Here is a 72,089-nt window from a genome sequence, read left to right on the forward strand (position 1 = left end):
CGCAAAACCGGACAGGAAGATCACGTCAGTGACTCAACCCACTCAAAGTCGTGTATAGTGAAAAAGGCCTGGCACGACATGACGCACCCCCTCCTAGGGACGGCGTAGAAGAGCACCAGTAAGCCAGTGACTCAGCCCACGCAATAGGGTCAGAGGAAGACAATACAAGTTAGCAATGAACTCATCCCTGCTGAAACACTCTGGGTGTGGGTGAGACAGATGTATTAACAAAAAGCAGTTTTGTCAGAGTTCCCAGTCCAGGGTTCCCAGTCCAAGCCAATGACTGAAACTATTGGCTGAGAAACTTTGTTCAGGTCAAACTGAGAATTTCTGTGGTAAAATAGATGTCCTGGCTTTGATACTCTCTACAGTGGATGTCCTCAGAAAGCTAGATGTCCTGGCTTTGATACTCTCTACAGTGGATGTCCTCAGAAAGCTAGATGTCCTGGTGATGATACTCTACAGTGGATGTCCTCAGAAAGCTAGATGTCCTGGTGATGATACTCTACAGTGGATGTCCTCAGAAAGCTAGATGTCCTGGCTTTGATACTCTCTACAGTGGATGTCCTCAGAAAGCTAGATGTCCTGGTGGTGATACTCTACAGTGGATGTCCTCAGAAAGCTAGATGTCCTGGTGGTGATACTCTACAGTGGATGTCCTCAGAAAGCTAGATGTCCTGGTGATGATACTCTACAGTGGATGTCCTCAGAAAGCTAGATGTCCTGGCTTTGATACTCTCTACAGTGGATGTCCTCAGAAAGCTAGATGTCCTGGTGATGATACTCTACAGTGGATGTCCTCAGAAAGCTAGATGTCCTGGTGGTGAAACTCTACAGTGGATGTCCTCAGAAAGCTAGATGTCCTGGTGGTGATACTCTACAGTGGATGTCCTCAGAAAGCTAGATGTCCTGGTGGTGATACTCTACAGTGGATGTCCTCAGAAGGCTAGATGTCCTGGTGGTGATACTCTACAGTGGATGTCCTCAGAAAGCTAGATATCCTGGTGATGATACTCTACAGTGGATGTCCTCAGAAAGCTAGATGTCCTGGTGGTGATACTCTACAGTGGATGTCCTCAGAAAGCTAGATGTCCTGGCTTTGATACTCTACAGTGGATGTCCCCAGAAGGCTAGATGTCCTGGTGATGATACTCTACAGTGGATGTCCTCAGAAGGTGAAATATCCATGTACTGTATCTAATGCCTGACCCAGGCATTAGCTTGAGAAGCTGATGCTAGTCTTCATGTCTCAGACGAGGGATGGCATTGCATTTGGGACTAATTTGAGGGATGGCATTGCATTTGGGACTAATTTGAGGAATGCCATTGCATTTGGGACTAATTTGAGGGATGGCATTGCATTTGGGACTAATTTGATGACCAATAAAATGTATCTCAAAAAATATATTTGTTCACATTATTTAATATATTTTCTTTCCATATCATTACTGTATTTGTGGTAAAATAAGATTGACTCCGTTAGTTATACCTATTTTCTTATTTTATTTTTTTGTGCAAAAGGTTTTAATTCCACACGCCTATCTTGGCTCACTCCCCACGCCCCTCCCCAGAACGGTTTCCTTCACTATATATTCATGGTCGCGTCGTCCTCGGTCTTGTCTGGAGTGCGGAGGCGGACGGAATAAGGGGAAAAGGTCAAAAAAATGCAGCACTTAACTTTATTCACTTTGGCGATCACCTTGATTGCAACGATTTGTTTGGCAAAGTCACCCTATCAATCAGTTCTTCAGCACAGCAGGATAAGAGGCAGGCAGCATGGGTAAGGCTGCTTACTTATTCAAATGATGTGTCCTTAGAACGTTCTGCGCTATGCAATTTCATGCAAACGTGACTTTTGTTCGTATAATTACGAAGGATAATGAATGTTTTATGTTAGAAAATATATGACTTACTACGCCTACTGATTTTTAATGGCATACTTTGGTTGTGCTTCACAACTGCTTTGTAGTACAGTGAACAAGTAATTCGATGTGATGGGCAAACTCACAATTGTCTATTGTAATGTGCCGCTAAAAATAAATAAAACGCAATGAAATATTCTCTCATCTCTTTTTAGACCAAACGTGTGCGCGATGCAAAAGATACAAGGGACCGACAAGAAATACTTCACCAACTGCAAGCAATGGTACCATCGCAAGATCTGCGGCAAACCGACGTGAGTGTAATATAAACCTGTTATTAACGTGCGTGTTCATTTTAAATGGTTGACAGTGAGTTGATTTATTTATTATAACATGCTGCGTCAATATATTTTGTATTTTAGCCTACTGGTGTAGACTATAAATCTAGTGTGGATGGATAGGATGTCCTTCATCAGAAAGGATGAGGAGCCCAAACTTTTTTTTGTCATTTCTGCTGAGCAGACCACTGCCTTTATTGTTCATTTAGATACGCAAACAATAGATTTTAAGAAGGATTTCTGAGTTTTCCACTGGTTTAAATGAGGAATTTTCCTTTCGTGTGGGTTCCATGAAGGAGAACTCCCAACTAAGATTGTCAAGTGAAAACATTGAACCTTCACCTCTATTCTGCTGGAAGCAGCAGGGGGTAAGGACAGAAACAGATTTGGGACGTAACCATAGCATAGAGGTGCAGTAAATGACATACAGTGAGAAGGAATTGATTTGACTTTGAGTTATGCTCAAATTAGTCCCAAACATCAGCTTGCATAAAATCTCCATCTTCAAAGAGTTAAGTAGGATGAAGGTGACAGTTTTAAAGAGCACATTAGTGAAATTCCTTCCTGAATCAGTAGCCCAACTATTTAAGTCGCTAACCATAATGACTCGCTGTTGTAAAATGACATGCAGTGAGGTCTGTTTTCAATCATCTGCTGGGATTGAGGTTTCAAAACCTAAGATTGGTTCAGTTGGTAACCAGAATGTTGAAGTGGGATATGCTTTTTCTTCATCATTTTACGAGAACTTCTCCTTCGGTCGTTGGGTCCTGCCAGGACAGTCTGATGCCAATGTAGATGAGACAGTGAGTGCGTTCGAAATGGGAGAGAACTTCTCCTTCGGTCGTTGGGTCCTGCCAGGACAGTCTGGTGCCAGTGTAGATGAGACAGTGAGTGTGTCCCAATTGGCACCCTATTCCCTATATAGTGCACTACTTTTAACCAGAAACCTATTCATTTTGACCAGGGACCCTAGGGTTCCATTAGGGATGAATAGGGTGCCATTTGGGATGTATAGTCTGCTATTATGCAAGATGTCCCAACAGTCCTGGGAGAGAAAATATCTTCTAAAAATGTTAATGACTTAATGGTGCAGGTATACTAGTGGTTAGAGTGTGGGGGCGGTAGATAGTCTAGTGGTTAGAGTGTAGTGGCGGCACGGTAGCCTAGTGGTTAGAGTGTAGAGGTAGGTGGCAGGTAGCCTAGTGGTTAGAGTGTAGGGGCGGTAGGTAGCCTAGTGGTTAGAGTGTAGGGGCGGTAGTTAGCCTAGTGGTTAGAGTGTAGGGGCGGCAGGTAGCCTAGTGGTTAGAGTGTAGGGGCGGTAGGTAGCCTAGTGGTTAGAGTGTAGGGGCGGTAGGTAGCCTAGTGGTTAGAGTGTAGGGGCGGCAGGTAGCCTAGTGGTTAGAGTGTAGGGGCGGCAGGTAGCCTAGTGGTTAGAGTGTAGGGGCGGTAGGTAGCCTAGTGGTTAGAGTGTAGGGGCGGTAGGTAGCCTAGTGGTTAGAGTGTAGGGGCGGTAGGTAGCCTAGCGGTTAGAGTGTAGGGGCGGTAGGTAGCCTAGCGGTTAGAGTGTAGGGGCGGTAGGTAGCCTAGTGGTTAGAGTGTAGGGGCGGTAGGTAGCCTAGTGGTTAGAGTGTAGGGGCGGTAGGTAGCCTAGTGGTTAGAGTGTAGGGGCGGTAGGTAGCCTAGTGGTTAGAGTGTAGGTGCTGTAGGTAGCCTAGTGGTTAGAGTGTAGGGGCGGTAGGTAGTCTAGTGGTTAGAGCATTGGGCCAGTAACCAAAAGGTTGCTTGATCGAATCCCAGAGCTGACCAGGTAAAAATCTGTTGTTCTGACCCTAAACAAGGCAGTTAACCCACTGTTCCTAGGCCGTCATTGTAAATGAGAATTTGTTCTTAACTGATTTGCCTGGTATAAATAAATCAAATGTGAATTTGACAGCAGAAAGGTGTCTGCAAGCCTCCCAGCTGAAAGAGTTTGTGCATATATTTACATATATTATGATGACATTTCTGTTCGTTTTGGACTTCGAGCACACAACATTTTTTTCTTGAAGCCGAAGTCAGTAGCCAAGGTATACACCCCTCCGTTGGTGATTCGTCAACAGTAGCGATTCTTCAATAAAGACGTTGTTGTCATTCAACGTGAGACGACTCGTTTTCAATCACATTTTTGTTTCATTTAGAAATACTGCACCAAAAATCTTAGTTTGATGTAAAATTGCGAAATGACTTAGGAAATGACTCGTCCGTGAATCATTGAGTCATCCGCTTTGTTGCTGAGTCCTCTTCTCTTTTTGTGACGTTGACATGGACTGGAAGTTTGATACGTTTTAGTGTTAGTATAGGAGATAAATAGCTGGCTTAGTTAGATAGTTAGTTTGGAGGAGAGAAATGCTGGGTTATCTAGGTAGTTAGTTTGGATGAGATAAATAGCTCGGTTAGTTAGTTTGGACGAGATAAATAGCTGGTTTAGTTAGGTAGTTAGTTTCGGGGAGACAAATAGCTGGGTTAGCTAGGTAATTCGTTTTGGGGAGATAAATAACTGGGTTAGCTAGGTAATTCGTTTTGGGGAGATACATAGCTGGGTTAGCTAGGTAGTTACACAGTAGATAATGGATACCTTGCGTCTCTCTAATCAATCAGTCCAGGTAGTGTTACACAGTAGATAATGGATACCTTGTGTCTCTATTCAATCAGTCCAGGTAGTGTTACACAGTAGATAATGGATACCTTGTGTGTCTCTATTCAATCAGTCCGGGTAGTGTTAAACAGTAGATAATGGATACCTTGTGTGTCTCTATTCAATTAGTCCGGGTAGTGTTAAATAGCTTGACCACCTCTGAGGATAAAAGGACAACTCAGGTTACCAACATCAATCTTCCATTTAGGCCCTGTCCTGGACCCTGGGCATTAAAGGCACTGACAGCCTCAATCTTCCAGATAGGCCCTGTCCTGGACCCTGGGCAGTAAAGGCACTGACAGCCTTCCACAGTAGCGGCTGTTTGATCAACGTCAATGTTAACGTCCCTGCAGGTGGCAAGATGCTATTGGTTATTTCTCTGTCTAACATTCCTCTGAGATTGTGTTGTAGGTTTTGGGAAAGTCATGTGTCGACCAATGCACCATTATACTGCCTTGCCCTGCAGTGCATGGGAATGGGTGTGTTAAGAAAACAGGCATTTGCTATTTAAAATAAGTGGGTCTTGTTGTGTGAGAGTCTGAGTGTGAGTTGTGTGAGAGTCTGAGTGTGAGTTGTGTGAGTGTCTAAGTGTGAGTGTGTGAGTGTGAGTTGTGTGAGAGTCTGAGTGTGAGTTGTGGGAGTGTGAGTTGTGTGAGAGAGAGAGTCTGAGGTGTGAGTTGTGTGAGTGAGTGTGAGTTGTGTGAGAGAGAGAGTCTGAGTGTGAGTTGTGTGAGTGAGTGTGAGTTGTGTGAGAGAGAGAGTCTGAGTGTGAGTTGTGTGAGAGAGAGAGTCTTCTGTTCCTGGAATTTTCTTGTTATTTGATCTCCCTTGATGATTATTGTGAAATGATCTGGATGTTTCCTGTAGAATTGTTTTTACCACAGACACAAACTTGATGTATTTGTAACGGGAGACGTTTGCTGGCGATTCAGAACAGTGTTTCTTTCATTGGAAATCTCATGAAAGTTGAAGAGGAAGTGAAACTTTGCTGTGGGCGCTGGATGTTTGGAGGAAATGATGGCTTTAGAGGGTACTGTTGAGGGACTTCCGTCCCTAAACGCACACTAATCATTCATAAGGGAGCCATGAAAAATGTACTTTTTCCATAGCAAGCCAGGCAGGCCTAACTGTGTCAATTTGAGATGGCTGGGACTGGGAGATTGAGAGTTGCGCTCGAAAGGACAAACCCGGGCTTGTGTCAACAAACGTTTCAAAAAGCTTTTATCAGTTTGGATTTAATTACATTTCCAGACAGAGACAGACAAGAGAGAGTCGAGGTAAAATACTATGTAGAATATTTCTAATACATATCCTTTAGCATGTCTGTAGTGCCGGATGTGCAGTGGTTTGCACGTTTGGGACTATTAGATTGGCCTGTTAGGCCAGGCAAGCAAAAAACAAATCACAGAACGTTTAAAAAAAAATGATTTAAAAAAAGGGATGCACAGATATGACATTTTTGTCCGATACCGATAACCAATATTTAAAATTTTAGCTGCCTTTTAATCATTCTAGTACAGTTAAATAGTTAACACACACACATGGATGCAGCGGTCTAAGGCACTGCATCTCAGTGCAAGAGGCGTCATTACACAAATCCAGCAAGTCATCTAACAATTCCCCAACAACTACCTAATACACACAAATCTAACAAGTAATCTAACAATTCCCCAACAACTACCTAATAAACACAAATCTAACAAGTAATCTAACAATTCCCCAACAACTACCTAATACACACAAATCTAACAAGTAATCTAACAATTCCCCAACAACTACCTAATAAACACAAATCTAACAAGTAATCTAACAATTCCCCAACAACTACCTAATACACACAAATCTAACAAGTAATCTAACAATTCCCCAACAACTACCTAATACACACAAATCTAACAAGTAATCTAACAATTCCCCAACAACTACCTAATAAACACAAATCTAACAAGTCATCTAACAATAGCATGGAGCGTGGTGGCGACACAGTAAAGAGGCTCAGAGAGAACGCCACCGGATTGCTTGTTCACGCACTCGAGTACTTTCGTACGTTTTAAATCAAATCAAATGTATTTATATAGCCCTTCGTACATCAGCTGATGTCTCAAAGGGCTGTACAGAAACCCAGCCTAAAACCCCAAACAGCAGGTGTAGAAGCACGGTGGCTAGGAAAAACTCCCTAGAAAGGCCAAAACCTAGGAAGAAACCTAGAGAGGAACCAGGCTGTGGGGTGGCCAGTTCTCTTCTGGCTGTGCCGGGTGGAGATTATAACAGAACATGGCCAAGATGTTCAAATGTTCATAAATGACCAGCATGGTCGAATAATAATAAGGCAGAACAGTTGAAACTGGAGCAGCAGCACGGCCAGGTGGACTGACAAGGAGTCATCATGTCAGGTGTTAACCCCACGGTCTGTGTGGGCAGTTTTGTTGAGCAGGCGTTTCAATGCCATGACAGAGGCTATCACGTCTGTTGTTGATGAGCGTATTTCCAAGTTTCAAACATGTTCTCAAATGTCATTGAAATGGCAGCAGCGGTATGAGAACCAGCATTATTATTATTTAAAAAAAAAAAAAATTTACCCCTTTTTCGTGGTATCCAATTGTTAGTAGCTACTATCTTGTCTCATTGCTACAACTCCCGTACGGGCTCGGGAGAGACGAAGGTTGAAAGTCATGCGTCCTCCGATACACAACCCAACCAGCCGTACTGCTTCTTAACACAGCGCGCATCCAACCCGGAAGCCAGCTGCGCCAATGTGTTGGAGGCTACACCGTGCACACCGCACTGCGCCCGGCCCGCCACAGGAGTCGCTGGTGCGCGATGAGACAAAGAGATCCCTACCGACCAAACCCTCCCTAACCCGGACGACGCAATTGTGCGTCGCTCCACGGACCTCCCGGTCGGTTACGACAGAGCCTGGGCGCGAACCCAGGGACTCTGATGGCACAGCTGGCGCTGCAGTACAGCGCCCTTAACCACCCGGGAGGCCACCAGCACATTCTTGAGCAATACGGCTTTCCTCAGTACGAAATCCTCATTGACCCACAGTGCTGTCAGACTCTGCATGCTAGTGGGGCTGACATCACTGGTCCAAATGTCAGTCGTGAAGCTAATAGCAGCTTATATGTATGTACGTTTCAACCATACGGTGTAACTCTGGTAGGGCAACATCTGGAAAATAGTGTGTACCGGGGCTCAACCAGTCGGCGAAAGCCAACATCACCAAGACAGAGGACGTTTGATTGTCAAGGGCAATGAATTCCATTATCTTGGCGTTAATGGATTTCGCCTTTGAGTGGTCTCGCTGACAATGTTCTTACTCTTTCAAATGACTGCTGGACTTGAACCTATTTAGTTGTTGGAAGTGTGCGCTTAGTATATGTTCTGTGTAGCGCTGTATTGTCCTTTGCGCTATCTTCTTACGTTATATAGTTACGCACGTCAGCTTTGACATCGGTTTTGCACATCGCCGTTAAACTAGACATCGGGCCGATGTCGTAATTTTTTTAGCAAATATCGCCCGATTCCGATATGCTCATGATATATTGTGCATCTCTAATTTCAAATAGTATTTGAACCCAATGGATGGAGTGCTGCCTCTACACTCTAACCACTAGGCTACCCTGCCGCCTCTACACTCTAACCACTAGGCTACCCTGCCGCCTCTACACTCTAACCACTAGGCTACCCTGCCGCCTCTACAGTCTAACCACTAGGCTACCCTGCCGCCTCTACACTCTAACCACTAGGCTACCCTGCCGCCTCTACACTCTAACCACTAGGCTACCCTAGTGGTTAGAGTGTTGGATTAGCAGCCGAAAGGTAATGGGTTCAGATGTAGGCCATGGGGACGTGGTGCTGCTGGTGCTAGAGAGGTTACAGGTCACTTGAGGGGAGAAACCCATAACTCTGAGTCACCAATAACCCTAACAACACCCCTTAGTTACCTCCCAAAGCCCCACTCTGTGCATTGGAGAGAACATTGCATTGGTTCTTCTGTTTTTCTCAGCAATCACACTATGTTTTGAAGTGGTAGCATTTGACTAAAGGTGAATCCCAGAGCTAACTAGTCTGTAAAGCTTTATACACGCTCACTTTTACAACAAATTACATCTTGTTATATTGTCTGGGAAATAAACGTTTTTTTGTTGTCTATACTTAATCAATAAAGCAAGAAAACATATATTTGTTTGTTTGTTGATACAGTACCTATGAATATAAAGCCAAAGTGAGAGATGACTGTGTGGGAAAATCCAAATCTATCTAGCATGCTGATTTCAACATGGACGCCATAAAGTCAAATGGACCTTCAGTGTACTTCTTTAGTACTTCTACATGGTGGACAGCTTGCCTCAACACTCAGACGTCTCAATGTACACAGTGTTTGAATTATACAACCTTGCTGTTTATTTTGACAGAAATCCATGGCTACCATCTTTGTTTATGCTTGCGGAGAAAAAAATCTAAGTTGAGTGATCATCTGTTTTGATAATCAGTCTGGGCTGGTTTCCTGGCTACTGTGTTTTACAGGGACCCCCCCCCCCCCAGATTCAGATTGGGTTGGGTTAAATGTGGAAGACACATTTCAGTTGAAGGCTTTCAGTTGGACCCTTTCCTTTACATTTTCCTCAGTAAAGAAGCTATGGGGAAGGGGGGGGGGGGGGGGGGGGGGGGGGGGGCTACAGTTTGAAGAGAGGGTTTCAGATGTTTTCAGAAGATGGGCAGGTACTCTGCTAAAGAGCTTTGACTGATCTGAGTGAGATCTGACCTCCCTTCGGAGTACTTGGGTTGGAGTGTAGGGCCTGCAAGGGGCTGCAAAATGCCAAATTATTTTTGTGTAGATTTTCACAGCTTTTGCCTTGTCTTTTTTTGCGTGTTATGTATTGTTAATATTGCCACTGTGTTTCACACTATAACCTATGTGTCCCACTGTTGGATTAGTAATACTAATGTTTACACAATGGACTAGCATCCTTTGTCATCATTTTCCTTGTTTTCTGGTTGTATGAAGAACTTGCCACCGAATGTACTGTTGAAGTCAGAAGTTTACATACACCTCAGCCAAATACATTTAAACTCAGTTTTTCACAACTCTTGACATTCAATCCCAGTAGAAATACCCTGTCTTAGGTCATTTATGATCACCACTTTATTTTAAGAATGTGAAATGTCATAATAATAGTAGAGAGAATGATTTCTTTCAGCTTTTATTTCTTTTATCACATTCCCAGTGGGTCAGAAGTTTACATGCACTCAATTAGTATTTGGTAGCATTGCCTTTAAATCTTCCACAAGCTTCCCACAATAAGTTGGGTGAATTTTGGCCCATTCCTCCTGACAGAGCTGTTGTAACTGAGTCAGGTTTGTAGGCCTCTTTACTCGCACACGCTTTTTCAGTTCTGCCCACAAATTTTCTATAGGATTGAGGTCAGGGCTTTGTGATGGCCACTCCAATACGTTGACTTTGTTGTCCTTAATCCATTTTGCCACAACTTTGGAAGTATGCTTTGGGTCATTGTCCATTTGGAAGACCAATTTGCAACCAAGCTTTAAATTCCTGACTGATGTCTTTATATGTTGCTTCAATATATCCACAATTTTCCTCCCTCATGCTGCCATCTATTTTGTGAAGTGCACCAGTCCCCCTTGCAGCAAGGCACCCCCACAACAGGATGCTGTCGCCCCCGTACTTCACTGTTGGGATGGTGTTCTTCGACTTGCTAGCCTCTCCCTTTTTCCTCCAAACAAAGTGATGATCATTATGGCCAAACAGTTCTATTTTTGTTTCATCAGACCAGAGGACATTTCTCCAAAAAGTACGATCTTTGTACCCATGTGCAGTTGCAAACCGTAGTCTGGCTTTTTTGTGGCAGTTTTGGAGCAGTGGCTTCTTCCTTGCTGAGCGGCCTGTCAAGTTATGTCAATATAGGACTTGTTTTTACTGTGGATATAGATATTTTTGTACCTGTTTCCTCCAGCATCTTCACAAGGTCCTTTGCTGTTGTTCTGGGATTGATTTGCACTTTTCGCACTAAAGTATGTTTATCTCTAGGAGACAGAACGCATCTCCTTCCTGAGCGGTATGACGGCTGCGTGGTCCCATAGTGTTTATACTTGCTACCTACTGCTTGTACAGATGAACGTGGTACCTTCAGGCGTTTGGAAATTGCACCCAAGGATGAACCAGACTTGTGGAGGTCTACAATGTTTTTTTCTGAGGTCTTGTTTTTTTGTGGAGGTCTTTTTTTTCTGAGGTCAATTAGCCTATCAGAAGCTTCTAAAGCAATGACATAATTTTCTGTAATGTTCCAAGCTGTTTAAAGGCACAGTAATCTTAGTGTATGTAAACTTCTGACCCACTGGAACTGTGATACAGTGAACTATGTGATTATAACTGTCTGTTGTAACGGCTCTCGTTTGTTGAATGAAGAGTGGACCAAGGTGCAGCGTGGGAAGTGTTCATGATTTTAATGTTCAAAAAACACTCAAACAAAATGACAAAAAGTGAAAACGAAAGCGCACAGTTCTGTCAGGCAAAAACACTAAACAGAAAACAAGATCCCCAAAAAACCCAAAAGAAAAATGACAACTTATATATGATTCCCAATCAGAGACAACGATAGACAGCTGCCTCTGATTGGGAACCACACTTGGCCAAAATCAAAGAAATAGACAACATAGACTTTCCCACCCGAGTCATACCCTGACCTAACCAAACATAGAGAATAATAAGGAACTCTAAGGTCAGGGCGTGACATCTGTAAACAATTGTTGAAAAAATTCCTTGCGTCATGCACAAAGTAGATGTCCTAACCGATTTGCCAAAACTATAGTTTGTCAACAAGAAATTTGTGGAGTGGTTTAAAAAAAAAGTTTTAATGACTCCAACCTAAGTGTATGTAAACTTCCGACTTCAACTGTAGCTAGATAAAAGCTTCCTTTTCGTGGAGATAGACCACTTATTGTTTACGTAGCGTTAAGGTTCACATTTTTATCTGATAGCTTAGTGGTATACCTTTGCTTGTCTGTTCTCCTTTTGTTTTTACTGGACCGGAGCCTCAGTATTGGTCCCTTAGTCCCCTTTTTGGAGTTTCCTTTGGCCAACCCTGGGTCAGTGGATTCCTCTGCTCCCTCTGTCTCTCTCTGAGGAAATTAGCTTTTATGACCTTCCAGCTGAGCCCAGTTTAGATTTATCGTGGAAATATCTTAAATGCACAAAATGGCAGAACTTTGTGTATAGCATGTGGTTGAATCATTTAGTCTAAGACATATTGCTCAATCTTTTGTAGCCCGGTCACAGATCTGTTTGTGGCAAGACAACACAAACAATATCTGGGACAAGACAACACAAACAATATCTGGGACAAGGCTAGAGTCTTTTGATTGGAAAGGGTAATGAGAAACTGAAACCTGTTGTTTTCATCTCTGATTGGCTGCAGTCATCTTCAACCTGTGTTCTTATTGGTCGACAGGGTGATCAGCTATGAGTGTTGCCCCGGTTACGAGAAGCTTTCAGGAGAGAAGGGTTGTCCTGCTGGTAAGAAGAAATAAGCAAATCAAGTTATAGCTCAGTCACTTACTATCCTTATGATGCAACATCTAGTTATCAATTTGGGATAATTATTTCTAGACAAGAGGCCTGTCAAACAAAACATGGCATCTCACTTTGGTTGTGAAATATACATCCATCAAGTCAACATTTGATTTTCACACATTCCCCCAATATGATGTTTAAGAGTGTATTTTTTCCCCAGCCCTGCCATTGGTGAACATCTACAACACGCTGGGTATGGTTGGAGCCGCCACCACTAAGATGTACTCAGAGAGGGCTCAGCTGAGGGAGGAGATCGAGGGACCAGGGAGCTTCACCTTTTTCGCTCCCAGCAACCAGGCCTGGGCGGCCCTACCCACTGTGAGTCTCATCTTCACAGGAGAGGGATACACTGAGAGAGAAACCAGAACATTAAATATAATGCACCCCAATCCTGTTGCATCTAGAGATTTTGTATTATTCTGACCTCAGACTATGTGTTATCAGCCTAACCAACCACACTAGCATTTCAAAGTTCCTTTTTAGGAGCAGTAGCTATAACCAAGTTCATGTCTTTTTTAATATATACAGTGCATTCTGAAAGTATTCAGACCCCTTGACGTTTTCCTCATTTTGTTACGTTACAATCTTATTCCAAAATGGATTACATTTAATGACATTTTCCTAATCAATCTACACACAATACCCCATTATGACAAAGCGAAAAGTTTAAAAAAAATGTTTTGCAAATCAATAATATAAAACAGAAATACCTTATTTACATAAGTATTCAGACCCTTTGCTATGAGACTCAAAATTGAGCTCAGGTGCATCCTGTTTCCATTGATCATCCTTGAGATGTTTCTACAACTTGATTGGAGTCCACCTGTGGTAAATTCAATTGATTGGACATGATTTGGAAAGGCACACACCTGTCTATATAAGGTCCCACATTTGACAGTGCATGTCAGAGCAAAAAACAAGCCATGAGGTCGAAGGAATTGTCCGTAGAGCCCGGAGACAGGATTGTGTTGAAGCACAGTTCTGGGGTAGGGCACCAAAACGTTTCTGCAGCATTGAAGGTCCCCAAGAATGCAGTCGCCTCCATCATTCTTAAATGGAAGAAGTTTGGAACCACCAAGACTCTTCCTAGAGCTGGCCGCCCGGCCAAACTGAGCAATCGGGGGAGAAGGGACTTGGTCAGGGAGGTGACCAAGAACCCGATGGTCACTCTGACAGAATTCCAGAGTTCCTCTGTGGAGAAGGGAGAACCTTCCAGAAGGACAACCATCTCTGCAGCATTCCACCAATCAGACCTTTATGGTAGAGTGGCCAGACAAAAGCCACTCCTCAGTAAAAGGCACATGACAGCTCGCTTGAAGTTTGCCAAAAGGCACCTAAAGGACTTTCATACCATGAGAAACAAGATTCTCTGGTCTAATGTAACCAATAATGAACTCTTTGGCCTGAATGCTAAGCGTCACGTCTGGAGGAAACCTGGCACCATCCCTACGGTGAAGCATGGTGGTGGCAGCATCATGCTGTGTCGATAATTTTCAGCAGCAGGGACTGGGAGACTAGTCAGGATCAAGAGAAAGACGAACAGAGCAAAATACAGAGATCCTTGATGAAATCTTGCTCCAGAGCACTCAGGGCTTCAGACTGGGCGGATGAATGGCACAACAATGGGCCTCAGAATCTCATCACGGTATATCAGCGCATCCAAATTGCCATCGATAAACTTCAATTGTGTTCGTTGTCTGTAGCTTATGCCTGCCCATACCACCCCACCGCCACCATGGGGCACTCAGTTCACAACGTTGATATCAGCAAACCGCTCACCCACATGACACAATACACGTGGTCTGCTGTTGAGAGGTCGGTTGGATGTACTGCCAAATTCTCTATAACAACATTGGAGGAGGCTTATGGTAGAGAAATTAACATTCAATTCTCTGGCAACAGCTCTGGTGGACATTCCTGCAGTCAGCATACCAATTGCACTCTCCCTCAAAACTTGAGACATCTGTGGCATTGTGTTCTGTGACAAAACTGCACATTTTAGAGTGGCCTGTTATTGTCCCCCAGCACAAGGTGCACCTGTGTAATGATCATGCTGTTTAATCAGCTTCTTGATATGCCACACCTGTCAGATGAATGTATTATCTTGGCAAAGAAGAAATACTCACTAACAGGGATGTAAACAAATTTGTGCACATTTGAGAGAAATAAACAATTTGTGCGTACGAACATTTCTGGGATCTTTTATTTCAGCTCATGAAACATTACTTTACATGTTGCGTTTATATTTTTTTGTTCAGTATATATTGTTAGCCTGTTAGCTTGTTAGCTTATTGTTAATCTGATGAAAATATGACTCTGGTTTTTATGTAGGAAATCCTGGATGCTCTGGTGAGCAACGTGAACATTGAGCTGCTCAACGCGCTCCACTACCACATGGTGAACCGCCGTTTGACCTCTGAGGACCTGAAGCACGGATCTGCCTTCCCCTCCATGTACCAAGACTTCAACGTTCACATCCACCACTACCCCAACGGAGTGAGTAGCATCTGTCCAATGTTAATTTTGCAATTTGTTGGAAGCACCGGTGGCTGGTAGCACCTTAATTTGGGGAGGACGGATTCATAGTGTTGACTGGAATTGCATGGTATTCAATGGTAGAAGAATGGCATCGACAGATCAAACACAGGGTTTTCCATCTGTTTGATAGCATTCCATTCACTTCATTTCAGTCATTATTATGAGCCACCCATGCCCTCACCAGCCTCCTGTGATTGGAAGGTATATGAGGTTGTGACTTGGCCTGGTCCCAGATCTGTTTGTGCAATATGACCAAGCAAGTTGGAACCTCTAGAGAGATAACTCAACAACAAAAGAGACATGAACAGAAAGGTTGTTTTGGTAATCTTTCAAATGGTCACGTAGATAAAATGTTCTCTTGTCATTGCAGATTGTAACAGTGAACTGTGCTCGTCTGGTGAAAACAGACCAGCATGCGACCAACGGGATCGTGCACGTCGTGGACAGAGTCATCACCGCGGTTACCAACAACGTGCACACTTTCATCGACACCGATGATGATCTGGAGACTCTTCGTGTAAGTAAACGCCTTTAACAGTTTGTCGCTTCATTCATTCATTCATTCATTCATTCATCCATTCATTCATCCATTCATTTCATTCATGAATTCATTCATCCATTCATTCATCCATTCATCCATTCATTTCATCCATTCATCCATTCATTTCATCCATTCATTTCATTCATGAATTCATTCATCCATTCATTCATTCACAGAAGAGTATATCATACAGAACTCGCTTACCATTTTATACATGTTGAACATATGATATGATTCAGTGTTGATTCGGTGTTGATTCAGTTTGTGATTCAGTGTTGATTCAGTTTTGATTCGGTGTTGATTCAGTTTGTGATTCTATGTTTTTTAGACTGCTGTTGCTGCTGCTGGTCTGACCCAAATGCTGGAGAGCGATGGTCACTACACGGTGTTCGCTCCAACCAACGAAGCCTTCGAGAAGATCCCCCCTGAAATGCTCAAGAGGATCCTAGGAGACCCCGTGGCTCTGAGAGGTGAATCTAAGGACAGTTGGATATAGAACGGGGAGATAGATATTGGATATAGAACGGGGAGATAGATATTGGATATAGAACGGGGAGATAGATATTGGATATAGAACAGGAAGATAGATATTTGATATAGAACAGGGAGATAGATATTGGATATAGAACAGGGAGATAGATATTGGATATAGAACGGGGAGATAGATATTGGATATAGAACAGGGAGATAGATATTTGATATAGAACAGGGAGATAGATATTGGATATAGAACAGGGAGATAGATATTGGATATAGAACAGGGAGATAGATATTTGATATAGAACAGGGAGATAGATATTGGATATAGAACAGGGAGATAGATATTGGATATAGAACAGGGAGATAGATATTGGATATAGAACAGGGAGATAGATATTGGATATAGAACAGGGAGATAGATATTGGATATAGAACAGGGAGATAGATATTGGATATAGAACAGGGAGATAGATATTGGATATAGAACAGGGAGATAGATATTGAATATAGAACAGGGAGATAGATATTGGATATAGAACGGGGAGATAGAGATTGGATATAGAACAGGGAGATAGATATTGGATATAGAACAGGGAGATAGATATTGGATATAGAACAGGGAGATAGATATTGGATATAGAACAGGGAGATAGATATTGGATATAGAACAGGGAGATAGATATTGGATATAGAACAGGGAGATAGATATTGGATATAGAACGGGGAGATAGATATTGGATATAGAACAGGGAGATAGATATTGGATATAGAACAGGGAGATAGATATTGGATATAGAACAGGAAGATAGATATCGAAGACAGGAACCGAATGACTTATTAACGTGAACTAAGTTCTACTTGTGTCTGTACTCTCCATCCAGACCTGCTGAACTACCACATCCTGAAGAACATGCAGTGTGCAGAGTCCATCACATCTGGTACTCCCCTGGAGACCCTACAGGGGACCGTTCTAGAGGTGGGCTGTGATGGGAGTGACATGACCCTCAACGGGAAGGCCATCATCCAGAAGAAAGATCAGCTGGGGACCAACGGAGTCGTCCACTACATCAACGAGCTCCTCATCCCAGACTCGGGTATTCAAATCAGAGTCAGATCCTTAAGTTGAGAGTTGTTGCGTCAATGCCAAAATATAAGGCTGTAATTCAAACTATTGGACTTCTGCCTTCTTTTAGGAGATTATTAGTAAGGGTGATTTAGTCTGAGAAGGTCTCGGACTGCCATAGGAGTTGAGAGTCTAGTCTGGAAGGTCTCTAACTGCCATAGGAGTTGAGAGTCTAGTCTGGAAGGTCTCTGATTGCCATAGGAGTTGAGAGTCTGAGAAGGTCTCTGACTGCCATAGGAGTTGAGAGTCTGAGAAGGTCTCTGATTGCCATAGGAGTTGAGAGTCTAGTCTGAGAAGGTCTCTGATTGCCATAGGAGTTGAGAGTCTAGTCTGAGAAGGTCTCTGATTGCCATAGGAGTTGAGAGTCTAGTCTGAGAAGGTCTCTGATTGCCATAGGAGTTGAGAGTCTAGTCTGAGAAGGTCTTTGATTGCCATAGGAGTTGAGAGTCTAGTCTGAGAAGGTCTTTGATTGCCATAGGAGTTGAGAGTCTAGTCTGAGAAGGTCTCTGATTGCCATAGGAGTTGAGAGTTTAGTCTGGAAGGTCTCTAACTGCCATAGGAGTTGAGAGTCTAGTCTGAGAAGGTCTCTAACTGCCATAGGAGTTGAGAGTCTTGTCTGGAAGGTCTCTGATTGCCATAGGAGTTGAGAGTCTGAGAAGGTCTCCGACTGCCGTAGGAGTTGAGAGTCTGAGAAGGTCTCCGACTGCCATAGGAGTTGAGAGTCTCTGTTCAATGAGAAATGTTCATTTATGTACTGATCTCTTTTGAAGCTAAAACCTTGTTGGAGCTGGCCCAGGGATCTGTCGTTACCACAGCGACCAAGCTGTTTGTTGATGCTGGTCTTGGCTCCCACCTTTCTGGCTCCGAGGCTCTGACCATCCTGACCCCTCAGAATGAAGCTTTCAAAGGTATCATTGATCGATGACGCTCCCTCCATCTTTTTCTACCCCCCCCATCTCCATCTCTAGAAAGGCATATCTCTCTAGTCACCCCCAAAACCAATTATTTCTTTGGCCGCCTCTCTTTCCAGTTCTCTGCTGCCAATGACTGGAACGAACTACAAAAATCTCTGAAACTGGAAACACTTATCTCCCTCACTAGCTTTAAGCACCAACTGTCAGAGCAGCTCACAGATTACTGCACCTGTACATAGCCCACCTATAATTTAGCCCAAACAACTACCTCTTTCCCAACTGTATTTAATTAATTTATTTATTTTGCTCCTTTGCACCCCATTATTTTTATTTCTACTTTGCACATTCTTCCATTGCAAAACTACCATTCCAGTGTTTTACTTGCTATATTGTATTTACCTTGCCACCAAGGCCTTTTTTGCCTTTACCTCCCTTCTCACCTCATTTGCTCACATTGTATATAGACTTGTTTATACTGTATTATTGACTGTATGTTTGTTTTACTCCATGTGTAACTCTGTGTCGTTGTATCTGTCGAACTGCTTTGCTTTATCTTGGCCAGGTCGCAATTGTAAATGAGAACTTGTTCTCAACTTGCCTACCTGGTTAAATAAAGGTAAAATAAAAATAATAAAAATAAAATCTCTATCTCCCTCTCTCTCTCTCGCTCTCTCTGTCTCCCTCTCTGTCTCCTTCTCTCTATGCTAACAAACAGGAGTGACTTGAGCCATGATTCTTGAGCCATTTCATGAATCTGATAACTTCTGTATCTATTGTTAACAGAGGGTGTGAAGATGACTGGTGAGCTGAAGAAGCTGTTGAAGAACCACATCCTGAAGGAGCAGCTGTCTTCCGGTGTACTGTACCACAGACAAGAGCTAGAGACTCTGGGAGGAATCAAACTCAGAGTGTTGGTCTACCGTAACGTAAGTACCACAGATCAAATCCCTCTGGAGGACCTACAGCGGGCATCCCATGATGCAAAAGACTCAGGTTGAGCTGAATTAAGAGATTTATCAACATGTAACTCTGATCACACAGTTGTTCTTCTGGAAAAAGACAATACTCTTCCTAAAGGTTAAAGGTTAACTCATTGTGTAGATTACTCTCTTCCTAAAGGTTAACTCATTATGTAGATTACTCTCTTCCTAAAGGTTAACTCATTATGTAGATTACCCACTTCCTAAAGGTTAACTCATTATGTAGATTACCCTCTTCCTAAAGGTTAACTCATTATGTAGATGACTCTCTTCCTAAAGGTTAAAGGTTAACTCATTATGTAGATGACTCTTCCTAAAGGTTAAAGGTTAACTCATTATGTAGATTACCCTCTTCCTAAAGGTTAAAGGTTAACTCATTATGTAGATTACCCACTTCCTAAAGGTTAAAGGTTAACTCATTATGTAGATTACTCTCTTCCTAAAGGTTAACTCATTATGTAGATTACTCTCTTCCTAAAGGTTAACTCATTATGTAGATTACCCTCTTCCTAAAGGTTAAAGGTTAACTCATTATGTAGATTACTCTGTTCCTAAAGGTTAACTCATTATGTAGATTACTCTGTTCCTAAAGGTTAACTCATTATGTAGATTACTCTGTTCCTAAAGGTTAACTCATTGTGTAGATAACCTTTAACCTTTAGGAAGAGGGTAAACTTGTTATGTAGATTACTCTCTTCCTAAGGGATAGTTATCCCTTAGGAAGAGTTATCCATTATGTAGATTACCCAAAATACACTATGCCAAGTTATACAAAGCGTGATTGTGCTGTTTTCATATTAACAATGAACAGTTTCTGGCTGGTCAATTCTCCAGATGAGTCAGGGAAGAAGGCCTATTACGTGAAGTTATAATCTCAAAAACAGATGTTGAGCCAATGACACGAGAGAGTCTCTCTCTCAACTATGAGAGAGAGAGAGAGAGAGAGAATTAACTCCTGAGGTGCTGACCTGTTGTACCCTCAACAACCACTGTGATTATTATTACTTGACCCTGCTGGTCATCTATGAACATTTGAACATCTTGGCCATGTTCTGTTATAATCTTCACCCGGCACAGCCAGAAGAGGACTGGTGGCCTTTCTAGAGAGTTTTTCCTAGTCACTGTGCTTCTGCATTACTTGATGTTTGGGGTTTTAGGCTGGGTTTCTGTATAACACTTTGTGACATCGGCTGATATAAAAATATTTGATAAATATATCTGATTGATTGAGGTAATGGGATGCAATCATGGTGATGGTAGAGCAAACATTACTCTAACCTCACTCACTCACACTCTCTCTATCTCTCTGTCTCAATAACAGAGCCTGTGCATAGAGAACTCCTGTATCGCTGCCCACGACAAGACCGGACGTTTTGGCAGCATGTTCACAGTCGACAAGGTCCTGACTCCCCCAATGGGCACCATCATGGATGTCCTGAAGGCTGATGACCGATTCAGGTGAGAGTCAATGATTCAGTGAATGATTCAGTGAATGATTCAATGGAAAGGCTTACCAAGGTTTTCCTTAATAATATCTTGAGGCAATATGATTCAATTTCAGAAGAACAAGAACAGACATGTAGCATATGCACAAAAGAGGGTACAGTGTCAAAATAAAAAGTCTCAAAACACCATGGTTGTGTAATGAAAACGTGACAAGTAGTACACCTAAACTGAAATCTGGTGTTTGGAGGGTGTTTGAATGTAAACCCAATGTAAATGGTATGATTACACATCATAGATTTTAAAACAGAACTACTCTGAAACACCCAAAGTGGTTCTTCGACCTGAATATAGTTAATTTTACACAAGTGTTGTGAAACACTTTTGGGGGTTTCAGTGAATGTAAAAGGCAACGTCAAAACACGTGAAGTTCTCATACAATCAGTTTAGAAATGCTAATGTTTTAATGGTCTAATATTGATTGACGGAGGAGGCCTATGGAGAATAGTTTTTTCCACCTTTATTTTTTCAATGCTTTATTTAGACAGATTAGAAACAGGAGGGGAATTACAGTGGTACATTTCCTCTGATTTTTACCCACTCAATCACACAGCCTCACTATTAAAAATTATTCTTGGGTTAATTGGAATTAACACACACACAAAAAAAACATATACTTAATAAAAATGAATGCCAATTGCGCTAAACCCGTTGTCTAGCAGTAAATCCCCCGGATTAGAGACATCATCCTTCTCCCAACCGAAGACCGAAGTTAAATTCCCCTCTCCAATCCTTCAGTCTGTTTCTCCCATCTACCTGTAATCACCTGTTCCAACCCTTCAGTCTGTTTCTCCCATCTATCTGTGATCACCTGTTCCAGCCCTTCAGTCTGTTTCTCCCATCTATCTGTAATCACCTGTTCCAACCCTTCAGTCTGTTTCTCCCATCTATCTGTGATCACCTGTTCCAACCCTTCAGTCTGTTTCTCCCATTTATCTGTAATCACCTGTTCCAACCCTTCAGTCTGTTTCTCCCATCTACCTGTAATCACCTGTTCCAACCCTTCAGTCTGTCTCCCATCTACCTGTAATCACCTGTTCCAACCCTTCAGTCTGTTTCTCCCATCTACCTGTAATCACCTGTTCCAACCCTTCAGTCTGTCTCCCATCTACCTGTAATCACCTGTTCCAACCCTTCAGTCTGTTTCTCCCATCTACCTGTAATCACCTGTTCCAACCCTTCAGTCTGTTTCTCCCATCTACCTGTAATCACCTGTTCCAACCCTTCAGTCTGTCTCCCATATACCTGTAATCACCTGTTCCAACCCTTCAGTCTGTTTCTCCCATCTACCTGTAATCACCTGTTCCAACCCTTCAGTCTGTTTCTCCCATCTATCTGTGATCACCTGTTCCAACCCTTCAGTCTGTTTCTCCCATCTTATCTGTTTCCCTTTTTTCATTTCATAACTCTCTTCTTTTTTTAAATGTATGCTAGTCGTTTTAATGATTTATTCATTTCAATTGACCCAAAATAATGTAAAAATGAATCAAACTGAATATGTTGTTAAAACCTGTTATGGCTGCGGTCCCTGTACAGGGACCAAAATCAGCGGAAATTTCATAGCGCCAACGGTAGTACTCGATAAAACTCAAACTTTCATTAAAACACACATGCAGGGCACTCAATTAAAGCTACACTCGTTGTGAATCTAGCCAACATGTCAGATTTGTAAAATGCTTTTCGGCGAAAGCATGAGAAGCTATTATCTGATAGCATGCACCCCCCCGAAATACCTGAACGAGACGCAAACAAAAGAATTAGCGTAGCCGGCGCTACACAAAAACACAGAAATAAAATATAAAACATTCATTACCTTTGACGAGCTTCTTTGTTGGCACTCCTATATGTCCCATAAACATCACAATTGGGTATTTTTCCCGATTAAATCCGTCAAAGTATGCCCAAAATGTTGATTTATGAAGCCCGTCTGATCCAGGAAAAAGCTCCTTTCCAAAACGCAACGTCAGTGTATAAAATTACTAAAAGTTGCCTATAAACTTTTACAAATCACTTCAAACTACTTTTGTAAACCAACTTTAGGTATTAATAGACGTTAATAATCGATCAAATTGATCACGGGGCGATCTGTATTCGATAGCAGCAAGTCTTGAAATCATCGTCCATATTTTCCCTTTCATAACTTCCTTCGGTGTACCCCAAGACAGGAAGTGCCTATTCGTCATCCCACCAAGGATAAAGTACCAATGAAATCCCAGTACTGGTGACATCGTGTGGAAGCTGTAGGCATTGCAAACAAGGCCCTATCTATTTTTCCTTGCCGTAGACAATCCATAGACTGGCAGATGGATTTTTTTTTTTTTTTTTTGTGAACAGTTTTCCTTGGGATTTTTACTCCTAAACACGTTCTGTTATAGCCACAGACATGATCTAACCAGTTTTAGAGACTTTAGAGACAGTGTTTTCTATCCACACATACTAATCATATGCATATACTATATTCCTGGCATGAGTAGCAGGACGTTGAAATGTTGCGCGATTTTTAACAAAAAGCTGCGAAAATTCGCACCAGCCTAAACAGGTTTTAAAAACATAATTATCTTTCATGAGTATAACCAACAAGATTGAACTCATTGGAAGTCTTTTGTTTAAACCACATTGCATTTCCTTATCTTGCCACGTGATTCTGTTTTTAGAGGATTGTGTTTTTTTTTTTTTTTAAACATTGACTTTTTGATTCTTTCACACAATGTGGTATGAATGTTTTGAAGAAAGAAAAGTATATTTCTAAATTAGTATTAAGCTTGTTGTGCCACGAGGTGTAATGGATTGTGATGAACGCATATCGAAACCGTCAAGACAAATTGACGTTCAATGAGCACAGCACACATTCCGGCAGGGTAGCCTAGTGGTTAGAGCATTGGACTAGTAAACGGAAGGTTGCAAGTTCAAATCCCTGAGTTGACAAGGTACAAATCTGTCGTTCTGCCCCTGAACAGTGTTCCTAGGCCGTCATTGAAAATAAGAATTTGTTCTTAACTGACTTGCCTAGTAAAATAAAGGTAAAATATAAAATAAATAAATTCCGACATTCACGATTGTCAGTGGAAGAGGCAAGTACAGAATCCTCATGTCTTGCAGTTCTACATCCAGTTTGTGCCAGTGGTTTAAACACAGTGCCTGCCAAACCGGTATAAAATGGCAAATTATCAAATACGTAAAACAATGTTACCATTAAGACACCAGACAAAGGGATTTAATTCTGCACTAGACAGGATTCAAAACATCATAATGGGGTTTAGAAGCTTTAGAGAGAGGAAACTACACCAAAAGAGACGGTATCTAATTCTGCGCTGAACAGGACACGAAACACCACAATAGTGTTTTCAATCTTTTTTCAGTTAGTGCTCCTAGTCCCTGGCAAGGTGTTGCACAACACTTGATTAAGTGGTGTTACGACACACCCTGTAATGTTTCAGAACATCTCAGGATGATGTGTTTCAATACTCCAGCAAAGTGAAGGGTTTCTGTCTCCTTCAAGTTGGTGGCAGCTCAGTTGCCACTGGTTTTGGTGTTACAATACACTTCATTTTAACAGTGTAGCTTCTGCCTACTGTAATGGTTTTCCTGTAGTGAAGGAGAAGCGGACCAAAATGCAGCGTGGTGATTATTCATGTTTTTAATAAAGACAACTATACATGAACAGACTAAACAAAACAAGAAAAGTGAAAACCTAAACAGTCCTATCTGGTGCAAACACAGAGACAGGAACAATCACCCACAAACACACAGTGAAACCCAGGCTACCTAAGTATGATTCTCAATCAGAGACAACTAATGACACCTGCCTCTGATTGAGAACCATACTAGGCCAAAACATAGAAATACCCAAAACCTAGAAAAACAAACATAGACTGCCCACCCAACTCACGCCCTGACCATACTAAATAAAATACAAAACAAAGGAAATAAAGGTCAGAACGTGACACCTACGTAGCACTGCGTGTGTTCTTCTCCTGTAGCTATAGGCCTCCAAGCGTCTTAATGGTTTTTCCAGAACTGAAAGGCTCAAAAGGCAATATGCTGCTTCATTTCCACCCACGTTCAGAGTCCTGGTTATTTTCCGTTTACTCTGTGTGTTTTCACTACCATTGATCTGTTCTGTTCTGCCATGATTCAACTGATACATGTTTGGTATATTTGGCACATCAGAAACCACAACTCTTCGATGTGGTAAAAACTTTCCCAATAGTCAACTGAAGTCCTCTTTTTTTTTCCTCTGAAGATTTTTTTTTTAGCAAACTGTGTGTGTTGGAAATCAGTCAGTTGTCAAGTCTTCTCTGTTGCTCTGAGGGTGGTCTTTCTGAGTGTGTGTTCCCTTCTTTTTTCCAGTCTGTTGGTCGGTGCCATCCAGACGGCTGGCTTGACAGAGCTGATGAACCAGGCCGGTCCCCATACCGTGTTCGCTCCCACCAACGATGCCTTCAGCGCCTTGCCAAAGGCTGACCTCAACAAACTCATGGGTAAGGACAGCCCTGGCTCCAGTCATTCTAGTTTTTCTAGAACAAAGCCAGTCTCAAACGAGAATACAGGGTTGAGGTCTGGTATGTAAGACTAGGAGAATTATAACAGATACCTCTCCGCCATATGTGTTCTATCACATGTATGTTGTGTATGTAGTGTGTGTCATATGTGTAGGGTATGTCATATGTGTAGGGTATGTCATATGTGTAGGGTATGTCATATGTGTAGGGTATGTCATATATGTAGTGTATATAATTTATGTTATATATGTAGTGTATGTCATATGTGTAGTGTATGTCATATATGTAGTGTATGTCATATGTGTAGTGTATGTCATATGTGTAGTGTATATAATTTATGTCATATATGTAGTGTATGTCATATATGTAGTGTGTGTCATATGTGTAGTGTATATAATTTATGTAGTGTATGCCATATGTGTAGTGTATGTCATATGTGTAGTGTATATAATTTATGTAGTGTATGTCATGTGTAGTGTATGTCATGTGTAGTGTATGTCATGTGTAGTGTATGTCATGTGTAGTGTATGTCATGTGTAGTGTATGTCATGTGTAGTGTATGTCATATGTGTAGTGTATGTCATATGTAGTGTATGTCATATATAGTGTATATAATTTGTGTAGTGTATGTCATATGTAGTGTATGTCATATGTAGTGTATGTCATATGTAGTGTATATAATTTGTCATATGTAGTGTATATAATTTATGTAGTGTATGTCATATGTAGTGTATGTCATATGTAGTGTATGTCATGTGTAGTGTATGTCATGTGTAGTGTATGTCATGTGTAGTGTATGTCATATGTAGTGTATGTCATATGTAGTGTATGTCATATGTAGTGTATGTCATATGTAGTGTATGTCATATGTAGTGTATGTCATATGTAGTGTATGTCATATGTGTATGCCGTATGTCATATGTGTAGTGTATGTCATATGTGTAGTGTATATAATTTATGTAGTGTATGTTATATGTAGTGTATGTCATATGTGTAGTGTATGTCATATGTGTAGTGTATGTCATATGTAGTGTATGTCATATATAGTGTATATAATTTATGTAGTGTATGTCATATGTGTAGTGTATGTCATATGTGTAGTGTATGTCATATGTGTAGTGTATGTCATATGTGTAGTGTATGTCATATGTGTAGTGTATGTCATATGTAGTGTATGTCATATGTAGTGTATGTCATATGTAGTGTATGTCATATGTAGTGTATGTCATATGTAGTGTATGTCATATGTAGTGTATGTCATGTGTAGTGTATGTCATGTGTAGTGTATGTCATATGTGTAGTGTATGTCATATGTAGTGTATGTCATATGTAGTGTATGTCATATGTCATATGTATGTCATATGTGTAGTGTATGTCATATATGTCATATATGTAGTGATTTATGTCATATATGTAGTGTATATAATTTGTGTAGTGTATGTCATGTCTAGTGTATGTCATGTGTAGTGTATGTCATGTGTAGTGTATGTCATATGTGTGTAGTGTATGTCATATGTGTGTAGTGTATATAATTTATGTAGTGTATTTGGGTGACTGGCATCCTGCCTTACAAACAACCAAACTGTGAACAGGTTTCACATGACTTGCTTTGCAAAACACTGTACTTTTCCAGCGAAGAAAAATCAATGATACCTAAGGACAATCTGATTTGTCCCACAGTGAAAATATGTTCGGCAGACAGACAGAACTGTTTGAATGAACCTAATAACCTATCTACACTCAGGAAATGATGACATGGTAGAATACATCTTGGATGCTAGCACACATATGAATGCCAAACAGCTGTGGTTAACTGGAGCCAGTTGTTCAGTTACAGTATGACCTACCTACAGTATACTGCAGCTACAATTACTGTTTTTGGGGTATATAAAATAATGTGTAATGAATAAACACTGTTGTTTGTTAATGATTGCCTAACTGTTTTGCATCAACAACTGTTTAGATGAGCAGGACACGTTTAGACAAATAGAATCATGTTGAATGACATCATGTTGAATGACTTCATGTTGAATGACTTCATGTTCAATGACTTCATGTTCAATGACTTCATGTTGAATGACTTCATGTTCAATGACATCATGTTCAATGACTTGTTGAATGACTTCATGTTCAATGACTTCATGTTCAATGACTTCATGTTCAATGACTTCATGTTCAATGACTTCATGTTGAATGACTTCATGTTGAATGACTTCATGTTGAATGACATCATGTTGAATGACATCATGTTGAATGACTTCATGTTCAATGACTTCATGTTGAATGACTTCATGTTGAATGACTTCATGTTCAATGACTTCATGTTCAATGACTTCATGTTCAATGACTTTTTGAATGACTTCATGTTCAATGACATCATGTTGAATGACTTCATGTTGAATGACTTCATGTTCAATGACTTCATGTTGAATGACTTTATGTTGAATGACTTCATGTTGAATGACTTCATGTTCAATGACTTCATGTTCAATGACTTCATGTTGAATGACTTCATGTTCAATGACTTCATGTTCAATGACTTCATGTTCAATGACTTTTTGAATGACTTCATGTTCAATGACATCATGTTGAATGACTTCATGTTGAATGACTTCATGTTCAATGACTTGTTCAATGACTTCATGTTGAATGACATCATGTTGAATGACATCATGTTGAATGACATCATGTTGAATGACATCATGTTGAATGACATCATGTTGAATGACTTCATGTTGAATGACTTCATGTTGAATGACTTCATGTTGAATGACATCATGTTGAATGACTTCATGTTGAATGACTTCATGTTCAATGACTTGTTGAATGACTTCATGTTGAATGACTTCATGTTCAATGACTTCATGTTCAATGACTTGTTTAATGACTTCATGTTCAATGACTTCATGTTGAATGACTTCATGTTCAATGACATGTTGAATGACATCATGTTCAATGACTTCATGTTCAATGACTTCATGTTGAATGACTTCATGTTTAATGACTTCATGTTCAATGACTTCATGTTGAATGACTTCATGTTCAATGACTTCATGTTCAATGACTTGTTGAATGACTTCATGTTCAATGACTTCATGTTCAATGACTTCATGTTGAATGACTTCATGTTCAATGACATGTTGAATGACTTCATGTTCAATGACTTCATGTTCAATGACTTCATGTTCAATGACTTCATGTTCAATGACTTCATGTTCAATGACTTCATGTTCAATGACTTCATGTTCAATGACTTCATGTTGAATGACATCATGTTCAATGACATCATGTTGAATGACATCATGTTCAATGACTTCATGTTCAATGACTTGTTGAATGACTTCATGTTGAATGACTTCATGTTCAATGACTTCATGTTGAATGACTTCATGTTCAATGACTTCATGTTGAATGACTTCATGTTGAATGACTTCATGTTCAATGACTTCATGTTGAATGACATCATGTTCAATGACTTCATGTTCAATGACTTGTTGAATGACTTCATGTTGAATGACTTCATGTTCAATGACTTCATGTTGAATGACTTCATGTTCAATGACATGTTGAATGACTTCATGTTCAATGACTTCATGTTCAATGACTTCATGTTCAATGACTTCATGTTGAATGACTTCATGTTGAATGACATCATGTTCAATGACATCATGTTGAATGACATCATGTTCAATGACTTCATGTTGAATGACTTGAGAATGTAGCTGTAATGCTAAAGTTATACAAAGTACCTTAACTCATCAGTTCCATGTTGCACAACCAATTCCTTTTCACTTTTTAAGCATTCATTCCTCAGCAGTGTTCCTCAGTTTCCTCTGTTTGTAAACGTCTAGACCATAGAGATACAACATGATCTGGTAGGTGTCTAATATCAGCTTGTTGTCTAGGCAACCCCCAGGAGCTGGCCAGTGTTTTGAAGTACCACATGGCTAAGGAGATTCTGGTCAGTGGAGGAGTGGGCTCCCATACCAGACTGAAGCCTCTGCAGGGAGACAAGCTGGAGCTGAACATGGTACAGTAGGCCCTCATGACTGTTTGATCCTGGAACACACGATCCTGGAACACACGATCCTGGAACACACAATCCTAGAACACGCGATCCTAAAACACACAATCCCGGAACACACGATCCTGGAACACACGATCCTGGAACACACGATTCTAGAACACACGATCCTGGAACAATTTGATCCTGCAACACAATGTTTGATATTGATACTACTAACATGTGTACCACCAGTTCTACCAGTACTAACATGTAATAACAATATGAACATGTACTAACATGATCTGAACTGAAAGGCTACTAACATATACTGGTAGTACATGTTAGTACTGCTATAACATGTATTAACATGTAATAAGAGTACTAACATGTACTACCAGTACTAACATGTGTACCACCAGTATTAACATGTACTACCAGTATTAACATGTACTACCAGTATTACCAGTATTAACATGAACTACCAGTATTAACATGTACTACCAGTATTAACATATACTACCAGTATTAACATGTACTACCAGTATTAACGTGTACTACCAGTATTAACATGTACTACCAGTATTAACATGAACTACCAGTACTAACATGTACTACCAGTACTAACATGTACTATCAGTATTAACATGTACTATCAGTATTAACATGTACTACCAGTATAACATGTACTACCAGTTTATGAAACCAGTCTACTATTTAAGATTTTGTTTTCAGTGGAGAAAATGCTACTTTTTTTATTGTGTACTTCTATGACTTACATCATTTACATTGTGCACAATGTATTGATATACAGTACCAGTCAGAAGTTTGGACACACCTACTCATTCCAGGGTTTTTCTTCATTTTTTACTATTTTCTACATTGTAGAATAATAGTGAAGACATCAAACTATGAAATAGCACATGTAGTAGTAACCATAAAAGTGTTAAACAAGTCAAAATCTATTTAATATTTGAGATTCTTAAAAGTAGCCGCCCGTTGTCTTGATGACAGCTTTGCACACTCTTGGCGTTCTCTCAACCAGCTTCACCTGGAATGCTTTTCCAACAGTCTTGGAAAAGTTCCCACATATGCTGAGCACTTGTTGGCTGCTTTTCCTTCACTCTGCGGTCCGAGTCATCCCAAACCATCTCACATTGTAGTGTATGCCAATGTAAAAAATAAAGAAAACCCCTGGAATGAGTAGGTTTGTCTAAACTTTTGACTGGTACTGTACATTCTTTCAACATGACTTGATTGTCGTGAACCCCTGTTATGAAAATATTAAGTATCACCTTATACTATATATTATACTTATACTATATCACCTTGTATCTTTTTCTTCTTCAGAGGAACCAGACCGTGTACATCAACAAGGTCCCAGTGGTTGAAGCCGACTTGATGGCCACCAATGGAGTTGTCCATGCTGTGGGAGCCATCATAAAGCCACTGTGTAAGAGCAATCGCTTCACTGTCCATAAATACTGAATTAACCATCTCACATTACTGTATATGGCATACTGTATTATCCTCCAATTGTCATTCTAACCCGGGCTTGTTCTCTCTCCTCCAGCTCCTAAGGTTGACAGGGAACAGGCTGATGACCCCATCAGGACTGCCTCTTCCATGATAGTAAGACATTTATAGACTCTTAGGTTGGAATCACTAAAACTCGTTTTTCAACCGCTCCACAAATTTCTTGTTAACAAACTATAGTTTTGGCAAGTCGGTTAGGACATCTACTTTGTGCATGACAGTAATTTTTCTAACAATTGTTTACAGCAGATTATTTCACTTATAGTTCACTGTATCACAATTCCAGTGGGTCAGACGTTTACATACAATAAGTTGACTGTGCCTTTTAACAGCTTGGAACATTCCTGAAAATTGTGTCAGGGCTTTAGAAGATTCTGATAGGCTAATTGACATAATTTGAGTCAATTGGAGGTGTACCTGTGGATGTATTACAAGGCCTACCTTCAAACTCAGTGCCTCTTTGCTTGACATCATAGGAAAATCAAAAGAAATCAGCCAAGACCTCTGAAAAAAAATTGTAGACCTCCACAAGTCTGGTTCATCCTTGGGAGCAATTTCCAAACGCCTGAAGGTACCACGTTAATCTATACAAACAATAGTACTCAAGTATAAACACCATGGGACCATGCAGCCGTCATACCGCTCAGGAAGGAGACACGCTCTGTCTCCTAGAGATGAACGTACTTTGGTGCGAAAAGTGCAAATCAATCCCAGAACAACAGCAAAGGACCTTGTGAAGATGCTGGAGGAAACAGGTACAAAGGTATCTATATCCACAGTAAAACGAGTCCAATATCGACTGAGCAAGGAAGAAGCCACTCCTGCAAAACCGCCTTAAAAAAGCCAGACTATGGTTTGCATTGTACTTTTTGGAGAAATGTCCTCTGGTCTGATGAAACAAAAATAGAACTGTTTGGCCATAATGACCATCGTTATGTTTGGAGGAACAAGAACACGGGGGTGGCAGCATCATGTTGTGGGGGTGCTTTGCTGCAGGAGGGACTGGTGCACTTCACAAAATAGATGGCATATTTGAGGAAGAAAAATTACGTGGATATATTGAAACAACATCTCAAGACATCAGTCAGAAAATTAAAGCTTGGTCGAAATGGATCTTCCAAATGGACAATGACCCCAAGTATACAGGGGCGGCAGGGTAGCCTAGTGGTTAGAGTGTTGGACTAGTAACCGAAAGGTTGCAAGTTCAAATCCCCGAGCTGACAATCTGTCGTTCTGCCCCTGAACAGGCAGTTAACCCACTGTTCCTAGGCCGTCATTAAAAACTGACTTGCCTAGTTAAATAAAGGTTAAATAAATAAATAAATATTTCAAAGTTGTGGTAAAATGGCTTAAGGACAACAAAGTCAAGGTATTGGAGTGGCCATCACAAACCATGACCTCAATCCCATAGAAAATGTGTGGGCAAAACTGAGCAAGGAGGCCTACAAACCTGACTCAGTTACACCAGCTCTGTCAGGAGGAATGGGCCAAAATTCACCCAGCCTATTGTGGAAGGCTACCTGAAATTTTTGACCCAAGTTAAACAAAAAAAAAATTTTGTGTGTGAATTTTACCCCTTTTTTCTCCCCTTTTTCGTGGTTTCCAATTGTTAGTAGCTACTGTCTTGTCTCATCGCTACAACGGGAGAGACGAAGGTTGAAAGTCATGCGTCCTCCAATACATAACCCAACCAAGCCGCACTGCTTCTTAACACAGCGCCATCCAACCCGGAAGCCAGCCGCACCAATGTGTCGGAACCCAGAGTCTCTGGTGGCACAGCTGGCGCTGCAGTACAGCGCCCTTAACCACTGCGTCACCCGGGAGGCCCCAAGTTAAACAATTTAAAGGCAATACTACCAAATACTAATTGACTGTATGTAAACTTCTGACCCATTGGGAATGTGATGAAAGAAATCATTTTCTCTACTATTATTTTGACATTTCATTCTGACATTCTTAAAATAAAGTGGTGATCCTAGCTGACCTAAGACAGGGATTTTCTACTAGGATTAAATGTCAGGAATTGTGAAAAACTGAGTTTAAATGTATTTGGCTAAGGTGTATGTAAACTTCCAACTTCAACTGTAAATGTTGTTGTATTCCTTTATTCACAGACGGACTCAAGAATCGGAGTCAAAAATGGTACATATTCTTGGATCTCTCACAGTCTGGTGTGGTGCATTCCACAAAACAAACTACTGTTGAACTGGTGTTAAATGTTGTTTTGATCTTTTGTTTCAGATGATCTCTTCCAGAAGGTCAGGAAAAGTATCTCCAGCAGAACGATGACTCGCATCCAGTAAATGAAGAGAAAAACATAAACATCAACACAAATCAGTGGATTGTTCCTGTTTGTTTATGGAATATATTCTTATCTGGGGGTAAAAATAGAAAGTGTAATGGATCACATTTTGTCGAAGATGGTAAATATTAACCAATCTCTAGATGAAGACAGAGTTGGGGTATATTTTAGTGGAATATCTTGCATAATTGCTTTCATATACCAAAGACCAAAGAATTGAATTACTTGTGTATTTTCTTTGATGTGAAAAAGGGACAACCAAAGCACAGCGACTAGCTATGACTACGTATACTGTAGTTTCATGAAAAGTGTTTTGAATGTTCACACGTGACTTCTGTTTTTAAATGTAAACGCAGAGTGGATTTTCTTGAGAAATATATACTGTATTTTGTTTTGATATGACAGATGTAGTATGTTTTCATATTTAGGCTGGAACGGAAAAGCTATTCGGGCATATGCAAATAAGTTCTGCTTCTCTTTGATATTTTTTCTTTCTTCCATTAAACCTGTTGAAAACAATAATGCACCCATAGTTATGTCACATGCTTTCCATTTGTAACACACTGTAGCAATATATTTATGTGTGGAAACCAAAGAGCAATGTCTGCACATCCCCAAAAAAATTAAATGTTCATTTTGTAGTTTGTTGGGAATTTATTCAAGTTCTATCCATGACGACACCTAAGTGTTTCAAGATATTGGCACGGCACTATATTATCTACATCAAAAATGGCATCCTGTTCCCTGTTTAAAGTCCTACTTTTGACCATGGTCCATAGGGGCTCTGGTCAAAAAGGTAGTGTACTGTATAGGACACAGGGGGCCTTTGGGACGGACCATACTCAATGTTTTATTTATTTATTTTCATTTCACCTTTATTTAACCAGGTAGGCTAGTTGAGAACACCTTTATTTAACCAGGTAGGCTAGTTGAGAAGACCTTTATTTAACCAGGTAGGCTAGTTGAGAACACATTTATTTAACCAGGTAGGCTAGTTGAGAACAAGTTCTCATTTACAATTGCGACCTGGCCAAGATAAAACACAGCAGTTCGACACATACAACAACACACAGTTACACATGGAATAAACAAAACATACAGTCAATAATACAGTAGAACAAAAGAAAACAAAGTCTATATACAGTGAGTGAAAATGAGGGAGTTAAGGCAATAAATAGGCCATGGTGGTGAAGTAATTACAATATGGCAATTAAACACTGGAATGGTAGATGGGCAAAAATGTCTGAGAACAATGTCTTTCTTTTGTTTGAATTAAGACAAACTCCTGCTGAAAACCACCGACACAGGTCCATCTGTAGAACAACGTCAACTCCTCACTGTACAGGAACTGAAAACTGAATTGGGACATTTTTCAAAGTTAAATCTCATCCATGTGATATCAATAATAATTGAATCCAAGACCGATACCTTCAACTCACCACTCACTAACATTGACTTTAATGTTAAGTTTTAAAAACTATTTGAAGTTTGTTTCTGTATTTTCTCTGGGGGGGGAGGAAGAATTGTTCTTTGTAAAGAATTTAGAACATAGGAACCCCTACTGTGAGTTCCAGTTTCTTGGTTGAGCGCCTGGGAAGGGCCGTGTTGTAAGGGAGAGAGGGGGAGACAGATATATGCATGCAATAGCTAGCTCCCAGTTGGCAGGTCTCCCGGCAAATGATCCGGAACAATGAATGAAACATTCCAAAAGTGTTTTACACTCTCGAGCAGACACTACCAAGCTGTTGGAGCTACAGGGGGCAGAGAGACCACTGACTAGGAGCCCTGCTCAGGAACTGAAGGCCACTGACTGGTCTGGATGCCAAGAAACAATTTAACAAGTCTAAATATTATGAGACAGATTATGGAGAAGGCAAAGGTCACGGCACTCTTTAGAGCTCTGGAATTCCCACCGGATTCTAGAACTCTCTGGAATGTCAGAGTTCGGATTCTATACGAGACTTAGAGCTCAAGGTAATAGATGGAGCGAAGACCGTCCGGGAGAAAATACTGCTGTTACATCTTTACTATTACATTCGTAACCAAACATGTAGAGACTTAATGTTGTTGCTGGATGTCATGTAGTTTATTACGTTATTTATTGCTACTAGTAGCCTACAGTATATTGTTTCAGCAAGACATGGTAGATTGGCACACCATTTTAAAAGCAAAAGTCATGCAAGTTCAGAGGGTTTCTATGTCAATGTGCCCATTGTTTAAGTTCAATCCTCTGTTTCATTTATTCTGTGCCCTCTCGGACTATGATGAAGTCGGCCTAGCGCCCGTTATTAGCCCTGTAACATGGAGCACGTGGGGTACTATTAAAAACACCATGGTATTAGTACTGCTTTCACCTCATGTATTCCTCTACTGGTCCTGTTTCCGTGGCTTTAAACACTTCTTCGAGACACCTAGCCATAACATTATCATGCCTGAAGACAGCTGTTACCCTTCCTAGTAGAGGAAAGACAGGTAGCTTACTAAGCCTAAGAGCTTTGTTCTTCCTATATTAAAAGTTGAAATTACAACAATGATCACTCGTCTCTGACAGAGCAGGATGTTTCACGACATCAGTGAAGAGGGAGTCTTGACCTAACATTCACCAGTTATACCTAAAGTTTTTTTTTAATAGCTTGGTACCAAATCAAATCAAATTTTATTGGTCACATGCACACGGTTAGCAGATGTTAATGTGGAGTGTAGCGAAATGCTTGTGCTTCTAGTTCTGACTGTGCAGTAATCTCTAACAAGTGATCTAACAATTTCACAACAACTACCTTATACACACAAGTGTAAAGGGAATGAATAAGAATATGTACATATAAATAATATGAATGAGCGATGGCCGAACGGCATAGGCAAGATGGTATAGAGTACAGTCTATACATATGAGATAAGTAACGTAGGTTATGTGAACATTTTAAAAAGTGGCATTGTTTAAAGTGACTAGTGATATACATTTATTACATCCAATTTTTTTATTATTAAAGTTGCTAGAGATTTGAGTCAGTATGTTGGCAGCAGCCACTCAATGTTAGTGGTGGCTGTTTAACAGTCTCATGGCCTTGAGATAGAAGCTGTTTTTCAGTCTCTCGGTCCCAGCTTTGATGCACCTGTACTGACCTCGCCTTCTGGATGATAACGGGGTGAACAGGCAGTGGCTCGGGTGGTTGTTGTCCTTGATTATCTTTTTGGCCTTCCTGTAACATCGGGTGGTGTAGGTGTCCTGGAGGGCAGGTAGTTTGCCCCCGGTGATGCGTTGTGCAGACCTCACTACCCTCTGGAGAGCCTTACGGTTGTGGGTGGAGCAGTTGCCGTACCAGGCGGTGATACAGCCCGACCGGATGCTCTCGATTGTGCATCAGTAAAAGTTTGTGTTTTTGGTGACAAGCCAAATTTCGTCAGCCTCCTGAGGTTGAAGAGGCGCTGTTGCGCCTTCTTCACCACGTTGTCTGTGTGGGTGGACCATTTCAGTTTGTCCGTGATGTGTACGCTGAGGAACTTAACTTTCCACATTTTCTACTACTATCCCGTCGATGTGGATAGGGGGCTGCTCCCTCTGCTGTTTTCTAAAGTCCACGATCATCTCCTTTGTTTTGTTGACGTTGAGTGCGAGGTTATTTTCCTGACACTACACTCCGAGGGCCCTCACCTCCTCCCTGTAGGCCGTCTCGTCATTGTTGGTAATCAAGCCTACCACTGTAGTGTCGTCTGGAAACGTGATGATTGAGTTGGAGGCGTGCGTGGCCACGCAGTCGTGGGTGAAAAGGGAGTACAGGAGGGGGCTGAGAACGCACCCTTGTGGGGCCCCAGGTCAGTCTATGCTGTATTTCCAACTCCTAAAGGTCAGTGATCACCATATTGATGATCAGCACAAACAGATCTGGGACTAAGCTTTTGCTCCTCAGAGACTTGTTACATAGGATGATGTCCTTCTCTCTGTGTTGATAGAGGCAGATGTCTCTCCCCAGAACGGAAGGCCTCCAGCCTCCCTGTACCATAGTTGATCTGTGGTCCACCTATTGCCCTCTGATACACCCTATTAACTTGACCAGGCTTGGCCAGGCTTGACCTACAATGGCCCACTTATGTCAAGAGAACACCCAAGATGCGGACGGTAATTTAGGGAACAGATCAAATAGGTATTGTATCTCTTGCGTTATTGTGAAAGAGCTGTCAATGAAGATCTACAAACCAATTAATTTCCTTCCATCAAAGGGAGAGTATCTGTGTATTGGGTGATTCATAGAACATGGGACATAAAATATATATATTTAACTAGGCAAGTCAGTTAAGAACAAATTATTACTTACAATGACGGCCCTACCCCAGACAACACTTGGCCAATTGTGCGCCACACAATGGGACTCCCAATCACGGTCGGTTGTGATACAGCCTGGAATCAAACCAGGGTCTGTAGTAACACCCCATGGCACTGAGATGCTGTGCCTTAGACCGCTGCGCCACTCAGGAGACCTTATTGGCTAAAATAATAGCCCATAGGCTAAGTAAATAAAGGAGGACAGAGTAAACTGTAGTCCTATTTTAAACCATATTAAAAAAAGATATTAACATAAATGAGAGATAATGAATGAATGAAAACCACAAAACAGACAGACACCAAACAGGTTTTCTGTACCTCAAGCCTTGGGAATACAGTATCACCATGTCTCTTTCGTCTGTTATTTACATTGCTGTGTACTTACATTCTGTTGCAGAACGCGCCGTCCCTCGTAGTTCTGTTCTAGAACCAATTGAAGGAGTTTGGGTCTCCCCGACAGCATTACCTCCCCGACAGCCTTATCTTACTGTTAGGCTTTTTCATTCTGAGGATACTGTAGGTACATGATTCTCCCAAACTGCCCTACCAAGCAAAAAAGACTGTAACTGGTCGAAAATGGTCGAAAATGAGTTAATGTCATTTTTTGCTACATTAAATATATGCTTAATCATGTGGACAAGTATCCTGCCTCTATTGTATTGTGTTTTGGAGAAAATGGGGGTCATGTTAGCAGTAACTGCATAGTTAGTGTAAAACCAAAGCAATTTTTCTCAGATCCATGCAGTGAGTGGCAGGTAGGCTAGTGGTTAGAGTATTGGGCCAGTAACTGAAAGGTTGCTATTTATTTAACTAGGCAAGTCAGTTAAGAACTTAAGAACAAATTCTTATTTTCAATGACGACCTAGGAACAGTGGGTTAACTGCCTGTTCAGGGCGCAGAACGACAGATTTGTACCTTGTCAGCTCGGGGGTTTGAACTCTAACCACTAGGCTACCCTGGTAGATCAAATCTCTGAGTTGATATGGTACAAATCTGCCCTTCTGAACAAGGCAGTTAACCCACTGTTCCCTGGTAGGCCGTCATTGTAAATAAGAATTTGTTATTAACTGATTTGCCTGTTTAAAAAAAAAAAAAAGAGCACTTACTATTTTTTGCTTGGTAGGGCAGCATAGGTTACAGCTGTATCATGTCCATTGTCTGATTAAGATATAATTTAATCTACATGCTTCATTTTTTAAAATAAATTATCTTCAATATTCCACTGTTTAATATATTGTTGGGAATTTGTCTGTCTGTCTGCCTTCCTGTCTGTCTCTGTCAGGCTGTCTCATCATAAGAGAACTTGCTACGTGTGAAGGAAGACTGCCCACTAGTGGCTGTTCCTTCCAGTTCCAGTTCAGAATCTATTGGAGCAGCTGTAGCCACTGTCTTATCAAACGCCGATTGGACGTGTCGAATGAGACAAAACAAAACGCCACACAGATGAGCCGGAGCACATATCACCAACTCTGCTTTTTGTTCAATGGCGTTTGTTTCAGTTTGTTGTGGGGGTGTGCAAACGGCTTGACGTGATTCTCACTAGGATACAAATAACTTGATCATTTTTTTCTAAGGTGAAAAGACAAGTGCCGTAGAAAAGATAGCAGCTGGAAAACGTGTGTCACGGGAACACAAGTAAGTCAATTCATTTGGTAGGGATTGCAATATAACTTGCGTACACACTTTCTATTAGTTGCCCCTCTCTCTGTCGTGAAGTGACCCCCAGACAACATGGAGCCAACTTGTGTGACGTACCAGAGCCGAAGCACAACCCAGGAATTCAAATCTCGAAACATTGTTACAGGGAATGGAGCCTATTGCAAGTATACATAACACATATGTTCAAAATATGAATGAAATATGATTAGAATTGATTTCATCTATGAAAATAAATTCATTCACACGTTCTTCTAGCTAGCCCTATTCTTGAATCAAAATCTATCTTATCTTATTTTTTTATCAAATCAAATCGTATTCGTCACATGCTTCGTAAACAACAGGTGTATACTAACAGTGAAATGCTTACTTACGGATCCATCTACAACAATGCAGAGAGAAAATAGAATAAACATTTTAAATAATGACACAAGGAATAAATACACAGTGAATAACGAATAAGGAGTAAAAATGACGTAGCTAGTATCAGTACCAAGTCAATGCGCAGGGGTACGAGGTAATAACATGGCTATATACAGGGAGTATCAGTACCAAGTCAATGCGCAGGGGTACGAGGTAATAACATGGCTATATACAGGGAGTATCAGTACCAAGTCAATGCGAAGGGGTACGAGGTAATAACATGGCTATATACAGGGAGTATCAGTACCAAGTCAATGTGCAGGGGTATGAGGTAATAACATGGCTATATACAGGGAGTATCAGTACCAAGTCAATATGCAGGGGTACGAGGTAATAACATGGCTATATACAGGGAGTATCAGTACCAAGTCAATGTGAAGGGGTACGAGGTAATAACATGGCTATATACAGGGAGTATCAGTACCATGTCAATGTGCAGGGGTACGAGGTAATAACATGGCTATATACAGGGAGTATCAGTACCAAGTCAATGTGAAGGGGTACGAGGTAATAACATGGCTATATACAGGGAGTATCAGTACCAAGTCAATGTGCAGGGGCACGAGGTAATAACATGGCTATATACAGGGAGTATCAGTACCAAGTCAATGTGCAGGGGTACGAGGTAATAACATGGCTATATACAGGGAGTATCAGTACCAAGTCAATGTGCAGGGGTACGAGGTAATAACATGGCTATATACAGGGAGTATCAGTACCAAGTCAATGTGCAGGGGTACGAGGTAATAACATGGCTATATACAGGGAGTATCAGTACCAAGTCAATGTGCAGGGGTACGAGGTAATAACATGGCGATATACAGGGAGTATCAGTACCAAGTCAATATGCAGGGGTACGAGGTAATAACATGGCTATATACAGGGAGTATCAGTACCAAGTCAATGCGAAGGGGTACGAGGTAATAACATGGCTATATACAGGGAGTATCAGTACCAAGTCAATGCGAAGGGGTACGAGGTAATAACATGGCTATATACAGGGAGTATCAGTACCAAGTCAATGTGAAGGGGTACGAGGTAATAACATGGCTATATACAGGGAGTATCAGTACCAAGTCAATGTGCAGGGGTACGAGGTAATAACATGGCTATATACAGGGAGTATCAGTACCAAGTCAATGTGCAGGGGTACGAGGTAATAACATGGCTATATACAGGGAGTATCAGTACCAAGTCAATGTGCAGGGGTATGAGGTAATAACATGGCTATATACAGGGAGTATCAGTACCAAGTCAATGCGAAGGGGTACGAGGTAATAACATGGCTATATACAGGGAGTATCAGTACCAAGTCAATGTGAAGGGGTACGAGGTAATAACATGGCTATATACAGGGAGTATCAGTACCAAGTCAATGCGAAGGGGTACGAGGTAATAACATGGCTATGATACAGGGAGTATCAGTACCAAGTCAATGTGAAGGGGTACGAGGTAATAACATGGCTATATACAGGGAGTATCAGTACCAAGTCAATGTGCAGGGGTATGAGGTATATGTAGCTACCTTATGTACATATAGGTACTGTAGTTAGGGGTAAAGGATATATAATAGACAGTAACAGCAGTATACTGTAAGTAGGGGTAAAGGGTAGAAAATAGACAGTAACAGCAGTATACTGTAGGTAGGGGTAAATGATAGATAATAGACAGTAACAGCAGTATACTGTAGGTAGGGGTAAAGGATAGATAGACAGTAACAGCAGTATACTGTAAGTAGGGGTAAAGGGTAGAAAATAGACAGTAACAGCAGTATACTGTAGGTAGGGGTAAATGATAGATAATAGACAGTAACAGCAGTATACTGTAGGTAGGGGTAAAGGATAGATAGACAGTAACAGCAGTATACTGTAGGTAGGGGGAAAGGATAGATAATAGACAGTAACAGCAGTATACTGTAGGTAGGGGTAAAGGATAGATAATAGACAGTAACAGCAGTATACTGTAGGTAGGGGTAAAGGATAGATAATAGACAGTAACAGCAGTATACTGTAGGTAGGGGTAAAGGATAGATAATAGACAGTAACAGCAGTATACTGTAGGTAGGGGTAAAGGGTAGATAATAGACAGTAACAGCAGTATACTGTAGGTAGGGGTAAAGGATAGATAATAGACAGTAACAGCAGTATACTGTAGGTAGGGGTAAAGGATAGATAATAGACAGTAACAACAGTATACTGTAGGTAGGGGTAAAGGGTAGATAATAGACAGTAACAGCAGTATACTGTAGGTAGGGGTAAAGTGACTAGACAACAGGATATATAATAGACAGTAGCAGCAGTATACTGTAGGTAAGGGTAAAGGATAGATAATAGACAGTAACAGCAGTGTACTGTAGGTAGGGGTAAAGGGTAGATAATAGACAGTAACAGCAGTATACTGTAGGTAGGGGTAAAGGATAGATAATAGACAGTAACAGCAGTATACTGTAGGTAGGGGTGAAGGATAGATAATAGACAGTAACAGCAGTATACTGTAGGTAGGGGTAAAGGATAGATAATATACAGTAACAGCAGTATACTGTAGGTAGGGGTAAAGGATAGATAATAGACAGTAACAGCAGTATACTGTAGGTAGGGGTAAAGGATAGATAATAGACAGTAACAGCAGTATACTGTAGGTAGGGGTAACGTGACTAGACAACAGGATAGATAATAGACGGTAGCAGCAGTATTACAGTGCCTTGCGAAAGTATTCGGCCCCCTTGAACTTTGCGACCTTTTGCCACATTTCAGGCTTCAAACATAAAGATATAAATGGCTTTCTTCTTGCCACTCTTCCATAAAGGCCAGATTTGTGCAATATACGACTGATTGTTGTCCTATGGACAGAGTCTCCCACCTCAGCTGTAGATCTCTGCAGTTCATCCAGAGTGATCATGGGCCTCTTGGCTGCATCTCTGATCAGTCTTCTCCTTGTATGAGCTGAAAGTTTAGAGGGACGGCCAGGTCTTGGTAGATTTGCAGTGGTCTGATACTCCTTCCATTTCAATATTATCGCTTGCACAGTGCTCCTTGGGATGTTTAAAGCTTGGGAAATCTTTTGTATCCAAATCCGGCTTTAAACGTCTTCACAACAGTATCTCGGACCTGCCTGGTGTGTTCCTTGTTCTTCATGATGCTCTCTGCGCTTTTAATGGACCTCTGAGACTATCACAGTGCAGATGCATTTATACGGAGACTTGATTACACACAGGTGGATTGTATTTATCATCATTAGTCATTTAGGCCAACATTGGATCATTCAGAGATCCTCACTGAACTTCTGGAGAGAGTTTGCTGCACTGAAAGTAATAATAATTTTGCACGCCCAATTTTTCAGTTTTTGATTTGTTAAAAAAGTTTGAAATATCCAATAAATGTCGTTGCACTTCATGATTGTGTCCCACTTGTTGTTGATTCTTCACAAAAAAATACAGTTTTATATCTTTATGTTTGAAGCCTGAAATGTGGCAAAAGGTCGCAAAGTTCAAGGGGGCCGAATACTTTCGCAAGGCACTGTATATGGTGGGTATGAACGCGTGTGTAGCGTCAGTATGCATGTGTGTGAGTGTGTGTGGCGTCAGTATTGATGTGTGTGTGAGTGTGTGTGGCATCAGTATGGATGTGTGTGTGAGTGTGTGTATCACAGGAGGTTGGTGGGACCTTAATTGGGAAGGACGGGCTCGATCTAATGGCTGGAGCAGAATCAGTACGAAGGTATAAACACAGGTGTTTGATGCCATTCAGTTATTATTATGAGCTGTCCTCCCCTCAGCAGCCTCCCCTAGTGTGAATGTTTGTGTTGGGGTGTCAGTGTGAGTATGTGTGAGTGTGTGTGTTGGGGTGTCATGTCAGTGTGAGTATGTGTGAGTGTGTGGGTAGAGTCCAGTATGTGTGTGTTGGGGTGTCAGCGTGAGTATGTGTGAGTGTGTGGGTATAGTCCAGTATGTGTGCAAAGTCAGTGCAAGTGAGTTAGTGCAAAAAATGATAGCCATTTGATTAACTATTTAGCAGTCTTGTTTAGCAGTGTTATGGCTTAGGGGTAGAAGCTGTTCAGGGCTCTGTTGGTTTCCAGACTTGGTGCACTGGTAACGCCTTCCGTGCGGTGGTAGAGAGAACAGTCTATGGTTTGGGTGGCTGGAGTCTGACATTTTTTGGGCCATTCCTCTGACACCGCCTGGTATAGAGGTCTTTGAGGATGTGAGGGACCATGCCAAAATCTTTTCAGCATCCTGAGGGGGAAGAGGCACTGTCGTGCCCCCTTCACAACTGTGTGGGTTTATGTGGACCATGTTAATTCCTTAGTGATGTGGACACGAGGAACTTGAAGCTTTCGACTTGCTCCACTACAGCCCCATCGATGTTGATGGGGGGCGTGCCTGATCCTCCATTTCCTGTGGTCCACAATCAGCTCCTTTGTCTTGCTGACGTTGAGGGAGAGATTGTTGTCCTGGCAGTCTCTGACCTCCTCCATGTAGTCCGGCACAGTGGAAGTGTCATAATACCCATAAAACCTAGCGTTAAAACCCGGTAATGGTTCCAATCCTTTTTTCCCCATTATTTTTTTATTTTCTTTTTTCTTTTTATTTCACCTTTATTTAACCAGGTAGGCTAGTGGAGAACACCTTTATTTAACCAGGTAGGCTAGTTGAGAACACCTTTATTTAACCAGGTAGGCTAGCTGAGAACACCTTTATTTAACCAGGTAGACTAGTTGAGAACACCTTTATTTAACCAGGTAGGCTAGTTGAGAACACCTTTATTTAACCAGGTAGGCCAGTTGAGAACACCTTTATTTAACCAGGTAGGCTAGTTGAGAACACCTTTATTTAACCAGGTAGGCTAGTTGAGAACACCTTTATTTAACCAGGTAGGCTAGTTGAGAACACCTTTATTTAACCAGGTAGACTAGTTGAGAACACCTTTATTTAACCAGGTAGGCTAGTTGAGAACACCTTTATTTAACCAGGTAGGCTAGTTGAGAACACCTTTATTTAACCAGGTAGGCTAGTTGAGAACACCTTTATTTAACCAGGTAGGCTAGTTGAGAACACCTTTATTTAACCAGGTAGGCTAGTTGAGAACACCTTTATTTAAACAGGTAGGCTAGTTGAGAACACCTTTATTTAACCAGGTAGGCCAGTTGAGAACACCTTTATTTAAACAGGTAGGCTAGTTGAGAACACATTTATTTAACCAGGTAGGCTAGTTGAGAACACCTTTATTTAAACAGGTAGGCTAGTTGAGAACACCTTTATTTAACCAGGTAGGCTAGTTGAGAACACCTTTATTTAAACAGGTAGGCTAGTTGAGAACACCTTTATTTAACCAGGTAGGCTAGTTGAGAACACCTTTATTTAACCAGGTAGGCTAGTTGAGAACACCTTTATTTAACCAGGTAGGCCAGTTGAGAACAAGTTATAATTTACAACTGCGACCTGGCCAAGATAAAGCAAAGCAGTTCGACACAAACAACAACACAGAGTTACACACGGAATAAACAAACATACAGTCAATAACACAATAGGAAAAAAAGTCAATATATAAGTCAATATACAGTGTGTGCAAATGGTGTGAGGAGGTAAGACAATAAATAGGCCATAGTAGCGAAGTAATTACAATTTAGCAAATTAACACTGGAGTGATAAATGGGCAGATGATGTGCAAGTAGAAATACTGGTGTAGAAAAGAGCAGAAAAGTAAATAAAATCAATATGGGGATGAGGTAGGTAGATTGGGTGGGCTATTTACAGATGGACTATGTACAGCTGCAGCGATCGGTTAGCTGCTCAGATAGCTGATGTTTAAAGTTAGTGAGGGAAATATAAGTCTCCAGCTTCAGCGATTTTTGCAATTCGTTCAAGTCACTGGCAGCAGAGAACTGGAAGGAAAGGCGGCCAAAGCAGGTGTTGGCTTTGGGGATGACCAGTGAGATATACCTACTGGAGCACGTGCTACGGGTGGGGGATTTGAACTTGAACCTGCCCACCACTCTAACCTCTAGGCTACCCTGCCACCCAGATAATGAAGATGAAGGTATCAAGGCATTCAAAATGTCTACAGGGATGGATATGCAGGAGTCAGGGCTTTGGGTCTGGGATCCTGCCTCACCGGACGGTCTGGTGGGAACCACGGCAGTGGTGGACGTCAAGTGTCCGTATGGTGCAAGGCGACCTTACCATTGAACCATTGCAGAGGCATTTAAGTCGAAGGACTTCTATATCCAGGAGGAGGAGACCAGGTCCAAGGGCAGGTGTACATCACTGGAAGGAGACTCTTGCTTCTTCGTCGTGTGGACCACCAAAGCCTCCATCACCATTCCCATGACGACTGCTGGGAGACACATATTGCTGGACTGCAGGATTTTGTCAAGGACCACATGCTCCCAAAGTTGGCACTGATCAGTGGACATCTGGGGCGGCAGGTAGCTAGGTAGCCTAGTGGTTAGAGCGTTGGGCTAGTAACCGGAAGGTTGCAAGTTCAAATCCCCGAACTCACAAGGTACAAATCTGTCGTTCTGCCCCTGAACAGGCAGTTAACCCACTGTTCCTAGGCCGTCATTGAAAATAAGAATTTGTTCTTAACTGACTTGCCTAGTTAAATAAAGGTAAGTTTCTTGTAAATCTTTTTTTATTCCAATCAGTTTTTGGTTGGGGCACTGAATCAGCGTTCTCATCGGTACTCCTGTCAGTAACTGTTTTCAAGGAAGCCAATATTCCACATAGTTCATACACACACACATACACACACACACACACTAGGCTGCCAGAATAGGTTATATTACATACAAATGTAAATTATTTCTTAGCCCCTTTTGTTGTGTGGATCTTCCTTTTCTGGTAAATGCCAGATGAGAGAGTACATCACTTCCAGCAGATCTCATTTTTGAGGGTGTTATTGATCATGCACTGCTTCTCGTGGGAGGAGCCTGATGTCACGCCTCATGTCTAAAACATGGGTAAAAAGGGGAACGTCAGGTCAAAATTAATTGGGGGGGGGGGGGGATCATCTGAAAGGGACTGATATGCAGGGACGTAAGCAGTGGTGATGAGAGCAGTGGTAGGCGACGATGATTTGAAGAGAATAACCGGATGATCTTGATTCCCCTTCTTAGATACAGTGCTCAACCGTAGCATCGGATCGTTAGAGGATCGTTTGTCTTCTTCAACCTCGTGTTGCGTTCCGGGGGTCGTGACTACCATAGACCTCGCTGCAGCTGTGGTCCGTTTTAGTCTGATATGTTCGTTTTTAACTCAATCTTTTATACCCTCGGGTAAAACGCTCTCTGGGGGCGTGGCTAGTTACGAGGCAAGGCATCATAATTACTATGATCTCGTTATAGAACTAAAATCACAATCCTATAATCAATCACAAAAAAATATCCTTGATATTTTCTACACAACGTAAAGAATATAAACCTATACACTGTGTAAATGCTCTTCAAGTTACAATGTTTTTATTATAATGTCTTTTCAACAATTTTAATGGCATCACAAAAACTACATTTTCCATATTCCATCTCTCATCATTCCCAACATTCGGATGTTGAAATATATTGTCACAGTGTCCATTGTTTGATGTTGAAGTTTTGGGCGGCAACATCTTCTGTAAAAACAGAACATTCCATTCACCCAAACTAGAAACCAGGAAGGAGTCGGTCTGCTGCATTACAATTTACGATCGACGTCAGGTGTCATAAAACCCCCACATTAATCCCCCCACGCTGACCCACTGTAACCCGATCCTTGGATCCACACATGAGAGTCATGACACATAACAGTTTGCAAACAATGTAAAAAAAAATGAAATGTACTGAGTTAATAAAGTAGTCTCTTTTTGCTTTCTTGAGTAAGGCCGCTCCAAAATGCAGTGGAGGAGGGAGAGCCAGCGAGGGACAGCCAGCAAAAAATACAGAGTGTAGGGGTTAGTAATCTTCTCTAGTTGCGCCGTGATTGGCTCAGTGTTCTGTCACTCATGGGGACACTATGTCACTGCAAAATCTACATAGAGAGCTACGAGGTTTAAGCCGCCTGGCTTTTTCCACCACTGGGTGCTGCCATAGATTTACATTAGAAGTGCCCATCCAATAATTGTTTAGTGTTGTGTTGTGTTGTGTTGTGTTGTGTAGTGTAGTGTAGTGTAGTGTAGTGTTGTGTTGTGTAGTGTTGTGTTGTGTAGTGTTGTGTTGTGTAGTGTTGTGTTGTGTTGTGTAGTGTTGTGTTGTGTTGTGGCTTTGCTAGCATGCATATAAATAAACAATGTGAGTTTGCCCTACCAAGATTTACATACTGAACATAATGAATTTTGGCACTGGCCAGCAGACCACAATGTCTATATGCAAGTCCTAAATCTGTGGCATGCGATGTTTGTAAAGGCAACATTTAATTGCTGTGTCAAGCTAGTTTGGCACATTTTCCTTCTTAATGCATTTGAGCCAATCAGTTGTGTTGTGACAAGGTAGCGGGGGTATACAGAAGATAGCCCTATATGGTAAAATACCAAGTCCATATTATGGCAAGAACAGCACAAATAAACAAAGAGAAATAACAGTCCATCATCCATCATAGTCACCCCCAAAGCCAATTCCTCCTTTGGCCGCTTTTCCTTCCAGTTCTCTGCTGCCAATGACTGGAATGAATTGCAAAAATCACTGAAGCTGGAGACTCTTACCTCCCTCACTAGAATTAAGCACCAGCTTTCTGAGCAGCTCAGAGATCACTGCACCTGTACACAGCCCATCTGTAAATAGCCCATCCAACTACCTCATCCCATACTGTATTTATTTATTTATCTTGCTCCTTTGCACCCCTGTATCTCTACTTGCACATTCATCTTCTGCACATCAATCACTCTAGTGTTTAATTGCTATATTGTAATTACTTCACCACCGTGGCCTATTAATGGCCTTAACTCCCTTTTCTTACCTCATTTGCACACACTGTACATAGATTTTCTTCAACTGTGTTATTGACTGTATGTTTGTTTACTCCATGTGTAACTCTGTGTTGTTGTATGTGTCGAACTGCTTTGCTTTATTCTTGGCCAGGTCGCAGTTGTAAATGAGAGTATGTTCTCAACTAGCCTACCTGGTTAAATAAAGGTGAAATTAAATCAAATAAAAATTACTTTAAGACATGAAGGTCAGTCAATGAGGAACATTTCAATGGGGGAGATGTTATGGATGAATCACAGAATGAAATGGAACAGAACTGCAATGGCACAATAGGTTAGGACTGTAAATAACCAGGGTTTACATAACACTACAATTATAACAGCAGAGTTAATGTAAACATCTTACTTAATGCCATACAATGAGTCTAAGGAAATGGGCAACATAAAAAGCAAGCATGACACAAATGGTATTAATGACCAATACTAATAACTAATAACAATAACATATAACATTGTAATAGCTACTTAGAGATATATAAAGACAAGCTAAACAACAACTTAATCGGTGTTCACACATCCCAAGTACATACTGTATGTCCACCCACACTCACAGACTAGAATAACACCGTTCAGGTACAGCAATATTATTTTATTTAACTAGGCAAGTCAGTTAACCTTTCTGTGAAGGGGGTTCCGCTAGCGGAACACCTGGCCTACAGCCAGTGAAATTGCAGGGTGCCAAATTCAAACAACAGAAATCTCATAATTAAAATTCCTCAAACATACAAGTATTATACACCATTTTAAAGATAAAGGCTTTATGGCGAAAACACACCATGCGATTGATTATGTTAGGACAGCGCCTAGCCACAAAAACCATACAGGCATTTTCCAGCCAAGGAGAGGTATCACAAAAGTCAGAAATAGCGCTAAAGTTAATCACTAACCTTTGATGATCTTCATCTGGTGGCACTCCTAGGACTCCATGTTACACAATAAATGTTTGTTTTGTTCGATAATTAAAAACCTAATTTGAAATTGGCGTGTTATGTTCAGAAATGCATTGTCTCAAACAAACATCCGGTGAAATTGCAGAGAGCCACATCAAATTACAGCAATACTCATCATAAACATTGATGAAAGATACAAGTGTTATACATAGGATTAAAGATAAACTTCTTGTTAATCCAGCCGCATTGTTCGATTTCAAAAAGGCTTTCCCGCGAAAGCACACCATTATGTTAGGTCAGCACCTAGCCACAGAAAACCATACAGCCATTTTCCAGCCAAGGAGAGATGTCACAAAAGTCAGAAATAGCGTTAAAATTAATCACTTACCTTTGACGATCTTCATCTGATGGCACTCCCAGGTCTCCATGTTAGACAATAAATGTTTGTTTTGTTCGAAAAAGTTCATCTTTATGTCCAAATACCTCCTTTTTGTTTGCGCATTTAGTCCAGTAATCCAAATGCATAAGCGCGGGCACAAAGTCCAGAAGAAAAGTCAAAAAAGTTCCATTAAAGTTCGTAGAAACATGTCAAACGATGTTTCGAATCAATCCTTAGGGTGTTTTTATCATAAATATTCAATACTGCTTCAACCAGACAATACTGTTTTCATTAGAAAGGAAAGGGAACGGAGCTCGCGCTCACGGCCACGCGCGATAAACAACTAATGGCTTTCAGCTGAGCCACTTGCTTTGAGTGGTCTTATTCTCTCCCCTTTCACAATAGAAGCCTGAAACAACTTCTAAAGACTGTTGACATCTACTGGAAGCCTTATGAAGTGCAATCTGACCCCACAGACACTGGATATTCGATAGGCATTCACTTGAAAACTATTAACCTCAGAATTCCCACTTCCTGGTTGGATTTTTCTCAGGTTATGTTATACTCACAGACATTATTTTAACAGTTTTGGAAACTTCAGAGTGTTTTCTATCCAAATATATTAATTATATGCATATTCTAGTTTCTGGGCCTGAGTAACAGGCAGTTTACTCTGGGCACGCTTTTTATCCAAACTTCCCAATGCTGCCCCCTATCCCAAAGAGGTTTTAAGAACAAATTATTATTTACAATGACGGCCTACCCCGGGTCAAACCATAACGATGCTGGGCCAAATGTGCGCCACCCTATGGATCTCCCAATCGCGGCCGGTTGTGATACAGTCGGCAATCTAACCAGAATCTGTAGTGACGCCTCGAGCACTGAGATGCAGTGCCTTAGACTGCTGCGCCACTTGGGAGCCCATATTTACTCCCTTGGAGAGTGTGAGGCAGACTGGCTAGCCAATCAGGACCTGGAGAGACTGCACGGCTAGAGCGTGCACATCAATCAATCAAATGTATTTATAAAGCCCTTCTTACATCAGCTGATGTCACAAAGTGCTGTACAGAAACACAACCTAAAACCCCAAGACAGCCCAGTGGCTAGGAAAAACTTCCTAGAAAGGCCTGAACCTAGGAAAAAACCTAGAGAGGAACCAGGCTATGAGGGGTGGCCAGTCCTCTTCTGGCTGTGCCGGGTGGAGATTATTACAGAACATGGCCAAGATGTTCAAATGTTCATAGATGACCAGCAGGGTCAAATAATAATAACCACAGTGGTTGTTGAGGGTGCAACAGGTCAGCACCTCAGGAGTAAATGTCAGTTGGCTTTTCATAGCCGATCATTCAGAGTATCTCTACCGCTCCTGCTGTCTCTAGAGAGTTGAAAACAGCAGGTCTGGGACAGGTAGCATGTCCGGTGAACAGGTCAGGGTTCCATAGCCACAGGCAGACCGTTTGAAACTGGAGCAGCAGCACGACCAGGTGGACTGGGGACAGCAAGGAGTCATCAGGCCAGGTAGTCCTGAGGCATGGTCCTAGGTCTCAGGTCCTCCGAGAGAGAGAGAGAGAGAGAGAGAGAGAGAGAGAGAGAGAGAGAGAGAGAGAGAGAGAGAGAGAATACTTAAATTCCCACAGGACACCGGATAAGACAGGAGAAATACTCCAGATATAAGACTGACCCTAGCCCCCCGACACAAACTACTGTAGCATAAATACTGGAGGCTGAGACAGGAGGGGTCGGGAGATACTGTGGCCCTGTCTGATGAATCACCCGGACAGGGACAAACAGGCAGGATATAACCCCACCCACTTTGCCAAAGCACAGCCCCCACACCACTAGAGGGATATCTTCAACCACCAACTTACCATCCTGAGACAAGGCCGAGTATAGCCCACAAAGATCTCCACCACGGCACAACCCAAGGGGGGCGCCAACCTGGACAAGAAGATCACGTCAGTGACTCAACCCACTCAAGTGACGCACCCCTCCTAGGGACGGCATGGAAGAGCACCTGTAAGCCAGTGACTCAGCTCCTGTAATAGGGTTAGAGGCAGAGAATCCCAGTGGAGAGAGGGGAACCGGCCAGGCAGAGAAAGCAACTGTGGTTCGTTGCTCCAATGCCTTTCTGTTCACCACCCTCCTGGGCCAGACTACACTCAATCATAGGACCTACTGAAGAGATGGGTCTTACATTTTTTAAATGTCACCTTTATTTAACCAGATAGGCTAGTTGAGAACAAGTTCTCATTTACAACTGCGACCTGGCCAAGATAAACTAAAGCAGTGTGACACAGACAACAACACAGAGTTACACATGGAGTAAACTATAAACAAGCCAATAACACAAACAAGTCAATGACACAGTAGAAAGTATATATACAGTGTGTGCAAAAGGCATGAGGAGGTAGGCAATAAATAGGCCATAAGAACGAATAATTACAATTTAGCAGATTAACACTGGAGTGATAAATGAGCAGATGATGATGTGCAAGTAGAGATACTGGTGTGCAAAAGAGCAGAAAAGTAAATAAAATAAAAACAGTATGGGGATGAGGTAGGTAGATTGGGTGGGCTATTTACAGATGGACTATGTACAGCTACAGCGATCGGCTAGCTGCTCAGATAGTTGATGTTTAAAGTTGGTGAGGGAAATAAAAGTCTCCAACTTCAGACTTAAAGGTTGAGACCAAGTCTGTGTCTCTCACATGGATAGGCAGACCATTCCATAAACATTGAGCTCTATAGGAGAACGCCCTGCCTCCAGCTGTTTGCTTAGAAATTCTAGGGACAGTTAGGAGGCCTGCGTCTTGTGACCATAGCGTACGTGTAGGTATGTACGGCAGGACCAAATCGGAAAGATAGGTAGGAGCAAGCCCATGTAATGCTTTGTAGGTTAGCAGTAAAACCTTGAAATCAGCCCTTGCCTTAATTAACAGGAAGCCAGTGTAGAGAGGCTAGCACTGGAGTAATACGATAAAATTTTGGGGTTCTAGTCAAGATTCTAGCAGTCGTGTTTAGCACTAACTGAAGTTTATTTAGTGCTTTATCCGGGTAGCCGGAAAGTAGAGCATTGCAGTAGTCTAACCTAGAAGTGACAAAAGCATGGATTAATTTTTCTGCATCATTTTTGGACAGATTATTTTTATTTGATTATTTATTTTAAATTTAAGGGGTGGATCAGCTTAATATTGTGGAAAGATTGTTGCTTCCATCAATGTAATTGTCTGCATCATTTCCAATCCTCCATATCGTAAAAATATCCATATACATACAGTGGGGCACCATAATTTACAAATCAATTCATAAAAAATCCTACAATGTGATTTTCTGGATTTTTTTTCTTCTCATTTTGTCTGTCATAGTTGAAGTGTACCTATGATGAAAATTACAGGCCTCTCTCATCTTTTTAAGTGGGAGAACTTGCACAATTGGTGGCTGACTAAATACTTTTTTGCCCCACTGTATAGGGCAGGTAGTCAAGGAGGTGATGGAGTCCAGGTGAATCTGACGCGCAGGTGTACGTAACGATGGTGACAGGTGTGCGCATAACGAGCAGCCTGGTGATCTAGAGGCTGGAGAGGGAACACACGTGATTGTCAGAGTCGGCGTATTCAATCTTAGTCTTGGATTGATGCTTTGCCTGTTTGATGGCTCGTCGGAGGCCATAGTGGGAATTCTTATAAACGTCTGATTTAGTGTCCTGCTCCTTGAAAGGGTCAGCTCTAGCGTTTAGCTCAGTGCGGATGTTGTCTGTAAATTCATTGGCTTCTGGTTGAGGTATGTACGTACAGTCACTGTGGGGATGATGTCATCGATGCACTCATTGAAGAAGCCGGTGACTGATGTGGTAAACTCCTCAATGTTATTGGATGAATCGCAGAACATATTCCAGTCTGTGCTAGCGAAACAGTCCTGTGTTGTCTGCTTCAGTGGACCACAGATCACAGCATCTGCTGATGTACGATTATGATCATTTTTTTTTACAATATTTTTTTTTTTACAAAAGCTGCTCATGGGCAATTCCACAAGAACAGGGTGATGCTGAGACTCAGATTTTTCATTTTTCATTAAATGTATGTGCAATAAAGACATTTTCATACAACTCTATGCACAAGGACTGCTTTAAATTATTTTCACAGAACATTTTACATAAAAACACATTTTTATTGTATTTTTTTTCTATTTGGTTTTATTTTATATTTTCTGCACTTTGAGATTATTTTATATAATAAAGTGTTTTACAAATGTAATAAATTATTATTATTATTATTTACTTAAAGAGCAGTGCAGATTCTGGTAACAGAATGACAGCACAAACAGCACAAACCGTCATTCTGTTACCAAACTTTGCATCTGCACTGTTCTTTAAGTAAATTTATTTTTGTCAAATGTTCTGTGGAAATTGTTTAAAAGTCATCATTTTACATAGAGTTGTGTATGGTTGCAATCGTCGGCTTTTGTTTGACATACCCAGATGTTTCACTTTAAAATGTATCAGCATCACTCTGTTAACATGGAATAGCCCTAATCTGAAGAAGACTCGTGACAAAGTGTAAAATTAGAAGAAGAAGAAGAAGAAACAGATGATGAAGAACATTTGAGAGTCAAATCTCTCATTTAGCGGAGGGATATGCGCTCCGCCTCCCAGTCTACTTGACGCTGGGACAGATGAGTCGGGAGAGTTAGGCGAAGGCTTTGGAGGGGAAAAAAAGTCACATTAAAAAAAAGCAAAAAAAAAACCCGGCTTTAAATAGAGAAAAGTACTAAGGAAGCGACCAGCCTGCCTCAATTCTTGAAAGGTATGCGATGAAATGATAGCTTACCCACTAGATAAGCATGTTTCCATGGGTAGGCTACACAATTACCAAGTTTTAATCAGTAAAGCTAGGCTTGGGTACTTTTCCAGAGGGGGGTGGGGTGTAGCTAGCTGGAGAAGTGATTGAAAAAGTTATCTCTGGAATGGTGGAGAAGGAGAACATTGCTAGTTAGCTAGGAATTGGGGTGGGGGGGTGGGGATAAAGACGATATTTGTGGTCAAAATAGGACGTGTTCTCGTTAACGTCAGCCATATAAAACCACACGAACAACTTTTGATTGTGCCATCAATTCGGTTCAACTCGATAACCCAACTGGCTGACTTAATTCACTTGTAGCGTGTCGAGCTAGCTAACGGTAGCTACGTTTAGCCAAGTTTAGCCTACGAGTTTAACCAACGAGCTAACGAACTAGCAAAATTAGCGAAATGGAAATAAAATTCATATTTTCCACTCTTAGCCATAATCACTTAACCTTAGCTACATACGTAAAATTATGAATAAAGAATATCTGAAAACGAAATACACATGGCTAGCTAGCTATGTGTATTGAATCAAATTGAAAACGTACTAGTTAACTGTAATGTTACTGTAATGTCTACTTTGGAAGTGAGCTACTTTGTTCAACGTCGACGGGACATGTTGTGTTGCTTTCAAGCTTCAGTGGTATAATGGTTGTTGATTATGGGTCAAGTACCTTAATGAGTATCACCTTGGGTGGGGATGGGGAGACATCTCATGCTTAGTTACCGGAACCATCCTTTGTTTCGCCCTTCACTTTCATCGTGTAGCCAGAGCATGGCCATGTCAGAATTGTCTCAACGTTCAGTATTATTTTCTCATGTCTGTTGAATGTTGCTATACATTTTGCTGAATTTCTCAGCTTTATCTCAACAAGATTCTGTTCTGCCCAATGGTTATTGAAGAGAGGCACTCTCCAAACCTGGTACCCATGGTGACGGTCAAACTCTTCATCCACACACTGTTTGTGTTGTTGCTTCCTGACCCTGCTTACAGGACAGCCAGGCAGGAAAAGACTTAGGTGTGAAGTGATGTTATCAGTCACTGGACTCGGGGCTCTGTGCACCTCGTTTCCTGTCGTTAACGTTATTGTATTGCTGTCATCGCTCACTTGGCATTACAGCCTCACAGCAACAGAAACCAGACAGGCTGTGTCCGGAGAGCTTGCTTACCAAGTTATCCAGATATTCATGGATGAAACAACACACCTACATGGATCTTTAGAGAGTCCGTGAATAGCCTAGCTAGTATCTGCTACATTTTGTTGTCCTTGTATTCCCTGCCATCTCACTTCGTCACACATGCAAAGCTCACAATTTTTTTTCCCTGTGTTGACTGAAGTGTAAGGTATATTTCATTCCCTATAGGACTCCACTATTGCTTTTTTCCCCTATTGTAACAATGAAACATGAAGCTCTAAACTGCCTGGTGCTGTTGGACAGCTGTGTGCCGTAAGGGAAGGGATATGATGAGAAAGGAGCTTTCAGTGGCCTCACATCCTCTCTGCTAGGGCTGTTTTCAACAGCTGTGCAGCAATGCCTGTATTTTCTGTCTTTCTGTCTCTGTCCACCCAGTATGGCTGTCCCAGACACAAAAAAAATAATAATCTTGGTCTACCGAGAGGAGTCTGTTCTTTCAACCACTCGATTCCACACCTTTAAAAAAAAAAAAAACGTTTTTCCAAATATAGACACACCCTGTGTTTGAATAAAATCAACTTTATGTAGGCTACTGAGCAAGTCTGATGCTTTAAGTACTGCGAGCCAGTGATCAATATAGCAAATAAACCTCTTCCTGATCCTTCTGCTGCTGCTGGCCTTTGCAGATTCTGCCTTTTATGTTCCTGCAGTTGCCGGTAATAGGCAACTAAGTGCCAAGTTAACGTACCATTTTCGCTGGTCTGTGTGTCAGTTACGATTTTCATATGCACATTTTTGTGGAACAGTTTAATTTATAGTCTTCATAGCTCAAAATCAATGGCATGTGGTTAATCAAAATTATATTTAAATGTAACGTCTGTTGCCATTGGCAATATGTAAAAGTAGCCTATATAAAGCCAACATCATAAACATTGCAGCTCACAGGTAGAAAATAGCCAGAATTAAAAATAAAAACAATTATATAAAAAAATCCTATAAATCACCTTGGCCATGCATGGCCTGTCTTCACGGAACCTGAAACATTGTATGAACTATTAACACCAGTGTGCCCCAGACAGACACAGCTGTAGGCTATTTGTGCAAGGGATAAGAAGTAATCAGGTAGGCCTGTTTTATGACGTTTACACCGGATCAGAGCGTGACATTCCCCCCCCCCCCCCCCCCCCCCATTTCAATGCCGAGTGGTCATCGACGGGGAAGAGAGCTGGAAAGATTAGTCAAATAGGCTACGTTGAGGAACTATTGTCATTCTCAATGAATGTACAGACAAACTTAGTTTACTTGCCAGTTTTTGAGGTAAAGAAAACACTACTTTGAGAAGCTCAACAACTCATTAGTGGTGGTGCGTTAAGCCAATCCAGAAACAGTATCAGATCCCCAAATGGACACATTTTTATAGGCCTACATTTGCACGCAGGCCAGGTAGCCGATGGGCGTAGAAGTAGGCCTAATCGGGTGCACATCCTTACTCAAGATTGACAGGAGCGCTCCAAACAGAAGACCACTACTAAATTAAGTCATAAATGGAATGAAATAAAGCGTAACTTTCCTCACTGGTGTGCCATCCCAGCGGCCTCCACTATAGACTAGTCCACTCAGACAGGCATCTCGTGTGCCATAAAATATTTTTATTTATAAACTGGGTGGTTCGAGCCCTGAATGCTGACAGCTGTGATGTATCAGACTGTATATCATGGGTTTTGAGAAAATATTTATTTTTACTGCTCTAATTATGTTGTTAACCAGTTTATAATAGCAATAAGTCACCTCGGGAGTTTGTGGTATATGGCCAATATACCACTGCTAAGGGCTGTGTCCAGGCACTCCACATTGCGTTATGTCTAAGAACAGCCCTTAGCCGTGGTAAATTGGCCATAAACCACACCCCCTCGTGTCTTATTACTTAAATATTTGCCACTGGTCGACAAAAAAAAATCTTGGGCGACCAACTCTTTGGTCCTTAAAAAGCGGCTGTATGTGAAATATTGTCTGCTATAGGGTGGTAAATGACAAAACCGCATGATGACTTTTGTTTCCAACATTAGGGCTGTTTTCCTAAACAAGTCAAATCCACTAAGTGTTTTGTTTCCAACATTAGGGCTGTTTTCCTAAACAAGTCAAATCCGCTAAGTGTTTTGTTTCCAACATTAGGGCTGTTTTCCTAAACAAGTCAAATCCGCTAAGTGTTTTGTTTCCAACATTAGGGCTGTTTTCCTAAACAAGTCAAATCCACTAAGTGTTTTGTTTCCAACATTAGGGCTGTTTTCATAAACAAGTCAAATCCGCTAAGTGTTTTGTTTCCTTGCCATGATACTAAGGAGTATGGTGATACTGGTATCGTCCCGGGCTTAGATCAAATCAAATTTTATTTGTCACATACACCTGGCTAACAGATGTTAATGCGAGTGTAGCAAAATGCTTGTGCTTCTAGTTCCGACCATGCAGTAAAAACCAACGAGTAATCTAGCTAACAATTCCAAAACTACTACCTTATACACACACGTGTAAAGGGATAAAGAATATGTACATAAAGATATATGAATGAGTGATGGTGCAGAACGGCATAGGCAAGATGCAGTAGATGGTATCGAGTACAGTATATACATATGAGATGAGTAATGTAGGGTATGTAAACATAAAAGTGGCATAGTTTAAAGTGGCTAGTGATACATGTATTACATAAAGATGGCAAGATGCAGTAGATGATATCGAGTAATGTGGGGTATGTAAACAATATATTAAGTGGCAGTAGATGTCACCTGACCTGAGGATTCTGTTGTGCAATATATTTCCAACACAGCTTCTCTTCTTTTTCCCCCTCCAGGTTCCACACTAGACCTTTACCTAGGCTCTGGCCACCTCATCATATGGTACGGACCTAACCAGAGGGAGAAGAGGAGGGAGAGAATAGGTCCTTTTCCTATTTATGTCTGCCTATTGACTAGCTACGTTTGTAAATCCTCTGGGCTGTTGTGTCCCAGAGGCCTGATCTCAGCTGAACTTGTTCCCCAAACTGCACTCCCCTCAGTGGGGTTGGTTGTGACCCAGCTCCAAGGTACATCCCACCTCACGGCAGGCTTTCCTTTCCTGAGCAGCAGCAGCAGCTGTGTCCTGCCTGCGTCCTGCCTCTATTTCCTGTCCTTGGTGTGCAAGGCCAAGCCTCCTCTCTACACTCCCCTTCCCCAAACACACACTCTCCCTGTTGTACACGATCCAAGAAGAGGAATCGTCAATCCCTTAACTTCCTGGTACATTTCTCTCCCTCGCTCCACTCCTTCTCACCCTGGACAGCGGCACCATGACCTCTATGTCCAGCCTGTTCTCCTTCACCAGTCCAGCTGTGAAGCGTCTGCTGGGGTGGAAGCAGGGGGACGAGGAGGAGAAATGGGCTGAGAAGGCTGTTGACGCTCTGGTCAAGAAACTGAAGAAGAAGAAAGGAGCTATGGAGGACCTGGAGAAAGCCCTTAGCAGCCCAGGACAACCCAGTGAGTGTCTGTCTGTCGTGTTTTTTTATTTTTTATTTTACCTTTATTTAACCAGGCAAGTCAGTTAAGAACAAATTCTTATTTTCAATGACGGCCTGGGGGTTAACTGTGGGTTAACTGCCTGTTCAGGGGCAGAACGACCTTGTCAGCTCGGGGGTTTGAACTCGCAACCTTCCGGTTACTAGTCCAACGCTCTAACCACTAGGCTACCCTGCCGCCCCAGTGTACTGTGTGTGCGCGGTGTCATACTTGGTCCATTTCAGGCCAGGTGTGTGTGTGTGTGTGTCTCTCTCTCTGGATCATAGAGTATTCTAGACTTAAGAAAGCGATCATCATAATACTTTGGTCCAGATATTTTCTCACCTTTCCCCTAAAACCCGTCTCTCTAATCTCCTGCCCTGCCAGGTAAGTGTGTGACCATCCCTCGGTCTCTGGACGGTCGTCTCCAGGTGTCTCACAGGAAGGGTCTCCCCCACGTTATCTACTGCAGAGTGTGGAGGTGGCCCGACCTACAGTCTCACCACGAGCTCAAACCTCTGGAGGTGTGCGACTACCCCTTCGGCTCCAAGCAGAAGGAGGTCTGCATTAACCCCTACCACTACAAGAGAGTAGAGAGCCCAGGTACATCATGTGTTCATTCCTATTACAGTATTGACTCAATCTAATGCATTGCAAGACCTTAGTCTAAACGTGTGATTAATTTGTGGCTGTTGTCCACATCTTTCAACAAGAAATGTGTAGGACACGGTAAGGCTAATCTGTCTTAAGTTACCGTTTTAAGTTAAGTGAAGGAGAGTACGGACTTTTCACACTATATAGATTAGAGTTTCCAATAAATATCCCTCAAGGTGATTTCATCAAAACAATATGGGACATTCTGACTGCTTCCTTAGAGATAGGAAGTGTTCTCTTGTCTCCTCGTGAGTGACGTGATATCTACCCTTGAATTGGTTCATGCGGAGCTGTCAGGCAGGGAGGGGGAGGAGCAGAGCACAGGACAAGGACTTTCAAAATGACCTGATCAATAGGATCTGCATCATAGTATATTGTTTGTTGTTGTTGTTCAATGTAATGGAAATAAGAAGAGAACTGGTATTGAAAGCACTTTCATTCAGATGTGAAGGCTAGATGGCAAGTCCTTTCAATTGACATGCACAACAGTTCCAAATGACGACCGGTCATGCTGATGAGAACATATGTTTTCACTGGTTTCAGATGAAATACTGTAGTGTCTCAAGGTTTCTTTTTAAAGTCTCTTCAATCCCAATGTATATATTATTTCAAAAATAAAATCTCTTCTCCACCAGTGCTGCCTCCGGTGTTGGTGCCTCGCCACAGTGAGTTCAACCCCCAACACAGCCTCCTGGTCCAGTTCAGGAACATGACTCACAACGAGCCTCACATGCCCCTGAACGCCACCTTCCCAGAGTCCTTCCAGCAGCACAGCGGGGGCAGCGGCTCCTCCTTCCCAATCTCCCCCAACTCCCCCTACCCTCCCTCCCCAGCCTCCAGCGGAGGGGTGGGCACCTATCCCAACTCTCCTGCCAGCTCCGGACCCTCCAGCCCCTTCCAGCTTCCAGGTAGATGTCAGTATACACTTCTATCATATATCATGCACCTATGTGTTTATTGATAGTCCGTTACCATGGCTGCTATTACAACATAATATGTTGTTAGCTTATGTCATATATTCACACTTGTACACTTCACCTGGTCTCACACTGCCCTTTGACCTCTGAGAATGTAAAAAAAATAAAAAAGTGTTTTCCTGGTGAAAATGTGATTTTTAGAAATCAGTGGAGGACAATTTGGTTTGATTTCTAACAGTTTGGGATGATGGTCCATGATACAAACCTGGGTCCTCTGACGGCCAGGGGGAACAATCAAAATGCCAACTAAAGAGTGTCACAAAGCCCGGCATCAGGTTGACTGTCAGTCACTGTGCTCATCGCTGGGCCCAACATAGCTCCTATTCTGGTGTGTGTGTATATATACAGTTGAAGTCGGAATTTACATACACCTTAGCCAAATACATTTAAACTCAGTTTTTCCACAATTCCTGACATTTAATCTTAGGAAAAATTATTTGTCTTAGGTCAGTTAGGATCACCATTTATTTTAAGAATGTGAAATGTCAGAATAATAGTAGAGAGAAGGATTTATTTCAGCTTTTATTTCTTTCATCACATTCCCAGTGGGTCAGAGGTTCACATGCACTCAATTAGTATTTGGTAGCATTGCCTTTTTAAATTGTTTAACTTGGGTCAAATGTTTCGGGTAGCTTCCCACAATAAGTTGGGTGAATTTTGGCCCATTCCTCCTGACAGAGCTGGTGTAACGGAGTCAGGCTTGTAGGCCGCCTTGCTCACACATGCTTTTTCAGTTCTGCCCACAAATGTTCTATAGGTCAGGGCTTTGTGATGGCCACTCCAATACCTTGACTTTCTTGTCCTTAAGCCATTTTGCCACAACTTTGGAAGTATGCTTGGGATCATTGTCCATTTGGAAGACCCACTTTAATTTGACTGACTGATGTCTTGAAATGTTGCTTCAATATATCCACATAATTTTCCTCCCTCAATATGCCATCTATTTTGTGAAGTGCACCAGTCCCTCCTGCAGCAAAGCACCCCCACAACATGATGCTGCCACCCCCGTGCTTCACAGTTGGGATGGTGTTCTTCAGCTGGCAAGCATTTTTCCTCCAAATATAACGATGGTCATTATGGCTATTTTTGTTTCATCAGACCAGGGGACATTTCTCCAAAAAGTAAGATCTTTGTCCCCATGTGCAGATGCAAACCGTAGTCTGGCTTTTTTATTGCGGTTTTGGAGCAGTGGCTTCTTCCTTGTTGAGCTGCCTTTCAGGCTATGTCGATATAGGACTTGTTTTACTGTGGACATAGATACTTTTGTACTTGTTTCCTCCAGCATCTTCACAAGGTCCTTTTCTGTTGCTCTGGGATTGATTTTGCATTTTTAGCACAAGTACGTTCATCTCTAGGCGACCGAACGCGTCTCCTTCCTGAGAGGTATGACGGCTGAGTGGTCCCATGGTACTTGTGTACTATTGTTTGTACAGATGAACGTGGTACCTTCAGGCATTTGGAAATTACTCCCAAGGATGAACCAGACTTGTGGAGGTCTAAAAAAAAAAAAATCTGGGGTCTTGGCTGATTTCTTTTGATTTTCCCATGATGTCAAGCAAAGAGGCAGAGAGGTTGAAGGTAGGCCTTGAAATACATCCACAGGTACACCTCCAATGGACTCAAATGATGTCAATTAGCCTATCAGAAGCTTCTAAAGCCATGACATCATTTTCAGGAATTTTCCAAGGCACAGTCAATTTGTGTGTTAACTTCTGACCCACTGGAATTGTGATACAGTGAAATAATCTGTCTGAAAACAATTGTTGGAAAAATTACTTTTCATGCGTGAAGTAGATGTCCTAACTGACTTGCCAAAACTATAGTTTGTTAATAAGAAATTTGTGGAATGGTTGAAAAACGAGTTTTAATGACTCCAACCTAAGTGTATGTAAACTTCCGACTTGCTGGTGAACAGATCCATGGGCCGCTGTAGTCAGGCATAATGGCAGCAGGGAAAATAGCTTTTTGCCTTTTTAATTGTGGTGAATTACCCCCAGGGTTGAATCACTGCAGTGCTAGTGATGTCACTTCTATGTGCTACCCAGACCCCTTCTTTTACGCTGCCGCTACTTTCTGTTTAGAATTTATGCGTAGTCACCTTAACTCTACCTACATGTACATATTACCTTAATTACCTCAACTAACCGGTGCCCCCGCACATTGACACTGTACCGGTACCCCCTGTATATAGCCTCCACATTGACTCTGTACCGGTACCCCCTGTATATAGCCTCCACATTGACTCTGTACCGGTACCCCCTGTATGTAGCCTCCACATTGACTCTGTACCGGTACCCCCTGTATATAGCCTCCACATTGACTCTGTACCGGTACCCCCTGTATGTAGCCTCCACATTGACTCTGTACCGGTACCCCCTGTATATAGCCTCCACATTGACTCTGTACCGGTACCCCCTGTATATAGCCTCCACATTGACTCTGTACCGGTACCCCCTGTATGTAGCCTCCACATTGACTCTGTACCGGTACCCCCTGTATATAGCCTCCACATTGACTCTGTACCGGTACCCCCTGTATGTAGCCTCCACATTGACACTGTACCGGTACCCCCTGTATATAGCCTCCACATTGACTCTGTACCGGTACCCCCTGTATGTAGCCTCCACATTGACTCTGTACCGGTACCCCCTGTATATAGCCTCCACATTGACTCTGTACCGGTACCCCCTGTATGTAGCCTCCACATTGACTCTGTACCGGTACCCCCTGTATGTAGCCTCCACATTGACTCTGTACCGGTACCCCCTGTATGTAGCCTCCACATTGACTCTGTACCGGTACCCCCTGTATGTAGCCTCCACATGGACTCTGTACCAGTACCCCCTGTATATAGCCTCCACATTGACTCTGTACCGTAATACCCTGTATATAGCCTCCACATTGACTCTGTACCGTAATACCCTGTATATAGCCTCCACATTGACTCTGTACCGGTACCCCCTGTATATAGCCTCCACATTGACTCTGTACCGGTACCCCCTGTATGTAGCCTCCACATTGACTCTGTACCGGTACCCCCTGTATGTAGCCTCCACATTGACTCTGTACCGGTACCCCCTGTATATAGCCTCCACATTGACTCTGTACCGGTACCCCCTGTATATAGCCTCCACATTGACTCTGTACCAGTACCCCCTGTATATAGCCTCCACATTGACTCTGTACCGGTACCCCCTGTATATAGCCTCCACATTGACACTGTACCGGTACCCCCTGTATATAGCCTCCACATTGACTCTGTACCAGTACCCCCTGTATATAGCCTCCACATTGACTCTGTACCGGTACCCCCTGTATGTAGCCTCCACATTGACTCTGTACCGGTACCCCCTGTATATAGCCTCCACATTGACTCTGTACCGGTACCCCCTGTATATAGCCTCCACATTGACTCTGTACCAGTACCCCCTGTATATAGCCTCCACATTGACTCTGTACCGGTACCCCCTGTATATAGCCTCCACATTGACACTGTACCGGTACCCCCTGTATATAGCCTCCACATTGACTCTGTACCAGTACCCCCTGTATATAGCCTCCACATTGACTCTGTACCGGTACCCCCTGTATATAGCCTCCACATTGACTCTGTACCAGTACCCCCTGTATATAGCCTCCACATTGACTCTGTACCGGTACCCCCTGTATATAGCCTCCACATTGACTCTGTACCGGTACCCCCTGTATATAGCCTCCACATTGACTCTGTACCGGTACCCCTGTATATAGCCTCCACATTGACTCTGTACCGGTACCCCCTGTATATAGCCTCCACATTGACTCTGTACCGGTACCCCCTGTATATAGCCTCCACATTGACTCTGTACCGGTACCCCCTGTATGTAGCCTCCACATTGACTCTGTACCGGTACCCCCTGTATGTAGCCTCCACATGGACTCTGTACCAGTACCCCCTGTATATAGCCTCCACATTGACTCTGTACCGTAATACCCTGTATGTAGCCTCCACATTGACTCTGTACCGTAATACCCTGTATGTAGCCTCCACATTGACTCTGTACCGTAATACCCTGTATATAGCCTCCACATTGACTCTGTACCGTAATACCCTGTATATAGCCTCGCTACTGTAATTTTACTGCTGCTGTTCAATTATTTGTTGCTTTTATAAAATAAAAAAATCTAATTCCAAATCTAATTGTATTTGTCACGTGCACCGAATACAACAGGTGTAATAGACCTTACAGTGAGATTCTTACTTACAAGCCCTTAACCAACAATACAGTTTAAAATATACGAATAAGAAATAAAAGGAACGAGTAATTAAAGAGCAGCAGTAAAATAACAATGCCGACTATATACAAGGGGTACTGGTACAGAGTCGATGTGCAGGGGCACCGGTTAATTGAGGTAATGTGTACATGTAGGTAGAGTTATTAAAGTGACTATGCATAGATAACCGAGTAGCATTGGTGTAAAAGAGTGGGTGGGGGGGGCAATGCAAATAGTCTGGGTAGCCATTTGATTAGATGTTCAGGAGTCTTATGTCTTGGGGGTAGAAGCTGTTTAGAAGCCTCTTGGACCTAGACTTGGCACTCCGGTACCGCTTGCCGTGCGGTAGCAGAGAGAACAGTATATGACTAGGGTGGCTGGAGTCTTTGACAATTTTTTTGGGGCCTTCCTCTGATACCGCCTGGTATAGAGGTCCTGGATGGCAGGAAGCTTGGCCCCAGTGATGTACTGGGCCTTACTCACTACCCTCTGTAGCGCCTTACAGTCAGATGCTGAGCAGTTGCCATACCAGGCAGTGATGCAACGTCAGGATGCTCTGGTGCAGCTGTCGAACCTTTTGAGGATCTGGGGACCCATGCCAAATTTTTTCAATCTCCTGAGGGGGAATAGGTTTTGTTGTGCCCTCTTCACAATGGTTTTTGTGTGCTTGGACCATGTTAGTTTGTTGATGTGGACACCAACGAACTTGAAGCTCTCAACATGGTCCACTACAGCCCCGTCGATGAGAATGGGGGCGTGCTCGATCCTCCTTTTCCTCTAGTCCACAATCATCTTGTTTGGAAACGTTGAGGGAGATGTTGTCTTGGTACCACACGGCCAGGTCTCTTACCACCTCCCTATAGGCTGTCTCATCGTTGTCGGTGATCAGGCCTTCCACTGTTGTGTCATCGGCAAACTTAATGATGGTGTTGGAGTCATGCCTGGCCATGCAGTCATGAGTGAACAGGGAGTACAGAAGGGGACTGAGCACACACCCCTGAGTGGCCCCTGTGTTGAGGATCAGCTTGGCGGATGTCCAGAGGGAGATGTTTAGTCCCAGGGTTCTTAGCTTATTGATGAGCTTTGAGGGCACTAGGGTGTTGAGCTGTAGTCAATGAATTACATTCTCACAAAGGTGTTCCTTTTGTCCAGGTGGGAAAGGGCAGTGTGGAGTGCAATAGAGATTGCATTATCTGTTAGGGCGCTATGCAAATTGGATTGGGTCTAGGGTTTCTGGGATAATGGTGTAGATGTGAGCCATGACCAGCCTTTCAAAGCACTTCATGGCTACAGACGGGAGTGCTACGGGTCGGTAGTCATTTAGGGAGGTTGCCTTAGTCCCTGTGTCCAAGAACGTTATGGCGGTCTACTTTAAACATGTTGGTATTACAGACTCGGACAGGGAGAGGTTGAACATGTCAGTGAAGACACTTGCCAGTTGGTCAGCACATGCTCGAAGTACACGTCCTGGTAATCCGTCTGGCCCTGCGGCCTTTTGAATGTTGACCTGTTTAAAGGTCTTAATCACATTGGCTGCGGATCACATGATTACCCAGTCGTCTGGAAACAGCTGGTGCTCTCATGCATGTTTCAGTGTTATTTGTCTTGGAGCAAGCATAGAAGTAGTTTAGCTCTTCTGGTAGGCTCCTGTCACTGGGCAGCTCTCGACTGTGCTTCCCTTCAGTCTGTAATGGTTTGCAAGCCCTGCCACATCCGAGTGTCGGAGCATGTGTAGTACGATTCGCTCTTAGTCCTGTATTGGCGCTTTGCCTGTTTGATGGTTCGTCGGAGGGCATAGCGGGATTTCTTACATTTCCGGGTTAGAGTCCCCGCTCCTTGAAAGTGGCAACTCTACCCTTTTTAGCTCAGTGCGGATGTTGCCTGTAATCCATGGCTTCTGGTTGGGGTATGTACGTACGGTCACTGTGGGGATGACGTCCTTGATGCACTTCTTGATAAAGCCAGTGACTGATGTGGTGTACTCCTCAATGCCATTGGAAGAATCCCGGAACATATAACCAGTCTGTGCTAGCACAACAAAGCTGTAGCTTAGCATCTGCTTCATCTGACCACTTTATTTATTTTTTAAATTATTGACTGAGTCACTGGTGCTTGGTCTGTAGGAAGACCAGTCTTCTCATTAGAAAACATTACCAACAGTCCCCACCCATACCCCACTTGAAACGTTTCTCAATTTCAGTCCTCATCAGTGGTTGTGTAATACAACACTTATGGGACTTGTCCATACATTAGTGTTCCATGTGGCGGATGTGTGTGAAACCCTACACCTGTTTCCGGGTAGAGAAAGATCCTGTGGTGGCGGATGGGTTTTTAACTCCTCTTGGGAGTTGTCCGTCCGTGTGTGTGTGTGTGTATATGTGTCCGTCCTCTGTGTGTGTGTGTGTGGACAGCCATTTGTCATCAGCTGCATCTGGTCTCTTAACTATCTGTCCATTTGTGGTGTTTTTTCTCTCCAGCTGATACCCCACCCCCGGCTTACATGCCCCCTGACGAGCAGATGGGACAGGAGGGGTCCATGGAGACCAGCAGCAGCGGGCCCAGGAACATGCCTAGTGGGGGTGAGGAGTCTGACCTTCAACTTTTACACAATAAAAAATATTCTCCACTTTAATCAATCAGGAATTCCTGATTCCTGACATCATATCCTTCATTCATTGGAACTGATTTATCCTAATTGTCTACGTTGACCTGATCACATGGCAGTCAATACAAACTGAAATCCTACTGTTCCCTGAAGGAGAGAAACGAGGTACAACATACTACGGGGAGTCGCACTCTCGTGACTTCGGTTGAAGGATCTATACTGATCAACAATATAAACCCAGCATGTAAAGGGTTGGTTTCATGAGCTAAAATGAAAGATAGAAGCTGATTTCGCTCAAATTTGTTTTCATCCCTGTGCAGATAAGCTGATTTTGCTCAAATTTGTTTACGCTCAAATTTGTTTACATCCCTGTGCATTTCACCTTTGCCAAGCTAATCCATCCACCTGACAGGTGTGGCATATCAAGAAGCTGATTAAACAGCTGACTCATTCCATAGGTGCACCTTGTGCTGGGGGAGAATAAAAGGCCACTCTAAAATGGGCAGGTTTGTAACCCAGTTGGAACAGGGACAGCCCCCCCCCCCCCCTTCAATGGCTTATACTTTTAGGGGTTTAACATGGACAGGTTTTCAAACGTGAGACTGTACAGCCTGGATGAAGTCAGACCCCTTATAGATGCAGTAAAGAGGTCAATTGAACTGGACCAAAACAATGGAATTGCCATGGAAACGTTTGGGGGGGGGAATCCAGTATCTCCTCATTGTCTCTCTCCCCCCCCGAAAAACAAACCTACATTTAGGGAATTGTTTACATGTATGTCACAATGTTGAAGTAAAAATCGGAGTATAATGCTTGTATGGATGTCAAGACCAACACATGTCAACACTAATGAACTGCATTACAGTAATAATAAAATTTAAAAACATCACCGATTTCTGTATGCTAGCTATGCTAATCATCTTATAGGAACGGGAATTAGCATTTAGCCGCCACTTCTTCTAAACATGAAAGGAGACTACTACTACGTTAGGGGGTGTGCTGAGTAGTTGGACAAAACGGGTCTTGTAACAGAAATGGGCAATTTTCTGGATACGATTTATGATCACTGATAATTACAAAAACGACTTTCTCATGTCAGTCAGTCGTATTAAGGTTTTACATGGTCTAATTAACTCAACTCGCTAGTTTACCTGTCTGTAAAGAGAAGGGTGGGCTGTACGTTGATCCTGCTGCTCTGATTGGATAGAGTGACAGGGGGGCAGGCATTGATGTTACTGTAATGTTTTTGTGGAGGGGCTCAGACCCATGCTAAGGCCCCTCGCTCCGGGGGGGTTACCTGAGCCGAGCGCTCGGCGGCTCCTTCCGCATTGATAGGTGCCCGTAAGCCCCACTCCATCCAACTCCCAGGAATTGGAAATAGAAATGTGATTGCCATAACGCCGGGGGAAAGACAATGAGCTGCATTCGCCGGAGGTTATGTATGTTAGCTGATGTTAGCCATTAAGGCTTCTGACAGCAGCATGTTCCGTTTAGAATAACCAAGCGATTTAACGCTAGCTACGTTAATACTAAACAAGCGAGCTATCAACGCAATTCCACTGTTAAAGGAAGCCGGAATAGCTAGCCAGTAGCTAGCTTGCCCTTGCAAGTTGGTTAAACCTGGCTAGCACGATATGCAGCGCTTGTTTGCTAATTTGGTCTCAGGTAAGACCTGGATCACCAAGGTGGGACCTGGACCCTTCTTGGAAAGAGAGTCAAGCGGTGCTTAACCAAGGCAAACGCATGAACCTGGTCACCCTCTCTCTTCGGATACTTCCCCGTAACCGGGGACAGAGCATACAGGAGCCGGGAGACATTCGACCAGATTGACCTGTAACCGGGGACAGAGCATACAGGAGCCGGGAGACATTCGACCAGATTGACCTGTAACCGGGGACAGAGCATACAGGAGCCGGGAGACATTCGACCAGATTGACCTGTAACCGGGGACAGAGCATACAGGAGCCGGGAGACATTCGACCAGATTGACCCGTAACCGGGGACAGAGCATACAGGAGCCGGGAGACATTCGACCAGACCGACCCAAACCGTTTCCGCGTCCCTCAACTTCGACTCAGCTGAGGTACGGCCACCCGAAAGAGGAAGTCCGTATCGGGAACACCAAGCCCCCTAAAGAATGCTACACAATTGTCAAGAGAACCTGCGTTGCGGACTAGTAGGGGAACAGTGCCAGCCTTCCCCTAGTCTCGAGCACAAACTGAGGGCAGCTTGACCGTGCGCCGAGACATACGAGACGATAAACGTGAGTGTTACAAACCCGTACCCGGGCTTATTAGTGTAACCCCTTAGATTCTTGACTGTCACTACTTTGCAGGACTGACACGCGCGCACACAGGATCATCTAGTTCAGACGAGTGCCCTGTGTTATTAGTCTGGCAATAAAACACACAACGTAGGTGTTCAGTTAATGAATTTACATTCCTCCAGCTCGGTCTTCACCATAGTCATAAATGAACGACCAACATGGATATAATAACACAATGCTATCGTATAGTTTTACAAAGAATGCGCATCACGAGAACACGTGCTGTATTTTACAGTAACGTGGACCAAGGTTTAAAATACAACCAATCAGCTAGCTTCAGAGATGCCATTATAAAAAATATTCACCACATAAATTACAACATACCTGGCAATTATTATATATATATTTTTTATTATTTTACCTTTTTATTTATCTAGGCAAGACAGTTAAGAACAAATTAAAATGTTCAATGACGGCCTAGGAACAGTGGGTTAACTGCCCCTTGTTCAGGGGGCAGAACGACAGATTTGTACCTTGTCAGCTCGGGGATTCGATCTTGCAACCTTCCGGTTACTAGTCCAACGCTCTAACCACTAGGGATAGTTTACTCCGTATACATTCATAAGGCACTTTATACAGTTAGACGAGACAATTTATAAAGGATTATAACATGTTATATCCCAAAATGGAGTGGAGCACAACTTTCTACATACCGTTCATTTTTAATTATGGCGAAGACGGTAACTCAAGTATGGCGACACTGGTGAACTTGACACCAGACCAATTGCAGCTTATACCAGGAGAGGCCGTAGTAACATGTATAAGAGCCTTAAATAGAGACATAACATCTTGGAACTTATTCCTTTTTTAGAATGAGAATATACCACCTAGGGACCGTTTAGTCGGCGCAACGTAAGACTGTCTCGTTTTCCAGTTTTGTTTTAAGGTAGCGTTCACGCCGAGGTGATGAGCTGAACAATTTGAAGGAATGAATCCAAGCCTCACGTTTATCACCTGTGGAAGGCTTTGGCTCCCAGTGAGGCACAGATTTCAATGGCCTCGTCAGGCGCGACTGCCCCATAATATGTTGTACCGAAGTTGACTGACTGAAAAGGAACTATGGGCACTACCAATGCACCACATCATTCATGAATTGATCACATTTTAAATGGTACATTTCAAGATTTACGCATCCATTTTCCTTTACAACAAAGATCCCTGTAGATGTGGAGTACGAGGAACCGAGCCACTGGTCTAGAATTGTTTACTATGAGTTAAACCTCCGCTCCACCTTCTCCCTGTAGATGTGGAGTATGAGGAACCGAGCCACTGGTCTAGAATTGTTTACTATGAGTTAAACCTCCGCTCCACCTTCTCCCTGTAGATGTGCAGCCAGTGGAGTACGAGGAACCGAGCCACTGGTGCAGTATTGTGTACTATGAGTTGAACAACAGAGTGGGTGAGGCCTACCATGCTTCTTCTACCAGTGTCCTGGTGGACGGCTTCACCGACCCCTCCAACAACAAGAACCGCTTCTGCCTGGGGTTGCTCTCCAACGTCAACCGTAACTCAACCATAGAGAACACACGCCGCCACATCGGCAAAGGTGAGAATAAATAAATAAATAAACAAACGCGCGCGGTGCCACATCGGCGAAGGTGAACACGGTATCACATTGATATTAATAGATTAGTTGATGAGGTTGTGAAGATTGAAATTAGATGAGGTGTTTAGAGAAAGTGTGGGGAAGAAATGGTGACAAACATGCATGATATTCAACTAAAACAAATATTTGTATTCTGGGTTGTGTTATTTATTTGCTAGGTATTACTGTACTGTTGGAGCTAGAAACACAAGCATTAGATATTACTGTACTGATGGAGCTAGAAACACAAGCATTAGGTATTACTGTACTGTTGGAGCTAGAAACACAAGCATTAGGTATTACTGTACTGATGGAGCTAGAAACACAAGCATTAGGTATTACTGTACTGATGGAGCTAGAAACACAAGCATTAGGTATTACTGTACTGTTGGAGCTAGAAACACAAGCATTAGATATTACTGTACTGATGGAGCTAGAAACACAAGCATTAGGTATTACTGTACTGTTGGAGCTAGAAACACAAGCATTAGGTATTACTGTACTGATGGAGCTAGAAACACAAGCATTAGGTATTACTGTACTGATGGAGCTAGAAACACAAGCATTAGGTATTACTGTACTGTTGGAGCTAGAAACACAAGCATTAGGTATTACTGTACTATTGGAGCTAGAAACACAAGCATTAGGTATTACTGTACTGTTGGAGCTAGAAACAC

General features: G+C 42.2%; 2 protein-coding genes across 5 annotated transcripts in view; both read left to right on the forward strand.

The window, feature by feature from the left end:
* The first annotated feature begins 1,586 nt into the window (after window positions 1-1,586).
* tgfbi (transforming growth factor, beta-induced) lies at window positions 1,587-33,531 on the forward strand. 2 transcript variants are annotated; one of them, XM_036943436.1, is made up of 17 exons: window positions 1,587-1,780; window positions 2,078-2,176; window positions 12,347-12,411; window positions 12,629-12,786; window positions 14,800-14,964; window positions 15,377-15,523; window positions 15,876-16,017; window positions 16,909-17,121; window positions 17,921-18,058; window positions 18,848-18,990; window positions 20,366-20,502; window positions 24,898-25,028; window positions 28,955-29,079; window positions 30,403-30,505; window positions 30,626-30,684; window positions 32,703-32,730; window positions 32,830-33,531. In XM_036943436.1, exons 1-17 carry the CDS (start codon window positions 1,665-1,667, stop codon window positions 32,889-32,891), a joined length of 2,031 nt encoding a protein of 676 aa, XP_036799331.1. In that variant the 5' UTR covers window positions 1,587-1,664; the 3' UTR covers window positions 32,892-33,531. The 2 variants fall into 2 exon arrangements, with proteins under 2 accessions (XP_036799331.1, XP_036799332.1); XM_036943437.1 differs by lacking the exon at window positions 32,703-32,730.
* A 20,593-nt stretch (window positions 33,532-54,124) lies between these two features.
* The window catches only part of smad5 (SMAD family member 5), a 21,387-nt gene continuing 3,422 nt past the window's right edge, over window positions 54,125-72,089 (forward strand). The window contains exons 1-7 of one of the 3 annotated variants that reach the window (XM_036943441.1): window positions 54,125-54,312; window positions 58,333-58,563; window positions 58,800-58,993; window positions 59,399-59,614; window positions 60,301-60,579; window positions 67,374-67,475; window positions 71,152-71,373. In XM_036943441.1, coding sequence (XP_036799336.1) covers window positions 58,807-58,993; window positions 59,399-59,614; window positions 60,301-60,579; window positions 67,374-67,475; window positions 71,152-71,373 — 1,006 coding nt within the window. In that variant the 5' untranslated portion in view covers window positions 54,125-54,312; window positions 58,333-58,563; window positions 58,800-58,806. Of the gene's footprint in view, window positions 54,313-58,332; window positions 58,994-59,398; window positions 59,615-60,300; window positions 60,580-67,373; window positions 67,476-71,151; window positions 71,374-72,089 lie in introns of all 3 variants that reach the window. The other 2 variants (XM_036943442.1, XM_036943443.1) reach the window with 2 other exon arrangements.

Source organism: Oncorhynchus mykiss, chromosome 14, assembly GCF_013265735.2.
Source record: "Oncorhynchus mykiss isolate Arlee chromosome 14, USDA_OmykA_1.1, whole genome shotgun sequence".
NCBI lineage: Eukaryota > Metazoa > Chordata > Actinopteri > Salmoniformes > Salmonidae > Oncorhynchus > Oncorhynchus mykiss.

Bases quoted from the DNA above. Each gene is read 5' to 3' on its own strand.
- tgfbi (XM_036943436.1), top strand. From the start codon at position 1,665: ATGCAGCACTTAACTTTATTCACTTTGGCGATCACCTTGATTGCAACG. The intron at 12,412-12,628 runs GTAAGAAGAAAT...TTTTTTCCCCAG, and splicing joins AGAGAAGGGTTGTCCTGCTG to CCCTGCCATTGGTGAACATC. The intron at 15,524-15,875 runs GTAAGTAAACGC...TATGTTTTTTAG, and splicing joins ATGATCTGGAGACTCTTCGT to ACTGCTGTTGCTGCTGCTGG.